General features: G+C 38.7%; 2 protein-coding genes across 2 annotated transcripts; both read right to left on the reverse strand.

Moving 5' to 3' along the window:
* Nucleotides 1–407: 407 nt before the first annotated feature.
* Nucleotides 408–20,436, reverse strand: LOC148117631 (uncharacterized). Its single transcript, XM_087902247.1, has 4 exons — nucleotides 20,301–20,436; nucleotides 3,270–3,396; nucleotides 3,014–3,074; nucleotides 408–2,257 (listed from the first exon to the last, which is right to left on the reverse strand). The coding sequence occupies exons 1-4, from the start codon at nucleotides 20,337–20,339 to the stop codon at nucleotides 535–537; spliced, it is 1,950 nt and encodes a 649-aa protein (XP_087758373.1). The 5' UTR covers nucleotides 20,340–20,436; the 3' UTR covers nucleotides 408–534.
* A 9,551-nt stretch (nucleotides 20,437–29,987) lies between these two features.
* On the reverse strand, nucleotides 29,988–45,133 carry LOC125395227 (uncharacterized). Its single transcript, XM_087902249.1, has 4 exons — nucleotides 44,974–45,133; nucleotides 32,459–32,585; nucleotides 32,203–32,263; nucleotides 29,988–31,443 (listed from the first exon to the last, which is right to left on the reverse strand). The coding sequence occupies exons 1-4, from the start codon at nucleotides 44,974–44,976 to the stop codon at nucleotides 30,579–30,581; spliced, it is 1,056 nt and encodes a 351-aa protein (XP_087758375.1). The 5' UTR covers nucleotides 44,977–45,133; the 3' UTR covers nucleotides 29,988–30,578.
* Nucleotides 45,134–72,089: the final 26,956 nt, after the last annotated feature.

Consider the following 72,089-nt stretch of genomic DNA (forward strand, 5'->3'; position numbering starts at 1 on the left):
TCTCTCCAGTCTGTGTCTTACACTGATATACATTCATAAAGATTCTCTACACTGTGTGTTCTTTTATTGCCATGAACAGTACAGTGGTTTCCAAAGGATTAACCACACTGACTACATTCATAGGGGTTCTCGCTCCTATGTGATCTTTTGTATATTTGAAGATGGCTGTGTTTTACAAAGGCCATACCAAAATGATTACAATCATAGTGTTTCTCTCTACAATGTGTTTTCTATGCAATTGAAGACGACTGCAACTTGGAACGGCCTTATCACACTGATTACATTCATGGTGTTTCTATCCAGTATCTGTTCTTCAAAGCAATTGAAGATTACTGTGCTGTGCAATAGCCTTACAACAATGATAACATTCATAGCGTTTCCTTCTCTTCAGTATGTTTTCTTTTATGCAATTTAAGACTATTTTGATAGGCAAAGGCTTTGCCACATTGGTTGCATTCATAGGGTTTCTCTCCACTATGTGTTTTTTTCAGCAATTGAAGATGACTGAGACATGCAAAAGCCTTACCACAGTGATTAAATATAGGGTTTTTCTCTAGTATGTGTTCTTTTATGATTTTGAAGACCACTGTGTTGGGCAAAGGCCTTACCACACTGACTACATTCGTAGGGTTTCTCTCCAGTATGTGTTCTTTTATGGTTTTGAAGAATACTGTGTCGGGCAAAGGCCTTACCACACTGATTACATTCATAGGGTTTCTCTCCAGTATGTGTTCTTTTATGCAGTTGAAGATAACTGCTCCGGGCAAAGGTCTTACCACATTGACTACATTCATAGGGTTTCTCTCCAGTATGTGTTCTTTTATGCAATTGAAGACTACTGTGTTCGGAAAAGGCCTTACCACACTGATTACATTCATAGGGTTTCTGTCCAGTATGTGTTCTTCTATGCCTTCGAAGACTATTGTGCAGGGAAAAGGCCTTACCACATTGATTACATTGATAGGGTTTCTCTCCAGTATGTGTTCTTTTATGATTTTGAAGATCACTGTGAAATACAAAGGCCTTACCACACTGATTACATTCATAGGGTTTCTCTCCAGTATGTGTTCTTTTATGCTGTTGAAGACTACTGTGCCAGGCAAATGCCTTACCACATTGATTACATTCATAGGGTGACTCTCCAATATGTGTTCTTTTATGCTTTTGAAGATTACTGTGCCAGGCAAATGCCTTACCACATTGATTACATTCATAGGATTTCTCTCCAGTATGTGTTCTTTTATGATTTTGAACACTACTCTGAGCTGTAAAGGCCTTACCACATTGATTACATTCATAGGGTTTTTCTCCAGTATGTGTTCTTTTATGCTTTTGAAGACTACTCTGAGCTGTAAAGGCCTTACCACATTGATTACATTCATAGGGTTTTTCTCCAGTATGTGTTTTTTTATGGTTTTGAAGAGCACTGTGAAATAAAAATACCTTACCACACTGATTACAATCATGGGGTTTCTCTCCAGTATGTAGTCTTTTATGCTTTTGAAGATTACTCTGATCTGCAAAGGCCTTTCCACACTGATTGCATTCATAGGGTTTTTCTCCAGTATGTGTTCTTTTATGCAGTTGAAGTTGACTGTACCTGGCAAAGGCCTTACCACACTGATTACATTCATAGGGTTTCTCTCCAGTATGTGTTCTTTTATGCAATTGAAGTTTACTGTGCTGGGCAAAGGCCTTACCACACTGATTACATTCATAGGGTTTTTCTCCAGTATGTGCTCTTTGATGACTTTGAAGATTACTGTGGTTTGAAAAGGCCTTACCACATTGATTACATTCATAGGGTTTCTCTCTAGTATGTGTTCTTTTACGCTTTTGAAGATTTCTTTGCTGGACAAAGGCCTTACCACATTGATTACCTTCAAAGTGTTTCTTTCCAGTATGTGTTCTTTTATGCTTTTGAAGATCACTGTTTTCAGCAAAGGCCTTACCACATTGATTACATTCATAGGGTTTCTCTCCAGAACGTATTCTTTTATGACTTTGATAAATTTCATGAAGAACAAGGTCTTTATCATCTTGACTATATTCATAGGGTTTCTTTCCAGTGTGCTTTCTTTTAAGCACTTGAATATTATTGAGATAAGCAAAGGCTTTTCCACACTGCTTACTTTTAGAGCATTTTTGTCCAATATGTGTTTTTTCATTCTGTAGAAGGTGAGTGTCATAAGACAAGGCTTTAACACAATGAGTATACACTGAAAGGTTCTTCTCACCATTGTGATTCCTTTCAATCCTGCAAGGATAATTGGCACAGTTAAAAGATTTACCACATTTAAGACACTATTGGAACTTATATCTATATGAATTAATTTTATGACTTGATCCAATTCTAAAAGGAATTAGGCATTAAGATATCATAACTCTGTTTAAAATCATGTTTGCTTTTTAATTAATGGTCAGGTTGCACCTAGAAATATGAGTATAATGATAAATTCCTTTGTTTCATGGTATACCTTTTTGCATTTACAAAAACATTTCATATTATATTATTCACTTTTTGGAAGAAAACTGAATACACTGAGAGATTTACCAAGTTTACTGCATTCATAAATTTTACTATACTGTGAATCATATATATTTGCTAAGTGAACTAGGACATTCCTAAGTATTTGCACAAACCTAGAACTCATGTGGCATTTTTGTAATGTTTATATATTAATAATGATGGTAGAAAACCATCAGTATTGCATCCTTGAATCAAATTCAACAAGTATACTCTACATGGGAACTACTGCTGGTCTTCTTTTTGTTCTTAAGGAGATGTATGTTAAATCTTTACATATCCCTTTGCTCATAAGCTTATATACACATAGAAAAGGAAGAATAATTCACAGACATGAAATTGAGGTATATGGATTTTTGAGAAATTAATAACCATCTATGCACTTAAAGCTGTGCTTATTTGCATCGCTGCTTTTATTTAAAAGTTCTAGGAAAAAGTGCAATCTCATCAGAGGCACATTGTTATCAACTTGCTCATGAAAATTACCTTGCATGTCTTCTAGAACATTGCCATAGTTCTTCAGTGTTATGGTCTTCCCAAATGTAACCTGAAATACAGGACCAGAATATATGTCATATCATTTAACAATGTTCAACATTTAGCTTATTATCTTAAGTGCACCTAAGAACTATGACTGCTTTATTCACCTCATTCATCTTTCTAAATCAAATTGCAGAACAACATCCTTAACCAAGGAAAAGTTGTTTCTATATTTTGAAACATGAAGGAAACTCATTTTTACCTATAGAAATGAGGTTCCTGTAGGTCTCCAGCATTACATCTTTATAGAGATTCTTCTGGGAAGGATTCAGCAGATCCCACTCTTCCCGGGTGAAGTTGATATACACATCATCATAGGTCACTGCCTTCTAAAATATACCACACATGTGTAAAATGGAAAGCATGACAGTCATAAAGTTGGAAATGCATACTTCTTTCAGAGTATAGACATATGATTCTGGTGTTCTTTACTCTTTTTTTTTCAAAGTTTATTAAATTATAAAAGTTTCCATTTCTGCCCCTCCTCCCAACACCCTCCCACTTCCCCCTCACTTCCCCTTCTCCTCCCTCTCCATCCCTAAGAGCAGTCAGGGTTTCCTGCCCTGTGGGAAGTTCATCCTTACTCTTATTCCATGACATAGACAGTCACTTTTGAAGGAAATTGAAAAGCAGAGTAAACACTGTCATTTCTACCCTTTATATGGGATATCCCATCAGAAGATCTATGTCTATTGACAGGAAGAGACAACAAAAAAGATCAATAGTATATAGTATGCATGAGAAAATTATATGAAGAGTCACAGACCACTAAATAAAAAGTAATATGGACACAATGGGTGTATTGTGTCTTTAACCACAACACTCAGAAAACAGAGGTGGATATATTTGTCTCTAAGTTGAATGCCAGTCAAGCCTATGCAATCAGGTCCAGGACAGGTGGAAGGACACATTAAGACACTGTCTCCATTGCAAAAATCAGTGAAACAGACAAATGGAATAGAAAAAACTAAAAGGCATTTATTGAAGTTCTTACAAATAATTTTGCATTCACTCTAGTTTTGTATTCATCTTCCAGCTATCTAAGTGCCATAATTTAAATGGTAATTCCAATAACATTTTGTTGAAAGCAACTTTGTGTATAAGACAGTTAAAATGGACAGATGAAAACACTAGAAATATAAATGTTGGTCATAAATAATCAACACAGGGCTGGAGAGAATGCAGAGTAATTCAGAGTTCTTGCTGGTCTTTAATGGAGGTGGGCACATTTTCCAGTACTTACACAGGGATCACAACTTTCCATTGTTCCTTGATCAGGAATTCTGAGATCTTTAGATCACCTTGATGACCAGGTACCCATGTAATGAATTTCCATGCAGACATATAAAAGAGTCATATTGATTTTAAAAATATCAAATCAAGCATAACAGGCCAGACGAAGTTCGTGTATTTGCAATTAACTGACTCAAAATGTTCAGGCAGTATTAATGTCATAAATACATAACTCCTGGGAATCAGAGTGAAACCCTTTTTCATATTTTAAAATTCAAGATACACATGAAGCTCAGCACAGCAGCATATACTTGACATATAAAAAAACTATATTCCAGAGCTATCACCCTATAATATAAAAATGAATAGAGTCAGAAATGATGCCCCCCCTTTACCTTCAGGAATTTGGAGTCACACAGTAAGGGTTACTTAGACAAGCAAACAAAACAATTAAAATAGCAGGTTGCCAAACTCCGTAAAAGCAACTGTTTCGGCTATATCTTATTTTTACTTACAGAATATAGGTAAGATATAGAAAATATAGATCAAGCCTATAATGATAGCAAAATCATTTCAGTATAAGTAAGAAATTGTCAAATTAATGACAAACACAAAACAGTAGATATAAATGTCAGGAAATAGTTAAGGGTATTGAGACTCACCACATACAGTGAGGAATTTCATCTAGACAGGCTTCTCCTACTAAAGATTCACAGGAAATTGAAAGAAAGTCACCAAGGAGAGAAACTTTTTCAAATACATGATGTTTCCTGGGAGGTTTTTCATTCAATAAGTACATTCTGACCCCAGTTATTATTGATTCATGGTCAACAATGGAAAAAATGCATTTAGTCATTTCAAGAATAGACATTTAATGATCCTCATCTGCAATGGTCCCTACACTGTCCAAATGTGTAATGTCCCCTCTGGCACTCAGGACAATCTGTTGACAACAATATCTTATAAAACCTGAAACACGTTATCTCTTCCTAACATCAATGGCACAAAATAACATTAACATTCCAAAAGAGAAAAATAAACACACAGTAAGGGATGATTGGACCAAGGCAAGACTGAAGCAGAGTCAGACAACCGTCAAATCCTGTAGCTCTCTGGTCAGATGTATGGGCTTCAATTTCAAATGACTTAAATGGCCCTATCTCTGCAACTTCTCATGCATTTCTCTCTTTGGTAACTTCCTCTCACTATAAGCAGCTAGGTCTCCATGGAAGTTGTGTCATAACTTACGAATCTTAACACCTGTGGGCTCAAAATGTAACCCAGTGTGTTTTGAAATAATATTTTTAAAGTGGTATATATATTTATGTTTTGGAGCATTTGTTTTAATGATGGAAAGAATATCTGTGTGAAGTTGTGATGCTTTGCCTATTTAAAATACCTAGTTGGTCTAAAAAAGAATTGAATGACCAATTGTAGGACAAGAAAGGACCGGCAGGGCTGCGAGGAAAAGAGAATAAATGGGAGGGAAAATCTGGGAGAAATAAAGTAGAGGCAGCATAAGGAGAGAACAATAGGAGCCTTTGATCCAGCTACACAGCAAGCCATGGAGTAAGAAATAAAAAGAGGAATAAAGATAAAGGCCAGAGGGAAATGTAGAGAGAACAATTAATTTAAAGACAACCTGCCTTGAAACTAGCCAAAGTCAAGTATTTATAAGAAAAAAACAAGCTTTCATGTGTGAAATTTAATTGTGAACTGGGTGGCTGCCCCAAAAGGAACAAGGGAGTAAAAGAAACAACCAACAACACCACACTCAGCTTCAATCTTCACAGCTTCATGCGGTGAACTCTCACTGTATCCTCATTGGGCTTCTGACTCTGCCAAACACAGATGCCTGAGACAATGGTAAACTGTAACCATAAACTAAAAATCCATGATCCTAAATTTTGATTCTTTCATGTTCCCAAGACCAACACATTACTGGTGATCCTGAGAAGTAGGGTTTTCTTTTTTAACTACAAAGAGCACTAACGAGCTTGGACCACAAGTGTAGAAGGTTTGGAATGAAGAAGCTTCCTGAGACTATGAATCACTTTGCTCAACCATCTTTATTTTTTTATTTTTTATTTTTTTTAGAAAGTAATTTTATTAAATTATAAAAGCTTCCATTTCCGCCCCTCCTCCCAATACCCTCCCACTCCCCCCACTCCCTCTCCTCCTCCCTCTCCATCCCTAAGAGCAGTCAGGGTCTCCTGCCCTGGGGGAAGTTCAAGCTCCTCCCCCATCCCTCCAGGTCGAGGAAGGTGCGTGTCCAGACAGACTGGATCCCCAAAATCCAGTATATGCAGACGAAACAAGTACCACTGTCATTGTCAATGGCTTTTCAAAAAGACTCCGGGCCAGCCACATTCAGAGAATCTGGCCACATTCAGAGAATCTGATTGGATCGCGTCCTCATTCAGTCCCAATCTAACTGGCCTTGGTAAACTCTCATTAGATCCGTCCCCTTGTATCAGTGGGTGATCGCATCCCTCGCAGTCCTGATTTCCTTTTTCATTTCCTTCATCCTTCTGCTCCTCATTTGGACCTTGGGGGGCTCAGTTCGGTGCTCCTATGTGGGTCTCTGTCTGTATCGCCATCCATCGTCGGATGAAGGTTCCCTCTGGTCTTGCCTTCTTTGCTCACGTTCTCTTTCCTTCTGCTTCTCGTTTGGACCTAGGGAGTTAAGTCCAGTGTTCCAATATGGGTCTCTGTCTCTATCTCCATCCATTGCCAGGTGAAGGTTCTATGGTGATAAGCAAAATATTCATCAGTATGGTTATAGGCCAAGGCCGGTTCAGGCACCTTCTCCTCTGTCCAGAGAACAATCTGGGGATCTCTCCTTGGACCTGGGATCCCATTTATAATCAAGTCTTCTGTAAACCCTAAAATGACTCCCTTAGTTGAAATATATTGTTCCCTGTTCCCATATCCATCCTTCCTCCCTCCCCTCCATCCCAGTCCACTGAGCTTTCCCCATTCCTCCCCTACTCCCTTCTCTCTAACCCTCTCCTCTTCCAACAACCCTCCCACCCACCCATGCACCCGAGGTTACCTGGGACTCTTGTCTATTTCCAAACACCAGGAGGATAGCTACATGAGTTTCATCAGGTTCACCTTCTAATTTAGCTTCTCTAGGATCACGAATAATAGGCTCAAAGACCTTCAATTATGATTAGAATCCACTTATGAGTGAATACATACCATATTCCTCTTTTTGTGTCTGGCTTACCTCACTCAGTAAAGCATTTTCTATTTCCACCCATTTGCATGCAAAATTCAAGATGTCATTGTTTTTTACCGCTGAGTAAAACTCTAATGTGTACATGTTCCACACCTTTTTTAACCATTCTTCTATTGAGGGGCACCTAGGTTGTTTCCAGGATCTGGCTATTACAAATAGTGCTGCTATGAACATAGTTGAACAATTGCTTTTGTAGTATGTTAGGGCATCTCTTGGGTATATTCAAAAGAGTGGAATTGCTGGGTCCTGAGGGAGGTTGACTCCCAGTTTCCTGAGAAACCGCCACACTGATTTCCACAGTGGCTGCACAAGTTTGCATTCCCACCAACAATGGATGAGTGTTCCCCTCATTCCACATCCTCTCCAGCATAGGCTATCATTGGTGTTTTTGAGTTTGACTATTCTGACAGGTGTAAGATGATATCTCAAAGTTGTTTTGATTTGCATTTCCCTGATCACTAAGGAGGTTGAGCATGACCTGAAGTGCCTTTTGCCCATTCGAAGTTGTTCTGTTGAGAATTCTCTGTTCAGTTCAGTACCCCATTTTTTAATTGGGTTAATTAGAGTTTTAGGGTCTAGTTTCTTGAGTTCTTTGTATATTTTGGAGATCAGACCTTTGTCTGATGAGGGGTTTGTGAAGATCTTCTCCCAGTCGGAAGGTAGCCTTTTTGTCTTACTGACAGTGTCCTTTGCTTTACAGAAGCTTCTCAGTTTCAGTAGGTCCCATTTATTCATTGTTTCTCATATTGTCTGCGCTCCTGGGGTTCTGCTTAGGAAGCGGTCTCCTGTGCCTATATCTTGTAGACTACTTCCCACTTTCTCTTCTATCAGGTTCAAAGTGGTCAGATTAATGTTGAGGTCTTTAATCCATTTGGACCTGAGTTTTGTGCATGGTGATAGATATGGATCTACTTTCATTCTTCTACAAGTTGACATCCAGTTATGCCAGCACCATTTGTTAAAGATGCTTTCCTTCTTCCATTGTATACCTTTAGCTTCCTTGTCAAATATCAGGTGTTCATACGTTTGTGGGTTAATACCCGTGTCTTAATATTCTATCTTTAATCTGTATATTTTGTTTTGATTATTATATGGTGAGGGGATTTTTTTTGATCAAGTCTATTTGGTGTTCTGTATGCTTCTTTTTTTTAAAGTAAATTTTATTAAATTATAAAAGTTTCCATTTCCGCCCCTCTTCCCAACACCCTCGCACTCCCCCCACTCCCTCTCCTCTTCCCTCTTCGTTCCTTAGGGCAGTCAGGGTTTCCTGCCCTGTGGGAAGTTCAAGTTCCTCCCCCCTCCCTCCAGGTCCAGGAAGGTGAGTATCCAAACAGACTGGATCCCCAAAATCCAGTATATGCAGAGGAAACAAGTCCCAGTATCATAGTCAATGGCTTTTCAGAAAGACTTTGGGCCAACCACATTCAGAGAATCCAGCCAAATTCCGAGAATCTGGTTAGATCACGTCCTCGTTCAGTCCCAGTCCAACTGGCCTTGGTAAACTCTCATTAGATCCGTTCCCTTGTATCAGTGGGTGATAGCATCCCTCGCAGTCCTGATTTCCTTTTTCATGTTCTTCCTCCTTCTGCTCCTCATTTCGACCTTGGGGGGCTCAGGTGGTCAGATTAATGTTGAGATCTTTAATCCATTTGGACTTGAGTTTTGTGCAGGGTGATAGATATGGATCTACTTTCATTCTTCTACAGGTTGACATCCAGTTATGCCAGTACCATTTGTTAAAGATGTTGTACTTCTTCCATTGTATACCTTTAGGTCCCTTGTTGAAAATCAGGTGTTCATAGGTTTGTGGGTTAATATCCAGGTCTTCTATTCAATTCTATAGGTCAACTTCTCTGTTCTTATGCCATTACCAAGCTGTTTCCAATACTGTTGCTCTGTAATAGAGTTTGATGTCAGGGATGGTAATGCTTCCAGAAGTTCCTTTATTCTATAAGATTGTTTTGGCTATCCTGGGTTTTTTGTTTTTCCATATAAACATGATTATTCTCCCAGTCCAAGAGCAAGGGAGGTCTTTCCATTTTCTGGTATCCTCCTCAATTCTTTTTTCAAAGACTTAAAGTTCTTGACAAATAGGTCTTTCACTTCCTTGGTTAGAGTTATCCCGAGATATTTTATGCTATTTGTGGCTAGCGTGAAAGGTGAAGTCTTTCTGATTTACCTCCCTGTTTCTTTATTCTTTGTGTATAGGAAGGCAACTGATATTTTGGAGTTGATCTTGTACCCTGCCACATTACTAAAGGTGTTTATTAGCTGTAGGAGTTCTTTGGTAGAGTTTTGGGGGTCATTTATGTACATTATCATATTATCTGCAAATAACAAGAGTTTAACTTTTTTCTTTCCAATTCAAATCCCCTTGATCTCCTTACATTGTCTTATTGCTATTGCTAGAACTTCAAGCACTATATTGAAGAGGTATGGTGAGAGTGGACAGCCTAGTCGTGTTCCTGATTTTAGTGGAATGGCTTTGAGTTTCTCTCCATTCAATTTGATGTTAGCTGTCGGCTTGCTGTAAACAGCTTTTATTATATTTAGGTATGATCCTTGTATCTCCAATCTCTCCAACACCTTTATCATAAAGGGGTGTTGAATTTTGTCAAATGTTTTTCCAGCATCTAATGAAATTATCATATGGTTTTTTTCTTTCAGTTTATTTATATGATGGACAAAATGTCCAAATACCATAATTACAGAGAAAATAGTTAAAATGTTCCTAAATTACAAACTGTTCAAGAAAAAAATGATTCTAATTTCATAGAATGACATAATGAGGAATGGAGAAAATGTAAGCAGTGTGAAATTTCTCCCACTTCCAGTTTATTGAAATTTAAGAAAATATAAAGACAACTACTTTGGATATGCCATCTTGTATAGAAAACTGTTATGTTCTGGAATAATGAGCTATTGTATAGAATAGAATGTTTCCTGGAAGTTGTTTTAAAATATCCAACATATTTATTTATTAAGCTATACAGTGTGTGTTTTAGGCTAGCTGGAGCATTCTTATGAGATGTTCACAAAGAACAAAGCAAAATTTTATTCAACTCTATTTGTAAAGGAAAACATTCAGTAATCAACATTACTTGATTAATGATTCATGAGGGAGGAACTAGCCCACTGTAGAGCTGCACTATTCCTGGTCAGGTGGTTCTGCATTATATAAGATTGTAAACAGAACTTTTAGATGTGTGTTTCTTTTCTAATGAGAGAGAGAAATGGGGGGGGGTAGTATGGGTTGTATGGGAAGATCCGAGAGGAATTGGGGATATGGAAATCATAATCAAAATATATTGTCTGAAAATATATTTTCAATTTAAAAAGAAAAAAATAAAGAAAGAAAACTGAAGAAGTCAGGAACAACAAGCCAGGAAGCAGTATTCCTCCAGGGTCTCTATTTAAGCTTCTGCACCTATATTTCTGCATTGATTTCCTGACTGACTTGGATTCATTGTGGTCTGTGTATGCCAAGTAAACCCTTTCATTCCCCAAGGACTAAGTGAATTCCATGAATCTAAAAGCATCCACTGAACTGGAAAAGAGGAAACAAAAAAGAGACAGGGGCACAGTAGGGGTTGAAATAAAGGGTGGGATTGATCATGGTACATTAAACTTATATATGAAATTGTAAGCCAGGCAGTGGTGATGCACGACTTTAATCCCAGCACTAGGGAGGCAGAGGCAGGTAGATCCCTGCTAGTCTGAGACCAGCCTAGTCTAAAGACTTAGTTTCAGGACTGGCTTCAAGGCTACAGAGAAACCCTGTCTCAAAAACCAAATAAATAAATGAATAAATTATAAAATAAGATAGGATGGATAATGTAGGAGTAACAAACCAAGACAGTCAAAAACTTGAACTTCTCAACGTGATTCTGATCAGTTAGGGGCTAGGTGGAAGAAAAGCAACTGGAACATCATATATCATCCTAACACCTGTTTGTAGTTTGATTAATTAAAACCCAGAGACAGATCTGGGGGATCAACCTGAAGACCAGAAAATCAAAGCAATCAAGTACACGCTCTTACCTTAACTCAGCCTGAAATGGCAATTTTCAAGACTGCTTCCAAGAATCATGAGAAATACACTGAGCCTGAAATCAGACTCCTCCAATCTTATAATCCTCTCTAGTGCTGGGATTAAAGGTGTGCACAACTACTGCCCAATTTCTATGGCAAACTAGTGGGGTTATGGGGACTAAAGGTGTGTGCCACCACTACATGGTCAGTATGGCTGATCCGTGCAACTGCTTTACTCTCTGTTCTTCAGGCAAGTTTTATTTATTAAAATACAGATGAACTATCAGTACATCTATTAACTAAATGATAGTTGCTTAAACTGGAAATTTTACAAAAAGCTGACAGGAAAGTAATGGAAAGGTGACAGTGGGCTGAATTTCAGAAGTTTTATTACAAAATTAAGATTCAAACAGGAGTGGGAAACTACAAATGCATGACAGTATGAATAATGACATGAGTTCTTGAAATATTTTGTATTCCTTCAAAGGAATCCATTTCAGAGCCTCTAACATTCACTCAAATAAAATCTAATTCATTTGTCACTAAGGACAGGTCTAACTACTGAAATCAGTGAACTCAATGAAAATATGGTGAAATAGAAGACAACTTGGTTTACCATGTTTCAATGGAAAGACAACATAATAGGTGCTGTGGATGAAGCTTGCCTAGTTGGTGGAGTGTTTGCCCTGTATTCACATCACCAAAGACATGTGTAGCAGATGTGGTAGTGGTGTGCACTTCTAATCCCAGCAATTCTGGAAACTTAGAAGGATCAGAAGTTCAAGGATTCACAGGAGGTCACAATTAGTCTGGGCTACCTGAGAGCCTTTCTCAAAATACTAAACTAAACAAACAATAGTAATAATATCATCACAGACAAGATGAAACAAATCTGTGATAGGCAAAAGATTGAGGAAGAGGAGCAAAAGCCCAACAATAAAGAGTACTGATTCCTTTTCTAAGGGGCCTGGAATGATTTCCAACATCCACATAGAAACCAACAACCATCTTTAAATCCATTTGCAGGGAATCACTCACTAGGTAAGAGAAATGCAAGTGGTACATAGACATACATGTAGGCACCAGGATTCCATAAATAGCTGCTGAAATATAGACATGGAAACCCCAGGATTTCTGGCTATGTTTAATCTTGTGTACACCTCATTTTTAACCCAGGGCCCCTGAATCCATGGCAAACACCAAACTGATCCCCAAAACCAAGCTGGCTAAGCAAGTCTAATGTGAAAACACAAGGCACTAGATTTTTCCCTACATGGACAACAATGTGTTCTCAGGGTCCTAGAAGAAACTACTCCAGAACTGCAACAAAATTGTATTCCCTAATTTGTAATGGTCTTGACCTTCTTGGTACATTATAGCTGTTATATAAAAGTAATAATAGCTTTACTTAAATACAGGTAATGTCTTCATGCTTTCATAGGTCTGAAAATGTATCTTGAATTAAACTAATCTGAACTCAAAAAAATGTATCTTCCAACTGAATAATAGGAAACATCCTTCCCAATGACTGTCTAGTTGTAAGCAAGAGCTACATTTCTTAGCAGATTTCATATTTGTTACAATACACAATCATTTATTTAGACATATACAAGGTAAGAAATAACTGGAAGAAAAATGATATTTTCCAGGTCATGATGTATAATCCCAGCTCTTAGGAGTTAGCAGGATTTCCCCAAGTGTCAGAATAGCTGGGGTTACAAAAATGAATTCCAGAAATGTTACTCAGAAAAATTAGCTCAAATATAGCAAATACTTTATTAAATAGAAGTTTAACAACAATGTAAATATTATTTAGCTAAAATATTTTGTTGACTTTGTGACAAAAAGTAATATATTTTCTTAAGTACAGACATGATAGCATCCATGAGAAAAGCTTTAATCTTTATTGAAAGGTAAGATACATGAACAAAAAACCTTAAAAATTAAGAAATGAAGTAATCTAAAAAGACAACTATTCTACTGTGAGAAAAGCCACAGTGAAATAAAAAACAATACAAATAATTTTCAAGCAAACACTTGATCTATTTACTGAAATCATAGTGAAGAAAGCACATTTTCCAATATTAAAGAAGTATTTCTTATTTTTGTTTTGGTTGTTATGGCATTTGCTCCCCCTCATTTAGATTTTTATTGATTCTTTTTAAAAAATGTTTATTTATTTATTATGTATACAATATTCTGTCTGTGTGTATGTCTGCAGGCCAGAAGAGGGCACCAGACCTTATTACAGATGGTTGTGAGCCACCATGTGGTTGCCCGGAATTGAATTCAGAACCTTTGGAAAAGCAGGCAATGCTCTCAACCACTGAACCATCTTTCCAGGCCCTAAACAAGTATTTCTAGGGAGGTTAGCAGCTCAGTGGTAGAAGAACTGCTAGCAGAAGCCCAACTGGGTTTCACTCCCAATGCAAAAATAACCTAGAATAATGGAAAATAAAAGATATCCCAAAATCATAGTTGTAAAAGAAAATAAAATTTTGAAAAGGGAAGTCAAGTAATAATGATGACTTAGTACTATTTTCTGTAGACGTGGGCCATGAAGGACCAAAAACAAGAAGAAATCACATAGATCTGAAGGAAAATCAAGAGCATCCTTCAACTCTGAATCTAAACCTATGCAGTATGAAAAAAGGCACAACACCGTCACATTTTACATATAGAAATCATGAGCTGGACAGTGATTGTGTGAGGATAAGAGCATCAAGACAGGGCCATCCTTGGGTGCATATGGAAGTCAAGGACACCCACCCCTCCTAAAGACTAGGGAGCAAAATAAGTAATTCTGACAAAAAATTTTTAGACCACACATGTTATTCTATTTTTTTCATAGCACAACAAGCATTGATACTTAGTGGTCATACTAAAATGATCTCAGCCAGGTGTGGCAGATCATACTATAATCCCAGGGATATGGAATCAGAGGCAGGCAAATCTGAGTTTGAAGCCAGCCTGTTCCTCTCAACAATGCCAGGCCCTTCAAGGTTACATATCACCACTATTTCAAAGAACCTAAAACAAAGGACAAGCATGCTGGTTCATGCCCTCATTACCAGCACTTGGCATTAGGGTCTGTCTGTGAGTTCAAGGCCAGGTTGGACTATATGCAATTTCCATAACGGACCTGACTACAAAGAATGTGTCAAAAAATCAAATCAAAGCCTATTTTCATTACATCAAAACATTAAAAATCTTTAAAACTTATGTCTAAGAGTCTTTAAAATATCATAGTCTTCAACTGTTACAATATTTTGTGGTATTGATAAAGGATCAAAATGATACAAAATGATTCCGCTGAGTTATAATCTGCAAATATTTATTTTATTTATCTAGTCTACCAGAACAGACTAGTTCTAGGAGGTCAGAACTTTTCAGAACATGCAGCTAGGTCATACAAATAAAAAGAAACAAATGGAAGAAAAAAATCCAATCCTGTGTAAATATATTCACCACACATATACTGAGTGTTCTTTAAAGGCTAACACTGGTTTGGAAAGTTTCTTTGTGGATGTATATGTGTGTGTTTCTGTGTAGGTATGTGTATTTGTGATGAGTATGTATATGTTTATGTGTGTCCTTATGTTTGTTTTTATTTGTGTACATGTGTGGGTATGTGTATATGCTATATGATGACGCTTGTGTGTGTTTTTCTTTGAGTAGTGTTTGTGATTTTGTGTGTGATGAATGTTTATGGGTATTTTGTATATGTGTTAGTAAATGTGCGTCTGAGAAAGAAGTGTATGTGATTTGTGTGTGTATTTGATGTGTGAATCCTGGTATATGCTATACCTCATATGTAAAGGCCAATGTACAACTTTTAAGAACTGATTCTCTCTACCATTGGAACAAATTAATTGTACATGTATGTCAGCGTGCATTGATGGGATGAATCATCTCAAGAGCTCACAAATACTTGTAGTCAAAGTATTAAAAACAATTACTGACACATCAAGTCAGTGCAAATATACTTCTATGATTGCTTTCCAAACATACAAAAGCTAACTCAGGTTTACTATAAAAATATTTTAGGTAAACTTTACAAATGGCAAGATTTTAGTATTGAAATTAAACCCAGGGGATGGAGAGATGACTCAGAGATAGGGAGCACTGTCTGCCCTTCCAGAGGACCCAGGTTCAATTCCCAGCACCCACATGACAGCTCTCAACTGTCTGTAAATCCAGTTCCCAGAAATCTGACACCTTCGCACAGACACACATACAGAAACACAAATGCACATAAAATAAGAATAAATAAATCATTTTTTAAAAAAGAAAATAAATCCAAAGAAACAGTGGCTAGAATCACCAAAATTTAGTATATTCACTGGTGTATGCATTTGTTAACATCAGTATGATACTTCTTTAGTACAAAACACTAACTAGAGGCCTTTGCCCCAGGACAAAGATACAGTTTAAAATGCATAAAAGCTATAATACAATCTATTAGCATAAGCAGGTGATGGGGAAATTCTTACATTTTAAAAAGAATACAGAATGCATATACTAATATGAGAAATTTTCACATGATACCTAGTAGAGAGGTCCTGCTTCTGTGAAACTCTCTGGAGCTACAAATTACAAATACCTACATTAAATCTTTTTCTTTTAGTATTCCATTTGCTAGGCTCTGACTGCTATCTGTTATTATTCAAAGTAATGTGGATATCATTCAGTAAGCTGTAGTAAGGTCTTCTTGCAATCCTAACAGGGAGCCATGTTTTGTTACTATTATTCCACACTTGTTGAACTTTAAAAAAAAAACAACCCATATCAATACCCCAAACATATGCATGGCACAATTGATGTCATCAAATGTCCTCAGTCTCTGCAGCACCTGTCACATCCCTCTCATTGGCTGAAACACATTTCTTACTAACCCTAAAAGAAGGAGTAAACATGGCTCTTAGATTCTGAAGCTAACATAAGAATTCAGAAAAGTACATGGCATATAACCACAGCTCTCAGAAGCTGGCAGGAAAACTACCATGAAACAGTGGCCTGCTGAGCTAGAAAACAAAATATAAACAAAAAAGTCCATTCAGGGTAGTAAGAGCAGTCCTAGGAATTTCAAGTCACAGTCCCTGAAAGACACTTATACCTTAGAATGGCATGAACTGAGCAATACTTTAAGTGCTTCACTCTGGTTCCTGTTTGAAAAATAAAATTTACAGACTTATACAGCTATAATGAAAATCAAAATGGCAGTTCCTCAGAAAATTGAGAATAGATCTACCTCAAGATGCATCTATACCATTCTTGGGCATATACACAAAGGATGCTTCATCATTTAGTTGATTTTTTTTAATTGTTGGTACTTTTAGAGGCCTACCACTAGCTTTCTAAATAAATCACATGGAGGTTTCTTCTTATCTATGAATGCTAAGTCTTAGCTTGGATTCTTTTTACATGGCTTTTGTTAACTTAAATTGTCCCATCTATCTTTTGCCTTCTGGGCTTTTATCTTTCTTTATTCTATATACCTTTATTTACTTATTAATCTGCATAGCTGGGTGACTAGACCCTGATGTCTGTCTCTCCTTGTCTTGCTCCTGGATACTTCTCTCTTTCTCTTTCTACTTATTCTTGCTGAACAACAGCCACACCTATCCCAATTTTACCTATCTATAGGCTATTCAGATTAGACTAATCAAGTACTTTCAACAAGCAAAGTCACACAGCTACACAGAGTTGAACAAATGCAAAATACAGGAATTCAAGAAAACCTGTCATACAAATATTCCACAGCATACACAAACACAACACATCTAATATTCCACAACAATTCCACATTGTGTCTAAACTAAAATGAAAGGTTTGGATTTTTCCACAAAACTACATACAACAATCCATTTATCAAGATATTTAATAATATTTAAAATATTCATTACTTTTGTATTTAGCAAGTTTAGAGAAAATACTCTATTATCTACCCTATTTTAGTAATTCAAAACTTTTTCACCTAATTTACTTTCCATCATAAGTAAGGAAAACTATAAATCTAATTGTTCAATCTTCTGCTCCATCACAGATCCCAGAAGGATGTAATATTACCTGACATCAGAGAATTCTGACTGCCTGGACAGTCACTTGAATTTCCTCGGCAACCATGGGCCATCAATCTTTAATCTACAAGCCTAGAGTATCTGATAGACTTGTCAGTGAAGCAGGAAATTTGAAGGACTGTCCCAGCTTGTACTGGCAAATTTTATCAGTTACTTTCCTCTGTGTCTTTCAGAATGTCTTTCAGACTCTCTAGTGGAGAAGGAACCTTGAAGACCATCCCACCATGTTTTGACAAATTAAAGCCTACCTGGTGTAGGAGGGTATCTTGTCTGTGTTACTTTCATTGGTTAAAGAGACTGCCTTGGCCTAGTTGATAGGGCAAACTCAGGTAGGTGGGGAAGACAGAACAGAATTCTGGGAGGAAGAAAGCAGAGTCAGAGAGAGCCACCTGCCATGAAGTTGCTAGGTAAGACATGCTGAATCTTTCCCGGTAAGCCATGAGCTCATGGTGACATACAGATTATTAGAAATGGGTTGAATCAAGATGTGAGAGTTAGCCAATAAGAGGCTAGAACTAATGGGCCAGGCAGTGATTTAATAAATACAGATTTCTGTGTGGTTTTTGTGGGTATGAGCTAGCCAGGCCAGGGATGAGCCTGCTCTCCGCTACATCACCTACCTGCTCCTCATTCTGGCACACTCATCTTTGGTGATAACAATTTTTTCCAACACACCTGCCTTTCACCTTCCCCAGGAACAGATGCCTGACATCTCTGGGATGACAGTACTTGGGATGCCTCTCCAGCCACACCTTTTGCTGAATGTGGACACCTACCTCTCCCCTTTCCCATGATGCCCTCTGCACACAGGAAGTAGACAGATTTGAGTGTACATCCCCCAAATCCCACCTGGCCAGGTCCAGAGTGCTAACTCTTGGGTCAGGGGGCAAGAATAGTTGCAAGGGCTGGGGCCTAAGCTTTCAACTTAACATTCTAGACACATTGGATATAGGGGTGACAGAAAATTGGAGTGGTAAATATGAAAAACATTTAGGTTCTCTTTGGAAAAAAGGATGTAGACTCAAATCTGGCTACTTCTTGTGGAATGCTCAGAACCACTTCCACAGAATATTTAAGTGAACTCCTAAAAGAGGAACACGTGGTCTCTTTCCCTTCCTCCCAGTAGTCGTGTTCGTGACCCCCTGGGGCCACCTGAGAGTGCAGAACTCCCATTAAACCTGGACTTATTTTTTAATTTGGCGTATTTTGATCTGAGTTGATTGGAATTTTGCATTGGCAGAGAGCTCACATTAGGAAAATATTCCTAACAACTTTGATGGTCTTTATATCTTTACTCCCCAATTTAACACATACCCTGCTTTTTTATTCTGAGCTCAACATATCTTTAAAGTAAAGAGGTTGATTTAACTCAGCAGGGTTTTTTATTATCCAATGTCTCCCCACAGTTGTTTCCCTTCCATTAGCATTAAAAAAGTAAAAGTTAATCCATTCTGTAACCTATCTTGGGGTGTCTTAATTACCCCATTCTGTTAACTGAGCATATTTTTCAGATGCCTGATGAAGTAATAATCTAATGAATCCTAAAGACACAGGTCACATTCATAAAGTAACTACTGTCACTGTGTAACTATGGTTACTTTGTAACTGTTGTTGAAGAAAAACAGACCAGGAATTATAAAACAATCCAGGCATATTAGGGCTTGGAGGCAGCAAGGAGAATGCAAATATGATGTAGTTGTCAACTCTAAAACTATTTTGAAAACTTGAGACAGACTTTATGGTCATGTACTCCAGAGACTAGGGATTTGTATTCGACCACATTAAAAATTTCTCATGTATTTTCTCGAAAGATCAATGTCTTAATGCGGAAAAGTTCTGTTAAGTAGGGCCACAACATTTTACCCAGCTCTTCTATTTTAGATGAACTACAGTAAATATAGCAATTAGGTTTAAAGATAAGGTCAGTCCCTTTCCCAGATTCCTTTTTGCTCTGGTCTGTGGACTGCAAACAATGGTCAATCAGGACACTGATAGAGCATCTACAATTGACTACCTGATTCCACATAGATAATCTCAACTACTTAAGAAATGGGAAATTTTCACCCTCAGTCCAGCCTCTCCTTTTCTGCACGGTGTGCCCTAGCATCCTAATCTCTAACAGTCCTGATTACAACACATTTATCTTTTGGGTGACTTAGAGGCTAAATTCTTCTTTCTGAGACTGAACTATTTCCAAGGCATTGGCAAATCCTTCATATCAGCAATTATATTCTTCTACGTTGCAGCTTACAAGTGCAGTGCTATCCAACAGGAGAGATGCTTGATAACGTCCGCATAGTTAAATATAAATGGAGATTGTACATAAGGTTAAATGCAAAGTGCTCAATATAGAGAAGAAACCGGAGAAATTAGGCTTCTCCAAATTTGGCATACTGAAGTTGACAAGAAAGATGTTTGTACACACAGCACCCTGCTCCCAATTTTCTAAGCTGATTAAGCCAAAAGCGCAAAGTTGTTCAGATGCCTGCCCCTCAGTCTAGGAATTCACAGGACTGCATGGGACTTCAGAAAGCAGGGAATCTGGCGGCAGGTTCCCACAAGGATCCCGGAAGAACACAACATCCTGTCTCCCGCACATCACCCTCTGCTCCTCCCAATCTGGAGACAGCATTCCCCCGCTCACCATGCTGTCGTTTCTCAGCTCGTCAAAGCTGTTCATCATCTCCGAGCAGCAGCAACTTCACTGCAACAAAGGAAACCACCGGTGCCAGGTCCTCAGCAAAATCGGCAAAATCGAGACGGAATGCGGAAGCCCGGAAGAGGCCTGCATAACTTCTGACTGGCAGGTCACCTGCAGGGTCTGATTGGCTACTGCGGCCTGAGTGACAAGAACACCTCTCACAGGGCTGAAGTGTACTTAAAGAGACAGCACAGAGGTTTCTGGTCATTCCGTCCCCCCTGAGTCAAAGATCTTTTCTTGATTGGCTGCATTCCGTCCCCCCCCCCCCCCGAGTCAAAGATCTTTTCTTCATTGGCTGAGATATGTATTTCAATAGCACTTGCCCCTGACTATAAAAGCAGACACCTACAAAATCTTGCACTCCTTAGGAACTTTCCCTTTTTCCTCCAGGACACAACGTGGCTAGCTGGCTTGTACTGTGTACTGTGCTGTGCTAGGTGGGTGCAGAGATTCCCTGTCCCACAGGGGGAAGAATGCCCACAATATGAACTGCTAAAGAGAATTTTAAAGTCACAAAAGGAGATGATTGTTCATGCTTCTTGCTGAGGTTGGATGAACTGAAGATACTTTTTACAAAGTTTTCACAGATATTTCACACAACAGAAAAAAGAAAAGCAGGAGCCAGGTCTGAAACAAGATGATAGGTCTTTCCCCCATCAAAAGGCTGGATGATGGCTCCTTTCTTTAAGAGTTTTATTACTGAAATTCGAAGCAAACTCCAGGAAAATGAATAAAAATTTAAAAGTACTGTTTATACAAATGTGAATATGTAATGGAGCTGGGAGGAATGCCTTCATGAGCACTATTGTTAGCCAGCACATCTTCCTCCATGGTCAGGTATATAAAATATACAGCTGCAGTATTCAAGATTCTCTTCATGGACAGGACAGGTAGAATGAAGCTCAACAGGTACATAAAATGTGGGCTTATTAAAATGTCTCACAAGCTGTGTTTCAAGTTGTCTAAACATAGCTACTTATAAATGACAATTGAAGAAGCCAATAGATTGATTCTCAGTCTTTTCCCAAAGATAAAGTGAAGAATCCAGTAGTTGTTCAGCTCACGAGGCCTGATGTTCAGCTGGTTTTGCTCTGAGCAGGGTGGCAAGGCAGAAGGCCACAGCTGCTTCGATGCAAGACAGAATAAAGGCAATTTAACTTGGCTTGCTGTCTGTCTCAGGGTTGGGAAACCACCATAGTCAATGGCCTGTTTTCCAATCCCTGAGCAGACACAACTATGTCAGGCAGATCATTCATATATTCATAGGATTGTTCCCTAATTGCAAATTTATCGTTCATTGGCTCACAATAACCTTCCCAGTGTTCACCCCTCACCATCTGCTCTGTATTCATTAACAGGGCATTAATTAAAATAAAACATACTGGGAAATTACAAAATCACTCCCCCTACCACAGTTGGGCCATTTTTCATACTGGTGGCACCAAGAACTGATCGCCCATGTTGTGTCCCTTGCAGTGTACACATTAAATTATTCCTCCTATTCAGATCTGAAGACAGAAGGAATGCTCCATATGCAAATTCTTTTCCTGTGACTCCATTGGATACTCAACTACATAACACAAATGCATAATTTTAAAGCTATGGGGTGGTACAGTCTTTTTATTTAAGAATTTTGAAAGTATAATATGGAGGACAGAAAGGTCATTGCCCTGGACAGCAACAGACCAAGCTCCCCAAGTCAATGTAACAGTAGTCCCAGAAAAAAACTTTCCAACAAGATGGAAATGCAGCTGTTTTAGAACTGATACTGAAAGACCCCCACCCAATTGATACCGGCCTCTTGCACAAAAAGAGGAACCAGGTGGGCCCTACTGAAGAGAATATCTGTGGTCAGCTAGCTATGTAGAAACTAGGACAACAGGAAGATAGCGGGAACAGCAAGTCACTATGACATTCTATCAAAACAACCAGAGTGCCAAACTTAGCTTTATCTAGATCTTATGGTTTTTCTGATAACCTGCAGATGGATAAACTGCCCTATTCTAAGCTTGACCCAGTCCACCATGTGAGAACCAATAAAATGCTTGTTGCTATGCAGCCTCTTATGTAACCCCTGAACCCCCTATAAATGAATGTTGTATCTCTAGCCCGGCATGCTCATTCAGCTAAGCTCTTGAGGCATCTGCAGGCGCCTGTGTACTCAATAGACTGCCTCTTGCTCTTGCATCGAGTGGACTGGTCCTTGAGCAGGCGGCTCCAAATGAGACCCCTCTGACTTTTGGGGTCTTTCAATACGGCTTTCCATTGAGAAACCATTTTACTCACTTAGGAAATTAATAAAGAAAAATCTGTTTAATGATGGCATGCATCCATCTCTGGCTAATGCTCAAAGAGGAGAGAGCTAAGATGGATTTTGAGTTCCACATATGCTATTATCCTTGAGTGTCCTTTAGGATCCGGCTCCAGGATACACCTTCAACAATTGAAATAAAAACAGACAACTTGCCATATTAGACAACTGGGTAGACAGGAGTCAAAGTTATTCTCAGAATAATTTCTTAAGTACAGGGGTGACCTGAAACAGCAGGGCATTCTTCACTGACAGGGTTCTGAGGTGAAGGTCACAGGGGATGAGAAAGACAGGACAAGTAAAATGTAAAAAGGATAAAAGGTAGGGTAAGGAGGTCTTGGTGAAGGAATGTCCTATGCTTTGTAAGCTTCTTAAGGAAAGTAGCCTCTTGCCAGGTAGTGCCTTCACATGCCTTCAATCCCAAAACTCAGGAGGCAGAGCCAAGTAATCTCTGTGACTTTGAAGCATGACTGGTCTACAGAGTGAGTTCTAGAATAGTCAGGTCAGTCTAGGATAGTCAGGTCAGTCCTATAGAGAAACTCTGTTCAAAAAACAAAGACAGAAACAAAAATAGAGAGAAGAAAAGCATCCTCTATCTTGTATACTTCCGGGGAGGGGGGAAATGGAAGGAAATGGGAGAATTATCAGAAGTCAGGAGAAACAATCACACAAATTTAAGAGGAAGCTAGTCAAACAATTCTACACAAGGGGAACACAGGGAATCTCAAGAACTTTATTAAGTGCAGAGTGGCCTTGGGGTGACAACCATAACTCAATATGGTGGGAAGATTTAGCCCCTGACCATTACCACTCTTTCAAACATAATACTGGTTTTAGAGAATGAGCTGTGTTTTATTATTAATACATTGACCCCTTAGGGGATGCTCCCAAGAATGTTCTTTCACCCTGCATGAGTTCCTAAATAAAGCCTCGATTGATCAGGTCAGTTCTCACAACAACCCTATTTTGCCATTCAAATATTTGTCACCTGATATCATATTGACCATCTGGCCAAACTATGATTTTCTCAAAAAGAAAACAGGAACTTTAAGGCACACCAGGCCACAAGGTTCTTTGTGACCCTGTAATGCCTCCTTGAGCAGCTTGTTAGAGGCCTCTTTTGATATGCAGAAGGGCCTAGTGACAGGTTTAAGTCAGTGATGGCTTCTTTGTAATAGTTTTGAGACAAATACCTGCAAAATACTGGTGAACAATGCATACCCAAGCATCCTAATCTCTACCAGTACTGATTAGCATATACTTAAATTTTTGGTGTTTTAGACACAGCTGTCCCTCAGCTAAATTCTACTTTGGGAGACTTCCCTATTTCCTAAGCATTGGTAAAGACTCTATATATCACCAATTCTGCTCTTCCACATTACAGCATAGCAGTGGAGTGTTAGCCAAAACATGAGAAGCCTTTAATAACCTCCACAAATTTAAAATTAGTGATGACCATATGTGAAGATGGAATGAAAAGTACTGAATGTCAGGAAGATACTGGAGAAACTAGGCCTCTCCAAGTTTGTCAACTTGTTTCCATAAATGTATTATCCCCACAGAAATTGACTATTAAGATGTTTGTACACACAGCTCCCTACTCCCAACTCTCCAAAAACAAATAAAGCCCACAGAACAGTTATTCAGAGGCCTGCCTGCAGGCCCACAAATTAGGAAGGACCGCATGGAACTTCACTACACAAGGAATGTCGCGGCAGGTTCCCACCCAGATCCAGGGAGAATGCACCACACTGTCTCCCACACCTCACACTCTGCTCCTCCCCATCTGAAGCCTGCATTCCCTTGCTCACCATATTGTTGTTTCCCAGCTCTCCAAAGCTCTCCGTTCTTCATCTCCTTTCTTTCTTTTTTTTTTAAATATTTTTATGGTTTATTTAACTTTATTTTATGTGCATTGGTGTGAAGGTGTCAGATCCCCTGCAACTGGATCTTCAGACAGTTGTGAGCTGCCATGTGGGTGCTGGGAATTGAACCCGGGTCCTCTGGAAGAGCAGTCAATGCTCTTAACCACTGAGCCATCTCTCCAGCCCTCCTTTCTTTCTTTTTAAATTCCTCTCTTTCATTTGTTCCTTTGGTGTGTAGGTATGAAATATTTTCAAACACAGAAAAAAAAACCTAGATGTAAATCTATAATAAATAGCTGTAATGGTTAGATTCCAGTGACTGTGACAAAGATACCCATGAGAACAACTCAAGGACAGAAAGAGATCAGAGGTTCAGAAGGTTCAGTCAAAGGTTATGCTAATACAGAAACACAACTTCACTGTGGAGGGCTATCTTTGAACTTCATAGACACTCTGTGCAGGGGTGACTTGACCTGGCACTTTTGCTGACATGCTTGGCAGGCCAAGTAAGGAGGAAGCATACTTCCTTGATCTGTAGAATACCTTGCCAATAATCAGTCCTTGAGTACACAGAAGTTCACCGTAGTTCACTCGCTATGATTAGGTTGTGTTTTGTCTCCTGATGAAGTGTTTTTATATATTATATTACAGGTAAAGTTATTCCCATAACTACAGGCTTCTTGTTTAGATCAACTAGGCACAAACTCTTGAAATAATTTCTAACAAAGTTGTTAGTTTCTGAAACTATTTCAGGTATTATGAGAACCTAGCTTGGATTGTGATTTGAGTATTATTAAAGAGCACTGACTTTGCAATATCTTGTATCTTCTACCCAGCATCCTTTGTGTTCTGATTTCTGTGGTACTACCCAGGGTCATCCATAACCGAGGTAGTTGGGGAAGGGACCCCAACTATTGGTGCCTGAAACAGGGACCCTGAAAAAATGACAGGAGTGTCAGATAATAAGAAAATTAATTACAGGGTAATGGGACAAGATAACTTTTCTGTGTTTCTGTCTATGCCTAAGCATTTGCTGGAAGCTCATGGCATCTATATCAGACTTATAGATGTGTCTTGAAACTACCAAGGAATATAATCCTTGGTTTCGCTTAGATGAGAATTAAATGGAGATGGAAAATTTTGATTGGGTTCAGATAAATGTGGAAAGGAGGCTTTGTGGTGAGATACTGACTGACCATTTATGCTATGATTTGTTCTGTATTTAAGGAAGTTCTGAAATAAACCCTCAGCTGTTTGGCTGCTTGAGCATGACTGGACACACCTCTTGATTCTATCCTGTCTTCTGTTTCTTCTAACTTTTCTTTGGCATCGAGGATCCCCTATCCAGGAACCCTAGCTGACCTTGTAGGAGCTGCTCCTACATGTTGACATCCAGCTGTGCAGCTTTCTGGGGAAGGGTGTCTTCATAGGGACACCACAAATTTTAAGGGTGCCCTAAAGTACTTTAAGGATCTCCCGCGAGTATCAGCAGTTGCACGGTGTAAATATAAAAAGAAAGGTTAGAAGGGTAGCAGGAAAAACAAGATGTAACTCGAGAATAATTGTAAAATAAGAAGTAACCTGTATATAATTTTTAAAAGGTAAATATAGGCCAGGAAAATAGCAAACAACTCTTTGTACATTACTTATAGATATTTTAAAGGTCAGGGGTTCTAACGTAGGACAACAACAATTGCTTCAGTTTTTGAAATGTATAAAAGATGTGTGCTCCTGGTTTCCTATAGAATGAAGTATAAATCTAGAGCTTTAAAAAAATGTGTGTGATTTCTTCACTGACTCCATTTCAGTTTTCAATTCTTGAACTGATTTCAATACCTGTTTGATTGCTTTTTCTTGGTTTCCCAGGGTATCATTTACGAATTTACTCATTTCTTCAAACTTTTTGTTATATTTGTCTTCCATTTCTTTACTCATTTCTTCCATCTTTTTGTTATATTTCTCTTCTATTTCCTTAAGTGAGTTATTCATACCCTGTTAAAGAGACTCTATTGCTTTCATAATGACACTGTTTTCCACTTCTTCCGGAATAGGGCGTTGAAGTCCTTCTGTCGTAAGATCGCTGGGATCTGGTGTTTTCATGTTGTTTTTCAGATTGTTGGAGGAATTCTTGCCTTGGCGCCTGCCCATCTCTTCCTTCAGATGCTCTCCAATGGCTCTTCCCTCCGCTGGGTCTTCTTCTACTGGATTACTGCCCCTTGCTATCCAGGAATCACTTTGCCTGCAGTCTTAGCTTGCTGCAGGCCGGCTATCAGAACAAAGGGACTATTTGTCACTGATAGTGAGGGGAACACTCATCCATTGTTGGTGGGAATGCAAACTTGTGCAGCCACTGTGGAAATCAGTGTGGCGGTTTCCTAGGAAACTGGGAGTCAACCTCCCTCAGGACCCAGCAATTCCACTCTTGGGAATATACCCTAGAGATTCCCTAGCATACTACAAAAGCATTTGTTCAACTATGTTCATAGCAGCACTATTTGTAATAGCCAGAACCTGGAAACAGCCTAGGCGCCCCTCAATAGAAGAATGGTTAAAAAAGGTGTGGAACATATACACATTAGAGTTTTACTCAGCGGTAAAAAATAATGGCATCTTGAATTTTGCATGCAAATGGATGGACATAGAAAACGCTTTACTGAGTGAGGTAAGCCAGACCCAAAAAGAGGAACATGGTATGTATTCACTCATAAGTGGATTCTAACCATAATTTAAAGGTCTTTGAGCCTATTATTCATGATCCTAGAGAAGCTAAATAAGAAGACGAACCTGATGAAGATTATTTAGCTATCCGCCAGGAGGTAGGAAATAGTCAAGAGTCCCAGGTAACCTTGGGTGCATGGGGGGGGGGGTGGTAGGGTTGTTGGAAGGGGAGAGGGTTAGAGAGAAGGGAGTAGGGGAAGAATGGAGAAAGCTCGGTTGACCGGGATGGGGGGAAGGGAGGAAGGATGAATATGGGATCAAGGAAGAATATGAATATATTTCAACTAAGGGAGTCATTTTAGGGTTTATAGGAAACTTGATTATATATGGGATCCCAGGTCCAAGGAGAGATCCCCAGATTGTTCTCTGGACAGAGGAGAGGGTGCCTGAACCGGCCTTGGCCCATAACCATACTGATGAATATTTTGCTTATCACCATAGATCCTTCATCTGGCGATGAATGGCGATACAGACGGAGACCCACATTGGAGCACCGGACTGAGCCCCCCAAGGTCCAAATGAGGAGCAGAAGGACGAAGAAAATGACGAAGGACTGCGAGGGATGCTATCACCCACTGATACAAGGGGTCGGATCTAATGAGAGTTTACCAAGGGCAGTTGGACTGCGACTGAACGAGCACGTGATCCAACCAGATTCTCTGAATGTGGCCAGATTCTCTGAATGTGGCTGGCCCGGAGTCTTTCTGAGAAGCCATTGACAATGACACTGGGACTAGATTCCTCTGCATATACTGGATTTTTGGGATCCAGTCTGTTTGGATGCTCACCTTCCTGGAACTGGAGGGAGGGGGGAGGAACTTGAACTTCCCACAGGGCTGGAAACCCTGACTGCCCTTAGGGACAAAGAGGGAGGAGGAGGGGGGGAGTGGGAGGGTGTTGGGAAGAGGGGCGTAAATGGAAGCTTTTATAATTTAATAAAATTACTTTAAAAAAAAGTGTGTGTGAATGAGTGCATGTGTTCTTGGTCTGTGTTTTGACTGTTATTACATTGCTGTTTTATGTGATTATGTTTCTGAAAATGTTAAGGGGTACCAGTACCTGTTTGTCTGTCATTACTATACATTTTTGTTTATTCACCTTCATTTTTATTCTGAAAGAGATGAGACAGGCAGCCTCTGCCTTTAGCCTCCTGTGAATTTTTATTGGATCAGTTTTAGATCTTTAGGTCCCAAAAGAAAAGCTTCTGTAAGGAAAGGCATGACACTGCCCACCTTCCTTTGTTGTTCTCTGGCACAGAACCTGCCAGCAGCTCCTGCAGAGGACAGGGGTTCATGTGCATGCTCACATGGGCAGAGATTCTACAGTGAGACATACTCATGCAAATGGGGCAACAGCAAAGAATTGTCTGCTTGCAGTTAAAGAGCTGCAGGGATGTGAAACAAAAAAATCTTTGATTGTGACCAGAGAAGTTAAAAGTGATCCATCACATCTGGGATGAGCTCAATTCTCATAAGGGTTTCCAAATGGAAGTAACAATTGTATATTGGCACAACTCGAGGAGCTTTTGAAGCATTCCAGTGAAAGAATGTCTTCACATAAATCTCCAATCAAGAGATTTATCTGAGAGGAAAGAAACCAAAAGCATAAATAGCATAAATACCCCTGCCAGTATGGAATGGGGCAGCTGCATACTGAATTTCTGTATGGCTCATATAGGGCTTCTTAGTACCAGAGGGCATCAAAGGAGATTTGAAGGTTGGAATTTCTTAGATTTTAATCTCCAATCCTGAACAAGATCAGAGATGGACTGCATTTTATACTGAGGGATTGCTTGCTTTTGTTATCACTTGGACGAGGATAGATTGTAGTTTTTTTTAGGGTTACTATTAAAAATACGTCTTAATATTATTTATTATTATTATTAATTATTATTAATTAAATATTAATATTTCTTCCCAGCAAATGCAAAATTCAAAATCAAGCCAAATCAAAACAAGCCAAATTAAGAATTATCCAGGTTTAATGAAAGATCTTTGCTCTTAGGTGGCCCCTTTGGGAAAACAGGAAGCCACAGAAACACAATCCCCTGGGGATGAAGAGAGGGAGACAACGTGTTCCTCTTTTGGGGATCACTTAAATACCCTGAGGCGTGGTCCTGACAAGCTGGGATTTGGAATCCAGACCAGGCCTGGGGACTGGGATATATGCAAGGGATTGGGGCCTCCATTCCAAACTTGACAGTTGTGTTTTGAGAGTGTGTCTCTTTCACTGGCACTTTTTAATGTTTGGGCTGCTTTCAGAGAGATGTTGTTTCTTTAACTAGTTTGAGATTCAGAGAAAAAGTGCTTTTTTTTTGGCTCTGCTTTCAGGTCCAAGATGTATTTCTGTGAGTATCCATTTCTCTTACCCATAAGGCTTCAAAAAAGGTTTTGTTCATTAGTTTGCTGGTTCGATCAAAATAAAAAGAGATATCATAGTTCTTGAACAGATTTTTATACTATCTATTTTTTTCTACACAATAACTGCTGTTGGTTAACTGACGGTATGTGTGTTGGCTTAAGATCTTTAATGAATTAAGTTATAATAAGCCCTCAGTTTCTTCCACAGGTCCAAATGATCAGGGTAATATGCATAAGCTTTATCAGATTGATTACACACAAAAGTCTTACTCCTGTATAAAGTACAAAACATTAAAACACTAAATTCACTTACAGAGTTTCACTATAGTATGATATTTCTCATGGTTTTGAAGAATACATACAGTGGATTCTTAGAGATTTTTGCAAGATGGTTTATTTTATGCATTTGGAGGTGATTGTGACAAAGGATTTACCACAGATTCCATTCATAGTTATTTTTTGAGTATGTGTTCTTTTATGTATTTGAAGAAGAAAAAGAGGTGAAAAGGCTTCCTTTCACTGATATACATTCATAAGGTTTCCCTCTACTGTGTGTTCTTTTATTACCTTGAAGAGAAGAGTTGTATCCAAAGGCCTAACCACACTATCTACATTCATAGGGTTTCTCTCTAGCCTCTGATCTTTTGTACCTTTGAAGATGACTGTTTTGTGCAAAGGCCTTACTGAAAATATTACAATCATAGAGTTTCTCTCTAGAATGTGTTTTTTATGCAATTGAAAAAGACTATGACTTGCAATGGCCTTATTACACTGATTACATTCATGGTGTTTCTATCCAGTATGTGTTCTTCTATGCAATTGAAGAAAACTACAATGTGCAATGGCCTTACAACACTGATTACATTCATAGGGTTTCTTTCTCACAGTATGTTTTCCTTTATGCAACTGAAGAATATTTTGCATGTGCAAAAGCCTTACCACATTCATTACATTCATAGGGTTTCTCTCAAGTATGCGTTTTCTTATGCGATTGTACATGACTGAGTCGTGCAAAGGCCTTACCACACTGATTACATTCATAGGGTTTCTCTCCGGTGTGTGTTCTTTTATGCAGTTGAAGATGAGTATGTCGGGCAAAGGCTTTACCACACTGAAAACATTCATAAGGTTTCTCTCCAGTATGTGTTCTTTTATGCTTTTGAAGAGCACTGTTGTCAGCAAAGGCCTTACCACACTGATTACAATCATGGGGTTTCTCTCCAGTATGTATTCTTTTATGCTTTTGAAGATTACTCTGATCTGCAAAGGCCTTACCACACTGATTGCATTCATAGGGTTTCTCTCCAGTATGTGTTCTTTTATGACTTTGAAGATGACTGTGCTGGGCAAAAGCCTTACCACATTGATTACATTCATAGGGTTTCTCTCCAGTATGTGTTCTTTTATGTCTTTGAAGATTACACTGAGCAGAAAAGAACTTACCACACTGATTACATTCATAGGGTTTCTCTCCAGTATGTGTTCTGCCATGGTATTTAAGAGCATTATTCTGTGCAAAGGCCTTACCACATTGATTACATTCATAGGGTTTCTCTCCAGGATGTGTTCTTCTATGACTTTGATGAGTTTCATAAAGAACAAAGTCTTTATCACCTTGACTGTATTCATAGGGTTTTCTTCCAGTGTGTTTTCTTTTAAGTACTTGAATATGATTGTGATAATCAAAGGCTTTACCACATTGCTTATTTTTAGAGCATTTTTCTCCAGTATGTGGTTTTTCATTCCTTAGAAGGTGAGTGTCATAAGACAAGGCTTTAACACAGTGAGTATACACTGAAAGTTTCTTCTCTCCATTTTGATTTCTTTCAATCCTGCAAGGATAATTGTCACATTTAAAAGGTTTACTACATTCAATACACTGTTGAACCCTGGTCTCTGAATAAAAAAAAAATTTATAATTTGTTTCAATTCTAAAAACGGAATTAGTTATTGAAGTTTTATAACTGTTTAAAATCATGTTTGCTTTTTAATTAGGAGTCAGTTTACATCTAGGAAAATAAGTATAATGATAAATTCCTTTGTTTCATGGTTTACCTTTCCACACTGACAAAAGCATTTTTATATGATATTATTCACATTTTTGAAGACAATTGATTAAACTGAGAGCTTAAAAAACTTTCCTGCATACATAAATTTTACTATACTGTGAATCATATATATTTGCTAAGTGAACTAGGGCATTCAGAAGTATTTGCACAGACCTATAAATCTTGGGGCATTTTTGTAATGTTTATATATTAATAATGATGTAGAAAACCATCAGTATTGTATACTTGAATCAAATTCAACAAGGATACCCTACATGGGAACTACTGCTTATCTTCTGTTTGTTCTTAAGGAGATGTATGTTAAATTTTTCCATATCCCTATGCTCATAAGCTTATATACACATAGGAAAAGAAGAATAATTCATATACATGACATTGAGGTATATGGATTTGTGAGAAATTAATAACCATCTATGCACTTAAAGCTGTGCTTATTTGCACTGTTGCTTTTGTTTAAAAGTTCTAGTACAAAGTACAATCTTATCAGAGGCACATTGTTATCTACTTGCACATGAATATTACCTTGCATGTCTTCTAGAAAATTGCCAATGTTCTTCAGTGTTATGGTCTTCCCAAATGTATCCTAAAATACAGGACCAGAATATATGTTATATCATTTAAAAATGTGCAACATTTAGCTTATTATCTTAAGTGCACCTAAGAACTATGACTGCTTTATTCACCTCAATCTTTTTCTAAGTCAAATTGCAGAACAACATCCTTAACCAAGGAAAAGTAGTGTCCATATTTTGAAACATGAAGGAAATTCATTTTTTACCTATGGAAGTGAGGTTCTTGTAGGTTTCCAGCATTACATCTTTATAGAGATTCTTCTGGGAAGGATTCAGCAGATCCCACTCTTCCTGGGTGAAGTTGATATACACATCATCATAGGTCACTGCCTTCTAAAATATACCACACAAGTATAAAATGAAAAGCATGACAGTGACAATGTTGGAAATGCATACTTCTTTCAGAGTATAGACATATGATTCTGGTGTTCCTTACTCTTATTCCATGACATATACAGTCACTTTAGAGGGAAACTGAAAAGCTGAGTCTACTCTGTCATTTCTGTACCCTTTGTATGGGATACCACCTCAGAAGAGCAATGTCTATAGAAAGGAAGAGACAACAAAAAAGATCAACAGTATATAGTATGCATGAGAAAACTGTATGAAGAGTAACAGACCACACACAAAAAAGCAATATGGACACACTGGGAGTATTGGTATATTGTGCCTTTAACCACAAAACTCAGAAAACAGAGGTGGGAGGTATATTTGTCTTAGACTTGAATGCCAGTCAAGTCTATGCAATCAGGTCCAGGACAGGTGGAAGTCCACATTAAGACACTGTCTCCATTGCAAAAATCATTGAAACAAACAAATGTGATAGAAAGAACTTAAAGGATGTTATTAAAGTTCTTACAAGTGATTTTGCATTTACTCCAGTTCTGTATTCATCTTCCAGACATCTGAAGTGCAATAATTTAAACTGTAATATCAACAAAATTTTGTAGAAAGCCTCTTTGTGTATAAAGCAGTTAAAATGGACAGATGAAAACACTAGAAATATAAATGTTGGTCACAAATAATCAACACAGCACTGGAGAGAATACAGAGTAATTCAGAGTTCTTGCTGGTCTTGAGTGGAGGTGAGCACATTTTCCACTATGTCCATGGGGATCACAACTTTCCATTGTTCCATGATCAGGAATTCTGAGATCTTTTGATCACTTTGAAGACCAGGAACCCATGTAATGAATATCCATGCAGATATATAAAATAGTCCTATTGATTTAAGAAAAATTAAATCAAGCATAACAAGCCAGAAGAAGTTCATGCACCTGCAATTAACTGGCTCAGAATGCTCAGGTAGTAAAAATGTCATAAATATATGACTTACGGGGAGTCAGAGTGATATCCTCTTTCAAATTTTAAAATTCAAGATATGCATGAATTTCAGCACAGCAGTATATATTTGACTTATAAAAAATCTATATACCAGGGCTATCACCCAATAACATAAAAAAGAATTATTAGAGCCAGAAGTGATGCCCCCTTTACTTTCAGAAATCTGAAGCCACACAGTAAGGGCTACTTAGACAAGCAAACAAAACAATATAGCAGGTTGCCAGATTCCTTACTAGCAACTGTTTCTTCTATATCTCATTTTTACCTATAGAATATAGGTAAGATACAGAATGTAGAGATCAAGCCTATAATGATAGCAAAAGCATTTCAGTATAAGTAGGAAATTGTCTAATTAATGACAACCACAAAACAGGAGACATAAATGTCAGGAAATTAGTTGAGGGTATTGAGACTCATCACATACAATGAGGAATTTCATCTAGACAGGCTTCTCCTACTAAAGATTCTCAGGAAATTGAAAGAAAACCACCAAGGAGAGAAACTTGTTCAAATACATGATATTCTCTGGGAGGTTGTTCATTCAGTCAAGTACATTGTGAACCCAGTCATTATAGGTTTATGGTCAAAAATGGAAAAAACACATTTAGTCATTTCAAGGATAGACATTTAATGATCCTCATCTGCAATGGTCCCTACACTGTCCAAATGTGTAATGTCTCCTCTGGCAATCAAGACAATGTGTTGACAGCAGCATCTTATAAAACCTAAAAACATGATACCTCTTTCTAACATCAGTGGCACAAAATAGCATTAACATTCCAAAAGAGAAAAATAAAGACACAGTAAGGGAAGATAGGGCCAAGGCAAGACTGAAGCAGAGCAAGACAAACGTCAAATCCTGTACCTCTTTGGTCAGATGTATGGGCTTCAGTTTCAAATGACTTAAATGGCCCTATCCTTACAACTTCTCATGCATTTCTCTCTTTGGTAACTTCCTCTCACTATAAGCAGCTAGGTCTCCATGGAAGTTGTGTCATAACTTACGAATCTTAACATCTGTGGGCTCAAAATGTAACCCAGTGTGTTGTGAAATAACATTTTTAAAGGTGTTATATTTATTTATGCTGTGGAACATTTGTTTTAATCATACAAAGAAGTGCTGCATTGGTTTAGCTCTGTCAAGTTGTGATGCTTTGCCTATTTAAAATACCTGGTTGGTCTAAAAACTATTTAAATGACCTATCGCATGACAAGAAAGGATAGGCTGGGTTGCCAGGAAAAGAGAATAAATGGGAGGTGTAGGATCCCGGGTTTTCGCCTGTTCTTTGAGGTGCAAATTGCAAAGGACTGTTTTGGCTAGCCAAATATGTTTCCTGCTAATTCCTGTGCTCACTCTGCTCCAGCCTGGGCATCTAGCTGCAGAGCTATGTATTACTTTTGGTTTGGTAATTTTCCCACCTGCCACACACCTAGTTTCCTCTCATGGCACCTAGTTTCCTCTCCACTGTCTGTCACTCTCTCCCTGCTCCCGACCCCCTGTCTGGGTAGGAAATCTCACATAGCGCCAGGCTCTTCATGCTGTCTGGCTGGGAGGGTATCCCTTTTCTGGGGCAAAGGTATATTAACTTTGCAGAAAGCTAAATAAAGTGTCATTCGGCTATTTCTTGACGAATGACCCTGGTTTCTTTGTGTGTGTGTCTTTTGTTCAATATCCAGGCCTTTGCCCCAAACTCGTGGCTGGCTCGGAAGCGCGCGAACCATGCCAGCAGGGTGGTGCAGATTCAGGTCCCACAATTGGAGGTCCCACTGGAAGACTGCGCTGGGATCTGAAGTGGCTACACCCATCTGCGGGACCCACCTGCGAGTTTTTGGGAGGGATGGATCTGAGGGGTCGCCCTCAGAAAGCTGGCCAGCAGGAAAAAAATTGGCGAGGGTGTATTGGCTAAATGGGTGCAAGTATTTCTGCTCCAGTTTTTAAAGGTCAGTTAACATGTGAACTGTTAGGTCTTTTGGAGAGACAGGGCACCAATATTAATGTTGAGACAGCACAAGAAATCGTTAAGACGGTTTTAGAGTTCAGTCCCTGGTTTCTACACGCAGGGAGTTTTAATATCACTGATTGGGAGCAGGTGAAGGCTGACCTTCAAAATGCTCTGAAAGAATGAGGGCTGGAAGTCTTCCCCCTAGCAATTTTTTCGTTAAGGCTCTCAATTAGAGATGCTCTTCTCAGTAATGATGTCATAGTAAAAGAGCAGTTAGTGTTTTTGAACAAAACCCTTGAGGAGATTTGGAAAGCAGAATCTGTGAATTCTATTAGGAGCTTTGAGGAGCAGGACATTAGGAGTGTTGGGAATATAGAAGAGGAAGAAGAAATTCTGGAAAAAGAGATTGCACTTTTAAATAAGCAGTTAGGAAAAAGAGGAAGGTGAGGATACATACAGAGATCTCCTGGTGAGACCTCCACTGCAAAAAACATTTTTTGCCACCTCTAATCCTCACACTACTGCTTCCACCCCTATATATCTAGAGGTGGAAATTTGAGAGATTCAAGACAGACTGAATAATCTAAATAGGGAGAGGCAAATTTATCCTGTTGGAGAAATTATTGATCCGCAAGAACAAAGGACCAGACAGCATAACCCTCTAGCCTTTAAGGATATTAAACAGCTAAAAGGGGCAGTCGTGGCCTATGTAGCACATGCCACTTTCACCATGGCATTACTAGAGTCCTTTGTAAAGCTCAACATTACACCCAGTGACTGGATGCAGCTTTGCAGGTCTTGTCTCTCGGGAGGAGATTATTTGTTATGGAGAGGTGATATGCAGGTATATTGCAAAAAGACCGCATGGAATAATGCCATTGCAGGTTTTCCCTAGCATAACCTTGACATGCTGACTGGTGATGGACAGTATGCTGGCTTAGCAGCACAGACTGTATATGACCCAGCGATTTATGCTCAAATAGCTGGCGTGGCCATTAAAGTTTGGAAAACTTTGCCTAACAAAGGAGTGAGTGAACAGCTTTCTAAGACACTGCAAGGACCTACAGAGCTTTATTCTGAATTTATTGACTGCCTCTTGAAGGTGGGCAGTCGTATTTTTGGAGATGTGAGCTCAGCTATGCCAGTCATAAAGCAATTAGCCTATGAAAACGCTTAACAGGTTTTGCCAAGAGGTTTTGGGCCCCCATAGAAATGGGGACTTAGATGATTTTATCTGTTTATGCAGGGATGTAGATAGCCCTCCCGTGGTTGGTCAGGTAACTGCTTCTGCCCAGAGGAATGGTCCAGGTGGAGCTAGGTCTAGAAATTGTTTTCATTGTGGCAAGCCAGGACACTTCAAAAGGGACTGCCCTGCTGCTAGGGGGGCAGTTAATCTATCCAGGAGAAACCCAGGTCTTTGCTCAAAATGCCAAAAAGGAGCGCACTGGGCCAATGATTGTCACTCTAAGACCGACAGTCTAGGAAACCCCATCCCTGTGTTGGTTAACGAGAAGAGGGGCCAGCCCCGGGCCCCCAAAACACAAGTGTATGGGGCCGTGAGCAGGCCAGCTGCTTCCATCAGCTACATCCCTCAAAGAAACGCCTCACTGTCTGTGACCTTGTTCGAGGCACCTCAGGAAGTGCAGGACTAGATCTTCATATCTCCACCCAGGCAGTATTGACCCCACAAATGGGTGTGCAGGCCTTGGAAACTGGAGTTTTTGGACATATTCCGGAGGGCTCCGTGGGGATAGTCTAGGACAGAAGTAGTTCTGTGCTTAAAGGAATAAAAATATTACCAGGAATCATAGACTGTGATTACACTGGGGAAATCAATATTATGGTTGAGACCGTTGTGGGAGTCCTTGTCATCCATCCAGGGGAGAGAATAGCTCAGCTGGTGTGTTTACCCAGCTTTCACTCTACTAATCTGTTCAGTAAACAAGAACAGGGAGACAAAAGCTCTATGGAATGCCCTGGAACATTTTGGTTCTCTAGCTTAGAGAACCACCCCATGCTTACCTTAACAATCTCTGGGGAAAAGTTCCAAGGCCTTCCGGATACAGGGGCTGACTCTTCTGAGATTGCAAAAAAGCATTGGCCCACAGCCTGGCCTATACAGTCAGCCTCCACTGCATTACAGGGGGTAGGAATGGCCACTTCTCCAGAGTACAGTATTCAATATTTAGAATGGGAGAATGAAGAGGGCCATAAGGGCATTTTTAAACCATTTGTCCTGGAACACCTTCCCCTTAATTTGTGGGGAAGAGATGTTTTGCAGGCTATGGGAGCAGTTCTGACCACCAAACCTGTGCAGTGCATGCTCTCTAACCAGGGCTTTGTCCCCAATTGGGGTCTGGTAAAAATCTTCAGGGGGATGTGCAGATTTTAGCTGACAAGAAGTTGATCCAACAATTACCTGGACAGCGTGCAGGGCTAGGAAATTTTTCTTAGAGACCATTGCAGAGCAGCCAGAATGCATTCCTATTAAATGGAAAACTGAAAGACCTGTTTGGATAGAGCAATGGCCCCCTGAGTAAGGAAAAATTACAGGCTGCTCATACTTTGGTCCAGGAACAGATGGAGGCAGGACGTATAGTCCCACCCACTTCTCCCTGGAACACTCCTATTTTCGTTGTTAAGAAAAAGTCTGGTAAAGGGAGGTTGCTGCAAGATCTTAGAGCAGTGAATGATTGCATGGATATTATGGGGACTACTCAACCAGGATTGCCACAACTTGTGGGTATCCCTGCAGGATACCCTCTTTTAGTTATTGACCTGAAGGACTGTTTTTTCACCATTCCCTTTCATCCAAAAGACTCTGATTAGTTTGCTTTCAGTGTACCATCTACAAATTTCATAGAACCATACAAGCGTTTCCAGTGGGTAACTTTGCCCCAGGGTATGGCTTGCAGTCCTATCATTTGTCAGGTGTTTGTGGCATGGGTTATTGTCCCTATAAGGCATAAATATCCTCAACTGTATTTAATACACTATATGAACGACATCCTATTAGCAGGACAGGACCCAGAAATAGTTCTTGAGGCTTTTGCTGACTTGCAAGAATGCCTAGCATGTGCTGGGTTGGTGATTGCTTCTGATAAGGTACAACAGCAGTTTCCATACCAATATTTAGGACATCAGTTATTGCAGACAGGAGCAAAACCTCAGATAGTTACTCTTCGCTTAGATAAATTACGAACTTTAAATGACTTTCAAAAATTGCTTGGAGACCTCAATTGGGTCTGGTCTAGTCTGGGAATTCCTACTGGAGCCCTAAAGCTGCTTTTTGACATTTTGCAGGGGAAGATTCAGAGATTGAACATTACTTGAAAACAGTATATATGCTGTCTGAGAAATAAACTCGGAGCTGTTTGGTAGTGGACTTCAGTCCTCCTGGTCTAACCTATGTTTCTGTCTTCATTTCTCTTAATCTAAATTTTCCTCAGTCTCTGTGTCCCTACCCAGGGAACCCAACTGAATTCTGTTGGACAGATCATATTGTGTATCCTACCAAGCTCGAACAAAATTGACTAGAGGTTCTGTTTGATATTGCCCTAAGATAAGGAATTTTGTTGCATATGCACTCCACAAATTAAGAGAATAGCTGGATTCAGTCTTACACTGTAGGGTACATTGCTTGCAGTGCAAGGGTCTTCCCTGTAATGGTGCAAAACCCTTGAAAATCCCTCTTTTCCCCCACTGGATTGCCATCTGAAATTACCTAGAGCTTTTCTTTCTTTTCATTCCTTTCTTTGTGTTTCTTTTTCACTGTAGACCTAAAGCAGACAGCAGTAATAACTATCCAACAGAAATGATATTTTTTCTAAGATATCATTCTATTAATTTTTAATTCTGCCTTAATAACCTTCTTGGCACATGGAAATATTAAGAAGGATTTGGGGCAAAAAAAATCACAAAAATAATCTTCAGGAACATTTTTGTAAAGTCTTCTAAGCACCTGTACTTACTTACCAGATAAATATCACCTAATAGAGCCACAAGGAATGAGGCCAGGCTTGGGCTGGAGGGACCAGAGTTAGATGAGGCTATGAAAGCTTATTAAGAGCAACCAGAATTTTTATATATTTATCAGGAACAGAAGTTAATGGCAGTTCCTGTGCTCAATACAGTTCTATTCACTGGATGCCATGAAGATTGTAAGCTATTCAGGGAACACAAGTTCACTGTCTCAGAGCATTTGTCCTTTAAAGCTTCTGAGCTTCCTTGACTACTAAGGGATTAAAAAAAGAAACACAAATTAGCCTGAATGCCTCTGCCTAAGTGAGTTCAATCTGTCAGGAACTGGAAGTCTGAATGTGCCCCAGTAGCCATTGACTTAACCTGAAATCCTGGAGACACAGATCTCTCAGGACTGATAGGCCAGATCAACTCCTTGTTTCCCTGTAGGGCATTTTGCCCACTAAAATCCTATGACCTTGACCTCCAGTGCCTGCCAGCACTGTCAACATTCCAGGCTTTCAGGTCCTACAAGAACAGTCAGTTATGCTCTGTGTAGAGCTTTCCATGACTTTTGCCATCTAAAGTCTCAATATCTTCAAAATTCTTCCAAAGTCCATATTTCCAAGTTCATTGCAGCAACAAAATCACTTTTGAGGTACCATTCTCTATTCCTACTTTCATCTCTGTTACTGTGATTAAATTATCTAAGCAAAAAGAACTCTGGAAATGAACAGGTTTATTTGGTTGTTATGCCTAAGTCAGAGTCCACCACTGTGGGAGCTTAGGATTGAAACTCAAGTTAATCACTGAAGGCAAAACTTGCAGAACCATTGTTACCTAATTTTCTCTTTTGCCTGGTCACTGTTTTATGCTCAGCTAACTCTCTTAATCATCCCAGGCCCACTTGCTTAGAGACATTGCCAACTCAGTGGAAGATCTTCCAACATCAATTGTCAATCAACACAATGTCTTTCAGATGGAGATCAGACATTCTGGTCTAAGCACATGCTTAGTTGATGTTCCCTCAGATGAACCTTTGCTCTATCATGTCGAGAGCTGAGTCTAATCAGCACAGACTCAATAATATATGAGGTTTTAGAGAACCAAAGACAATGTATTAATCTTGTCAATGACCTTAGCAGTAAAGACTCAAACATGAAGATAGCAACAACTAGAAAGCACAGATATGCCAAGAAATTGAAAGGGGCAAGTATCTAAGATCTTTAAGAGAAAACTAAAACTATTCATCCTACAAATTATTATAAATGAACAATTAAGGATCAAATAGCATAAGCAATATTCTGAATACAAATTGGTGAAGGTCTATAATTTTCAAGAAAATGAATGATGTAATAAGATTAGGGTTCAAAAAGTCAAAAATATAGATGACACCATTACAGCACAAGACACAAACACAGATCTACAAATATGTATTGTGGCCCGTTAAACAAGAACTACAAGATACTCATCAAAATCAAACTCCAAGAAATCACTGGCATCCTATACACTCCATTTCTCTCCTTTCCCAATGATAGAAAAAGGGTTGGGTGTGAAGGGCTGTTTTAAAAAATTCAGAAGCTTCACTTGAAGTCTTCTGATATTTTTACTTTGTAGAAAATATTTTTTCATTACTATAACATCTCATTCTCCTATGATAAAAAAGTAATGTGTCTTAGGATCACTTAGATAACATTTTGTTACCTACCAGTGGTGACTGAATCTAAGTCTGCATCACAGTGAATAAATGAAAATTTTTAAAAGAAATTTCAAAAGAATGGATTTTTGTAGAGTCAGGGTACATGTAAAGCAACTTGCTTTGATCCAACTTTATAAGTCTCAGGCACCTTTGAAAACAAGGTTACTGCTATTTCTTCTGTATGTTTGCATATGAGAGAGAATGTCTTGCATATGTATACAGGTGACATACAGAAAAGGAGGTTGTCAGATCTGCTGGATTGGGAATAGTAGAAATTTATTAACCTCCCAACTTGAGTGTAACTATCTGAATTCAGGTCACCCACAAAAAGAATATTTGTTGAGCCACCTGCCAACATACATAAAACCTTCTATCCAATAAGTCAAGTCTATCTAAGATGAATAAAAACAAGAAAAACAAATCATAAATAAATAAAAAAGTAAAGAAATGATCCTTAGGAACATGATGCTTCAAAATTAAGATTTTAGTAGCAAAGATTCAAATATGAAGATAGCAACAACTGGAATACACAGATATGCCAATAAATAAACAGAGGCAGGCATCTAAGATTAAAAGAAATGAGTCTCTCCACAGAAACTGCACCAAAAACAAAACTTAATAAACTGATCACACAAAAAAAGACATTCACCAGGAGGAAAAGGAACCCAAAAAAAAATAAAAGAAAAAGAAACTGATCACATAAGAGACATTCTGAATAGAAGGTCTACCATTTTAAAGAAAAATGAAAAATATAGTTAAATTGCAGTCATACATTACAGAAAAAACAAATTGATATGACTTCTTACTTTCCACAAATGCACATCAATCAAGAATGTGTACAAAATTTGTGAAAGAATAAAGGGGTTGGAAAGAAATAAAGATCAAATGCGGTGAAATATTGTCAATTTAAATTAAAAGGCCAAAGAAAACTTATTTAAGGAAAACTGTGAACTTGGTCAATGCTACCCAAATAAGTGAACAGAAATTAAATAATCACAAACTTCACATCTTTCACAATGTTTTTCAACATGATCCTTAAACTGATATTTCTGACTCCCCAACTTACTGATGTCTTCCAAAAAAAAGAAGCCTCATGATACAGATGCTGTCCTTCAAATGGAGGAGATTTCTTTCAATGGCTCTCCTGCCCACCATGCTTTCTTCTGGTTTCTGGGAAATGCAGGCCCACTGGTGAGCAATCCCAAAACAAGCATAAAGTTATTTAAAATTTGCTTCCTGCTACATGGAATATGGCTGGAGATGTGGATTGTGCCCTATCTACCTGTCTAACACAATGCACATCTGAGAAGTCTCTGCACATCAGAAACTCCTTCTGTCTTCTGGAACTAAGCTTCACTGTATGACATCATTGTGGCTAGCAGCAACAGCACATTAAAAGCCTTCTAAACATGTATTGCTGTAAGAAATTTGATATCATCATCTTCCTACCAGTTACCAAACTATTTAAAACCGTTATAACACAAACCTGAAATTAAAATTAGATATTCAAAACTGGAATCTAGACATTCAGTTTTCTAATCTCCCTTACGACTGAACAACAAGATCAGTGCCCATGTGGATACTCTGGAGAGTGATTCAACCAGCATCATATTTTTCCTTTCAAGGGCTCTAGAATCTCCCTTTATCCTGTAAATCTCTACAAAAGGAGGCTCAGAGAAGAAGGACCCCTGCCAACATGAACCAAATGGACCAACAGGACTACAGTCTGTCTCATGGTCCATCCAAGTCACAGCAGAAATGACAGTTCAACAGGCCTTCTCTGAACACCTTCCATTCAACATGGTATACCATTTTGTCTTCCTACAACAGAGGCAGAAGAGAAACATGGAAAGAACCGACTAACCTGCCACAAGTACTCCTGATTGCAAACCCTGCCCAGAATCCCTAATTGGCTAGGGTCACCTAGCTGGGCCTCAGAATATTAGCAGCTCCCCTACAAGATGATTATAGATTAAAAGACTCAGACAGCACAGGCTTTTCAGTTCTGCCCTCCCAGACTAGCAGCCAGTTACCTAGTTCACTTTGTAATTAGTACACATATTTCCACTCTCCTAGAGAACATCCTGTTCCTCATCCAAAGCACAGGGTTCTTTGTGTGCACATTCCATTATACACTCACTTACCAGTGCAGCCAACCCATTGGCTCAGAGATGGGAAATCCTAAAGACACAGGTCACATTCATAAAGTAACTACTGTTACTGTGTAACTATGGTTACTTTGTAACTATTGTTAAAGAAAGACAGACCAGGAATTATAAAACAATCCAGACACATTAGGGCTTGGAGGAAGCAAGGAGAATGCAAATATGATGTAGTTCTCATCTCTAAAACTATTTTGTAAGTTTGAGACAGACTTTATGGTCATGTACTCCAGAGACTAGGGATTTGTATTCGACCACATTAAAAATTTCTCATGTATTTTCTCGAAAGATCAATGTCTTAATGCAGAAAAGTTCTGTTAAGTATGGGGCACAACATTTTACCCAGATCTTCTATTTTAGATGAACTACTGTAAATATAGCAATTAGGTTTAAAGATAAGGTCAGACCCTTTCCCAGATTCCTTTTTGTGCTGGTCTGTGGATTGCAAACAATGGTCAATCAGGACACTGATAGAGCATCTCCAACTGACTACCTGATTCCACATAGCTAATCTCAACTACTTATGAAGGGGGAAAGTTTTCACCCTCAGTCCAGCCTCTCCTTTTATGCACGGTGTCTCCACCAGCTTCAATAAACTCTTCCCCCTATTGTATTCTGAAGACAGAAGAAATGCTCCATATGCAAATCTTTTCCCTGCAACTGTATTGCATAGTCAACCGCATGACTCAAATGCATAATTTTAAAACTGTGAGGTGGTACAATCATTTTTAAAGGAATTTTGAAAGACTAATGTACAGGACAGCAAGGTCATTGCCCTGAACAGCAGCAGACCAAGGCCACCTGAGTCAACATAAGAGAACTTGTCTCAAAAACAATTTTTCTAACAGGAAGGAAATGCACCTGTTCAAAAATAATATGACTTTCCATTGAGAAATCACTTCACACACGTAGGGTGCCAACCTGTAATGCCTCCTTGAAAGGCTTGATAGAGGCTGTTTTTTGATATGGTGATGTGCCTGGTATCTGGTTTTAAATAAGTGGTGGCTTCTTTTTAAAGGTTTGAAGCCAAGTATCTGGACAATCCAGTTGAACAATGTGTACCCTAGCATCCTAATCTCTAACAGCCCTGATTAAAACACATTTATCTTTTGGGTGACTTAGAGGCAGTCCTCCCTCAGCTAAATTCCACTTTGAGAGACTGAACTATTTCCAAGGCATTGGCAAATCCTTCATATCAGCAATTTTACTTGCAGCTTAGACGTGCAGTGCTACCCAACAGGTGAGATGCCTTGATAACCGCCACATAGTTAAATATAAATGGAGATTGTACATAAGGTTAAATGCAAAGTGCTCAATATCGAGAAGATACTGGAAAAACTAGGCTTCTCCGACTTTGGCATACTGAAGTTGACAAGAAAGATGTTTGTACACACAAAACCCTGCTCTCAATTCTCTAAGCTGATTAAGCCCAAAGTGCAAAGTTGTTCAGAGACCTGCCCCTTGGTCTAGGAATTTACAGGATTGCATGGGACTTCACAATGCAGTGAATCTGGCGGCAGGTTCCCACACGGATCCCGGAAGAACACAACATCCTGTCTGCTGCACCTCACCCTCTGCTCCTCCCCATCTGGAGACAGCATTCCCCTGCTCACCATGCTGTCGTTCTCCAGGTCGCCAAAGCTCTCAGTTCATCGTCTCCCAGCAGCAGCAACTTCACCTTAACACAGGAAACCACCGGTGACAGGTTCTCGGCAAAATCGGCAATATCGAGACGGAATGCGGAAGCCCGGAAGAGGCCTGCTTGACTTCTGACTGGCAGGTCACCTGGACGGCCTGATTGGCTAGTGCGGCCTGAGTGACAAGAACACCTCCCATAGGGCTGAAGTGTACTTAAAGAGACAGCACAGAGGTTTCTGGTTATTCTGTCGCCCTGAGTCAAAGATCTTTTCTTGATTGGCTGAGATATGCATTTCAATAGCACTTGCCCCTGGCTATAAAAGCAGATGCCTTCAAAATCTTGAACTCCTTAGGAACTTTCCCTTTTTCCTCCAGAACACAATGTGGCTAGCTGGCTTGTATTGTGCACTGTGCTATGCTAGGTGGGTGCAGGGATTCCCTGTCCCACAGGGGGAAGAATGCCCAGAATATTAACAGCTAAAGAGAGTTTTAAGGTCACAAAAGGAGATGATTGTTCATGCTTCTTGCTGAGGTCAGATGAAATGAAGAAACTTTTTACAAGGTTTTCATAGATATTTCACACAACAGAAAAAACAAAAGCAGGAGCCAGATCTGAAAAAGGATGGATGATGGCTCCTTTGCTTTATTGAGTTTTATTACTGAAATTCGAAGCAAACTCCAGGAAAATGAATAATAATAAAAAGAATACTGTTCATGGAAATGTGAATATGTAGAGAATAATGGAGCTGGAAGGAATGTCTTCATGAGCACTGTTGTTAGCCAGCACATCTTACTCCATGGTCAGGCGAATAAAATATACAACTGCGGTATTCAAGATTCTCTACTTGAACAGGACAAGTAGACTGAAGCTCAACAGGTACATAAAATGTGGGCTTATTAAAATGTCTCACAAGCTGTGTTTCAGGTTGTCTAAAAACATCTACTTATAAATGACAATTGAAGAAGCCAGTAGATTGCTTCTCAGCCTTTTCCCAAAGATCAAGTGAAGAATCCAGTAGTTGTTCAGCCCATGAGGCTTCATGTCTCAGCTGGTTTTAAGTATTCACCAAAATTTCAAAGAAGTAGTCTCTAGAAGTAGTAAAGGAATGAGATTGGTAGCCAGAGCAAGATTACAAAAAAGAGACTTTTCTACTTCAATATACTCTGTATGTAATTGCTGCTACCAGAAGGTAAGAAAATTAAAGTTAGATCATAGTCTTGTTTGATTCAGATTTTCTTGTTTTGGTGATTTCAAGACAGGATTTTTCTGCATAGTTGTGGAACTAATTCTGTAGGCCAGACTGGTCTCAAACTCAGAAAATTCCAGTGCCTCTTGTTGTGCCCAGATTATGACCCCCAGAGAGAGACCCCCAGAGAGGCACAGACTGTAATAAGCAAGGTTTAATCAGCCTAATACAGACATGTTTGGAACTCATCTCCATCTCCCTTACAGCAAGGTAGAGAGGAGTTGTATATCCTCTGTGGGGTAAGCTTTTAAAGACATAACTACAAAGAGAATCTTTGAAGCTGCTTGGCATGGGTACAAGGACTTTTGCTCTCTCCCATTCTGTTAAGTCAGCTTTCTCCTTGTTCTTAGGGCAAAATCACTGTTCTTGAATTAGGCAATCTTTATCAGCCAGTACCAGGTGACTGACTGTGCTGAGCTAAGTGACCTTGCACTAAAAATCTCACAGGTGGGAGAGGGAAAGGCCACTTTCGTCCTGGGAAAACATTCTGCTAGGAAATTTCTTCTTATCCCTTTGAGAATAAGGGGTGAGGGTTCCACGTTCCCCACTTCTCTTGGTCCTAATATCAATCATAAGCTGGCTTTGCTACCTTTGGCCAAATTGTCTTTTACAATAACAGAGTCATTTTTTTAAGTTTTTTTGACTTAGCATTTTAACCAGGAATTATTGGATGATGTATTCCTTTAACTGCTGCTAGCTGACTTTAGGGTGTCATGATCAAGGGTTAACAAAGGTGAAATGCCAGTCAAAAACAGAAAATTTTAGGAACATTTGGTTTTGGACTTTATTGAAGAGCCAGGGAGCATTTACATCGACTAGACTGGTCCACATCAGTTTTTAATAAGTCCACGGTCCACCGTCATTTTGAGCAGGTTGTAGTCAGCAATTGATGCTTCTTTGTGTCTGCCAGCCAAAGCAAAACCTGTTGAGACAAATTTGAACTAGGCACAGGAGTTAATACATTTGAAACTTTTAGTCCTATAATAAAATTCATATTATAAAAATAACAAATAACAGATATCTATAAAATAGTAAAAATAGACTTATACCTTTGAGTCCCAGCAAAAACACAGAAAATCCTGAGCTTGTAATGTGGAGATTTGGAGACTGTGTTATAAAATGCATGGATCCTGCCACCCGTGCCAGGGCAGGTGTTGAGTACTGCCTTAGGATCTAAGAGAAGTTACATGGAATGTTATGGGACATTTCAGAGTGACAAGTCCTCTGGCCTTTACTTCTAAGTGCAAGTGCCACATACCCTGTGGTTTGGGGAAGTGGCTGCCCTGAGGCTGCAGTCTCAGCTTGAAGCAGCTGTTCTGCTCACTGAGGGAAGTCTTAGAATAGATTGGGGCTGTGAGATAATGATTCTGGATACTCCTGTTTAAAATAGGCTAGGATGTCTTGCAAGCCCCCAGACCACTCTTGCTACGTTAAGCTGCTTTGTGTGCGTAATCTAAATAAGTTCTTGGTTGACATGATCTATAGTTCCTCTTTTAGATAAAACTTTTGACTGAAGCAATTGTTTCCAAAGCATATAAAAGGATCACTTAATAAACACACAGCATTCAGTTGCAAATGCTGTTTTCAGTCCTGCATTCCCTGTGTCCTGGTTTGTTCGACGCCCTTACCCAGGGACCCCCAAAGCACTAGACATCGACATTGTAACCCAAATAGTATATAGTCATTGTTTTATTGTTTATGAACTTTTATATCCTCAGATCTTTATATATAATGAGCTGAAAAGCTGGCTATAGCTTTGTGTAAAGATCTGGATATCGTTTTTGCTCTTAAATTGATATGATAGCTAGTCTTCTTGGTTTCATGGTGTCCATGGAGAATTTGGATGTTATTCTGATAGGTCTGCCTTTTTATTGTCCTTGACCATTATCCATTGCAGCTCTCAATATTCTTTCTTCATTCTTTATGTTTTGCATTTTGACCATTATATGTTGAGGGTACTTTTTCTTGGTCTGGTTTATTTGGTGTTCTCTAAGCTTCTTGTACCTTCATAGATATAGTCTTCTTTGGGTTGGGAAAGGTTGTTTCTATGATTTTTTTTTGTTGAGTATAATTTCTGTGCCTTTGAGTTGGTGCTGTTCTCTTTCTTCTATCCCTACTACTCTTAGCTTTTAATTTTTTTCATGATGTCCCAGACTTCCAGGATGTTTTGGGTAAGTTATTTGTTGGATTTACTGTTTTCTTTGACCAATGATTTGATTTTCTCTATAGTATCTTCAGCACCTGTGATCCTCTCTTCTATCTCTTGTATTCTGTTGGTTACACTTCCTGCTGTAGTTCCCATTTGTTTACCCAGATTTTCCATATACAGAATTCCCTTCATTGGTTTCCTTTTTTGCCTATATTTCAGTAAAGTCTTGAGCTGTTTGTTTCATCTGTTTGATTGTTTTTCTTGTTTTCTTTGAGAGATTTATTGATGTCTTCCAAATTTTTGTTTGTCTTTTCTTGATTTCTTTAAGGGAATTTTTATTTCCTTCATCGTCCTCCTATACTTACATTGGGAACCCCATCATCCTCACAAAGTTACATTGAAAATCATTTTTATTTTGGTTCTCCTGGGTTAGTATGATTACATCTTCCTGTAGTATGACCACTGGGTTCTGGTGTTACCATGTTGCTTTCTATGTTGTTGGATGAATTCTTGCATTGGCACCTACCCATCTCATCCTTCAGTTGGTACCAGCACTGTCTTTGCCTCTTGGTCCAATCCTTGAAGTGGTTGTTTTTGTCTTTGAAACCTGTTCTTGGCCAACTCTGTGTTTCAGAGAGCCATGCCACTGAGGTCTGTCTTTGCATTCTCTCTTGGCCTGCTCTTTTGGTCTGCATTTCTGGGTCACTCTCTTGGTCCAGTCTGTGCAGACACAGCTTGTGCTTCAGGGTCCCTGTCTTGGTCCACCCTGTGAAGTTGCATCTTGTGTTTTAATGTTCCTCTGAAGTTCCAAGTGGCTGGGAGGTAGGATGGGGGTTTTGGAGTTGGAGTGAGACTTTGTAGTTTTCAAGGTCTGATGGATGGTGTGGGGGTGTTTGAGCAGCACACCTGGAGGAAACTTGCCTGTTGGCTGTCACATGAATTGAAGCAGGTATTGATTGGCCCCAGAGTTTTGCCCCAGTATGCAATGCCTAGAGAGGTTGTCCTGCTGGGCAGGTCATCACACACCTCTTGGTCTTTTCTGTGTAATAGCAGGCTGTGCTTCAGAGTTCCACTTAGGTTGGGGGTACATGGATAGGAGGGCTTGTGGCAGAGTGGGTCTTGTAGATTTCAAGGTTCAATGGATAGGATGGAGGTGTTGGAGCAGCCTACTTTCAGGAAACTCACATGCTAGCTGTCTAGGGAAGCTGAGGCCACTGGGGGGTGTCCTGGGGTTTTGCTCTGGTATGGAGGGCCTAGAGAGTAGGGTGTCCTGCTGCATGATCCACTCTGTGAAGTTTCAGGCAGTGTTTCAGAGTTCCATTGAGGTTGTGACAGGGGTTTGTAGGGGTGTAATTTGGGGCAGAGTGGGAGTTGTAGACTTCAGGGTCCAATGGATCATGAGTATATTTCTTAAACTTCAGTTTTTAAGTTTTTTCACTTGTTGCTTGTTTGTTTGCTTTTCATTTTCTCAAGACAGGATTTTTCTGTATCTTTGAAGTCTTTTTGTTTTTTGTTTTTGTTGTTGTTGTTGGTTTTTTTTTTGGTTTTTCAAGACAGGGTTTCTGGTAGTTTTAGAACCTGGCCTGGAACTAGCTCTTGTAGACCAGGTTGGCCTCAAACTCACAGAGATCCACCTGTCTCTGCTTCCCAAGTGCTGGGATGAAAATTGTACATCATCCTTCTCTGGCCATCAAGGCTTTAGTGGGTTTTTCAAGAGAAGGTTTCTCTGTGTATGTCAGGCTCTGCTGGGACTCAAACAAGACAGCAGGTTGTTCTCAAACTCACAGAGATCTGCTTGTTTCTTCTGCCTACGTACAGGAGTTTAAAGTATGCACCACCACTTCCTGGCCAAACATGCATTTCTTTATATCCTTTTTTTTTGTGTGTGAAAATATGGTAATATTTATTGTTTGATTCCATACAATAGAAACTATCTTTACACTTGCATAACTACACAGGAGAAATGGGGCCAGTGTTGTACTAGATATTCTAAGAAATTCATTCTGAATTAAAGGAGGATTGTTTTAACTGACTGAGTTTTCAGATGTAATTTTGCATGAATTAGAATCATTCATGCAAACTTAATGAGTGAAACTTATTAAACTTCTGTGTGAAACACAAAGTCTACGGAGAGTTGATGCATTGGTACTAGATTTGAAGAAAGTTTACAAACTTCCCATTCATTTCATGTCTTTGCTGTCACTGTCCCCTTCTATCACCATGGTGAACTCCTCTCAGCTTCCATATCATTTCCAAAGGAAATTTCAGGTAAAACTTTGTGTCTTCTATGGAAAAGGACATATGGACATTCCCAACTGCCCTGAATGTGTTTCCCTTTTTTGGCATAATAGATAAAAATATTAGGAAGAGTTTAAAAACCCAAATTCTGATCTCTTTGAATCAAGAACTGTGATCAATTTACCTGGTCCCTTCAGGGACTATTATTTATACTTCCCTTGCTACTTTTTCTCCTAGACTGAAATCAGGTACAAATATTTGATCATGTAATTTGGGTCCTTTTTAACTGTTCCTTACCTATTCCTTTTGATTGTAAAACAGAGGAAGTTTGCTGTGGGACAGGGGTCATTGACTTTTTAAAGATTTGTCAATTGTATTGTTTTAACAAAATGCTCATTGGCCAGTGGCCATGCGGGAAGTATATGCTGGATGACTAAGCAGGAAGTATAGGCAGGGCTGACCAGAGCAGTGGAATTCTGGGAAGAGGAAAAGTTCAGCTTGCAGTTATCACCCAGAGGCAGAGAACATAAATGAGGTTGCCTTGCTGATAAAAAGGCACCAAGTCTTGTGACTGACACAGACAAGAATTATGGGTGATTGTAGGATGTAAGGGTTAATAGGAAGCATGACCTAATAGACACACCAGTTTATAATCAAGGTAGACATGTTTGTTTTCTTGGGGACTGAATGTCTATAAGACCAGGTGAAACAGAAACCTCTGTTATCAAATGTTGTCAACATGGATAACTAAATCCAATTTAAACCTGAGAGAGCTTGGAAATTAATTAGAGACACAAAAGAACAGAGTTAAACATGGTTTCATGGTATCAGCATTTTCTTAGCTGGGCTCTGATAGAGGCAAGCGTTGCTCATTTAAGAGAAGCTTCCTGAGTAAGTTTTAGCTGTAAAACCTTGCAGCTCTTTTAAGAAGCACCACACCAAACACTTAAATGGTATTTATGTACAGTTACCATCATGCTTCTTGGTGGTGTTAAGGACCTTGAAACTCCATAGAATTGTGGCAATAAACATGGCTCCTGCCAGTACCTCTACCCTGAGGCTAGACTCTCAGAAAGCTAAGGAATCAGGTGGATCCAACTGTCAAAGTCAAGTCTTTATCTATAGCCATATTGCTTAGCAAATTATAGGGGTAAAGAGAAGATTCAATAATCTACACTTTTATTCTATCGTTTCATTGGGTGCCTTTTTTAGGTTGATCTTTCTGCCCCACCAAAAACTCTCAAATGCACAGCAGCCACCTCATAAACAATTGACGCAGAAGCTTAATACAATTTATGAATGCTTGCGCCGTGGCTTAGGCTTATTACTAATTTAATCTTAGACTGAATATTGACATTCATCAAAGCCATCATGCTACCCTTTCAAGCTTATTTTATTCTTTTTTTATTCTCATTCAATGATATGTTTTTTAAAATACATATTTCACCTGGAATTAGAAGTTTACGGCTGTAATCACTGTACACAGGAGTGTGTGTGGGGCCAATCTCGGTGAGTTTGAGGGTTTGAGGCCAGCTTGTTCCCCATAATAGATTCCTGGCATCCATGTTTATGTAGACATATCCTGTCTAAAACAAGTCGCAGAAGAAAGCCTGCTTCAAATTATGGAACTTTTCCTAATAAAATTTGTCTGGACTTAAACTGAATTCAACCATCCTTTTTATCTTTACATAGAGAGAGCTGTCTTAACAATGAAAATAAGAAGGAATATACAAATTCCATTCACATTCTGTCCATTGGATCTTTTGACAACCATCCAGACGTGACTTTATCTTTCACGTGATAAGAGACAGAAGGAAGAGTGGGTCCCCTTCACCTTCAGCATTGTAATGACACCTGTGGGACCCAGAGAGTTGTCTCACATGTACTGCTCCTCTTGGGTACCCCAGTTTGATTTCTAGAACACACACCAGATGGGGTCAGTCCTCCCTGTAATTGTAGATTCTTTAGATCTGGTGAATTCTTCTGGTCTTAGGGTACCAGATTGGCAAATGTTGAAGAATAAGGTATGTATTGGTAAGGACTGACCTGGTCAATTAATTCTTTCATTTAGGATCTCAGGCTGGGAGAAAGAAAATTCTTGGGAGCATTCCCTAAGGGTACAATGTATTGATAATAAAACACAACTCCTTCTCTAATACAAGGAATATGTTTGGAAGAGATGGTAATGGTCTGGGGTTATGCCCTTTTTTGGAGAAGTTGCTCAGGTCCTGAGAAATCAATTCTTCCCAGCATATGGAGCTATGATTTTCAGGCCCAAAGCCAACTGTGCACGTAGGAAAGTTCTTGAGATACCCTGTGTTCCCTTGTGTAGACTTGTTTGACTGGCCTCCTCCTAAATTTTTCCCATTGTGTAATAGTTTCTGCTGGCTTCATAAAATTCTTCCATTTCTTTCCATTTACTCCCTGGAAGTGTACAAGAAACAGGATGCTTTTTGTCTCCTCTCTTTTTTTTATTTTGTTTTTGTTTTGAGGGACAGAGTTTCTCTGTATGACTGATCTGACCATCCTAGACTGTCCTGACTATTCTAGAACTCACTCTGTAGACCAGGCTTGCTTTAAAGTCACAGAGATTACTTGCTTCTGCCTACTGAGTCTTGGGATTAAAGGCCTGTGCCACCATTGCCTGGCAAGATGCTACTTTTCTTAAGAAGCTTACAAAGCATAGAACATACCTTCTCCAAGACCCCCATAACATAGTTTCTATCCTTTTTACATTTTACTTGTCCTGTCTTTCTCATTCCCTGTGATCTTCACCTCAGAACCCTCAGGTCACCCTTGTACTTAAGAAATCATTCTGAGAATAACTTTGCCATGTAACTCTCCTGTTTGCCTTAATGTCTAGTCTGGCAAGTTATCTGTTTTTATTTCAATTCTTCAAAGTGTAACTTGGAGCCTGAACCTAAAGGACACTCAAGGATAATAGCATATGTGGAACTCCAAATCTATCTTAGTTTGCTCCTCTTTGAGCATTAGCCAGAGATGGATGCATGCCATCATTAAATAGATTTTTCTTTATTAATTTCCTAAGTGAGTGAAGTAGTTTCTCAATGGAAAGGTATATCAGTTCTAGAACAGCTGTGTTTCCATCTTGTTAGAAAAATTGTTTCTGGGACAAGTTCTGTTATATTGACTTTGAAGACCTTGGTCTGTTCTGTTCTTGTCCCTGGCAATGACCTTGCTGTCCTCCATATTACACTTTCAAAATTCTTAAATCAAAAGAGTGTACCATCTCATAGCTTTAAAATTATGCATTTGAGCCATGTAGTTTAGTATCCAAAGGAGTCACAGGGAAAAGATTTGCATATGGAGCATTCCTTCTGTCTTCAGACCACAATAGGAGGAATAGATTATTGTGTACACTGCAGGAGACACAGTATAGGCAATCAGGTGTTGGTGCCACCATTATGAAGAAGGGCCCGACTGTGGTAGGGGGAGTGATTTTGTAATTTCCCATTATGTTTTATTTTAATTAGTGATCTGTTAATGAATACGGAGCAAACAGTGAGTGGTGAACACTTTGCGAAGGTTATCGTGAGCCAATGAACATTGAATTTGCCATTAGGAAACAATACTATGAAGATATGAATGATCTTGCTTGGCACAATTATGTCAGTTCAGACGTTTGGGAAACAGGCCACTGATTATAACTCTACTTGTCACGTTGTCCATCTTAGAAGCCAACATATGCCTATGGGAAACATCACTCTATCGCCTATTAATGATGTTCTGTCTCTTCGTGAAGGGCCTACTCTTTTTCAAAGTCAATATAGCAAAGTTTTATTTAATCTTAAAAGTGTAATATTTTTATCACTTTAGAAATCACTTATTTGAATCATTTGCAAATATTTAATTTAAGGGTATTGCTGCTCTTACCTCTATTTGTTTCTGTTCTCCAATGTTTCTAAGTCATTAATAGTTTCATTTCATTTCTCTCATGATGTTGACTGTAGATTGCTGTGTAGAGAAATGTCTCCTAGAGTTTAGCTTTGCCTCATGCTACGTAACTGAGAATCATTTGAACACCTAATTCTTTCACTGCTGCCCAGTGCTGGGAAAACAAACCTGCAACTTTTTCCATGTGATCCTTTGGCCCCAAATATTTCTTAATATTTCCATGTGCCAAGAAGGTTGTTAAGGCAGAATTGAAGAGTAATAGACTGATATCTGAAAAAATATTATTTCTGTAGGATAGTTATTACTGCTGACTTCTTTAGGTCTACAGTGAAAAAAAAAACACATAGAAAGGAATGAAAGAAAAGAAAAGTATTAGCTAATTTCAGATGGCAGTCCAGTGGTAGAAAAGAGGGATTTTCAAGGATATTTCACCATTAAATAGAAGACCCTTGCTCTGCATTGAAAGCCAATCAATGTGCCTTACAGTGTAGAATGTATCCAGCTAATCTCTTAATTTCTGGAAGGCATATGCAAGAAAATTCCTTATCTCAGGGCAACATCATACAGAACCTGTAGTCAATTTTGTTTAAGCTTGGTAGAATACCCCGTATGGTCTGTCCAGCAGAATTCAGTTGGGGTCCCCTAGGAAGGGACACTGAGACTGAAGAAAATTTAGATCAAGAGAAATGAAGACAGAAACACAGGTTAGACCAGGAAGACTGAAGGCCACTACCAAACAGCTCCGAGTTTATTTCTCAGACAGCATATATACTGTTTTCAAGTAAAGTTCAGTCTCTGAATCTCTTAAATCTCAGTTGTCATCAACTGAGAAACAAAATCTTGAAACAATTCATTAGGTTTTGGTTTTATCTTAGACAATTTTTTTGCTTTCTTTCCATTGCAAGGTAATTTATACCAGCACTCCTTTTGCTGCAATATGAAGTTGAGCATATACAGCCATATCAAATTTCAACTGAATCTAAATTTTTATAATCACCTTCTCCTGCTAGCATGTCAAACTTAATAGGCATTTTTGAAATTTTTTATGGTTTATTTAACTTTATTTTATGTGCATTGGTGTGAAGGTGTCAGATCCCCTGCAACTGGATCTTCAGACAGTTGTGAGCTGCCATTTTGGGGCTGGGAATTGAATCTGGGTCCTCTGGAAGAGAAGTCAGTGCTCCCAACTACTGAGCCATCTTTCCAGCCCCAGACAGGTATATTTTTAGCTTTGTTAATATTAGCTATACTTTCACATACTCATGGAATTATGATTCCACAATACATAATCTGCTCCAGACAAACAAGCCCTAGCCAATTTTTTCCAATCCACAGGAGGCAAAGCTTTAACTGCTATCGTCTACAAAATTGATTGAATAAATAGAGTTTTTGGCCCAATTTGAGAACCAGTATTTTTTAATTCTTTAAGTTGTGTAAAAGGTGAAGGCATGTGAACTTTCAGAACATTTCGTTGAGCATCTTGATGTTCTATAACTGAAAATAAATTAGATCCTTGAATGACTTTTTCTTGGCTCTTCTCTTAATGCTTCCGTATAATGGGCTAATAGTCAAAGTCTGTTAAGAATTTACAGGCTTCTGGACTATAGAGATTATAGGAAATTTTCTTTCTTTAATAGTATAATCCTCAGGAGAATCTAAATCTGACTCCTCTCTGGGGGAGGCGAGGGAGTGCTCCTTCTTGAACTTCTCCATGAACTCCTTTGTGAGATCCTTCATGAGTTTTTATTTCACCAGGAAGAAATTTAGACTGCTTCCAGTTTTTTATTTAAAGAGTCCATCAGGTTCCTCAGCCCCTTAGTCTCTGACTGTTTTTCAGCTGTCTTAGATCATTTACATGACTATTCTCCAACATTCATAGATAATGTGGGAAATCTGAATCAGGACACTTAGAAGTCCCTATATTTGATTTCACCTCTTTATCAGGAACATCTCTTTTAAATGTTACCTCTTCATCATTGTCTGATGTGACATCGTCAGACGACTTTACAGAAGTATTTGCATTTAATTTCTTCACTGAAAAATAAACTTAGTTTTACTTTTAGTTCAGTTTGGGTACAATTTCTGTCTTTCAGGACAAAGATCTAAGCTGTCATGAATAAGTAATATACAAATAGCTGTTTGCTATTTTCTTGGCCTGTATTTAACTTTTTGAAAATTATATACAAATTACTTCTTATTTTACTATTACTTATTTTACAATTTTTCTCGAGTTACTTATTACTTGTTTTTCATGCTGTACAGCAAACCTCTTTTTTATATTTCCACCGTGCAATTTCTGATACTCCCGGGAGATCCTTAATGCACCTCAGAGCACCCTTGGAATTTACGGTGTCCCAATGAAGACACCCCTCTCCAGAAAGCTGCACAGTGTGATGTCACATGAAGGAGCAGCTCCTACAAGGTCAGCTAGGGTTCCTGGATAGGGTATCCCTGAGGCCAAAGAAAAGTCAGAAGAAACAGAAGACAGGATAGAATTGGGAAGTGTGTCCAGTCATGCTGAAGCAGCCAAATAATCCATGGTTTCTTTCATAACTTCCTTAAATACAAAAGCAGAACAAAGCACAGCACAGATGTTCAGTCAGTATCTGACCACGAGGTCATTCCTGTCCTTGAGTGAGTAGCCTCCTTTCCACATTTATCTGAACCCAATTCCAATTTACCATATCCATTTAATTCTCATCTGAGGGAAACCAAGGATTATATAACTTGATAGTTTCAAGATACATCTCTAAGTCTGATATAGATACATGGGTGCCATGAGCTTTCAGCAAATGCTTAGGCATAGACAGAAACACAGAAAAGTTATCTTGTCCCATTACCCTGTAATTAATTTTCTTATTATCTGACACTCCTGTCATTTTTTTCAGGGTCCCTGTTTTCAGGCACCAATAGTTGGGGTCTCTTCCCCAGCTACCTTCGTTATGGATGACCCTGGGTAGTACCACAGAAATCAGGACACAAGGGATGCAGGGTAGAAGATACAAGATATTGCAAAGTCAGTGCTCTCTAATAATACTCAAATCACAATCCAAGGTAGGTTCTCATAATACTTGAAATAGTTTCAGAAACTAACAACTTTGTTACAAATTATTTCAAGAGTTTAGTGCCCTAGTTAATCTAAACAAGAAGCCTGTTGTTATGGAAATAACTATCGCTGTAATATAATATATAAAAACACTTCATCAGGAGACAAACCACAACCTAATCATAGCGAGTGAACTATAGTGCACTTCTGTATACTCAAGGACTGACTATTGGCAAGGTATTCTACTGATCAAGGCGGTATGCTTCCTCCTTACTTGGCCTGCCAAGCATGTCAGCAGGAGTGCCACCTCAAGTCACCCCTGCACAGAGTTTCTATGAAGTTCAAAGATAGCTCTCCACAGTGGAGTTGTGTTTCTGCATTAGCATAATCTTTGACTGGACCTACTGAACCTGATTTCTTTCTGTCCTTGAGTTGATCTCATGGGTGTTTTTGTCACAGTCACTGGAATCTAACCATTACAGCTATTTATTGTAGATTTACCTCAAGTTTGTCTTTTTTCCTGTATTTTAACATTTTTATACCTACACACCAAAGGAACAAATGAAAGAGAGGAATTTAGAAAGAAAGAAAGAAAGAGAGTTGGCAAAACTGAAAGAAGACTAGGTAACTGGAAGAGTGGATAGGTAAGGAGAACCTTCAAATGTTGCCCAATATTGCAGCAATTAATAACATGATCAGTGAAGTGGCAGCTTGATTCAAATGAGATACTTAGAGTCCTATATACTTTCTCTACTCCAAAATTTAGTAATCAAAGTTAATACACTTAGTAAACAATGTATGACTGTATGTACACATTGAATTTACTCATATTTCTTCTTTCTGCATTTCTGTTATGACTACCAAATTGCTTGAAACATGACTTTGATTGCATTTTTACTTGTGCCAGTTTGTTTTCTATTGTGTTATAGATCACAATGTCCTTAGAAACATGAGGAGGAAAGGATTTATTTGACTTACATTTCCCAATTGCAACCTGTCAATGAGGAAGTCACTGTAGGAGCTAAAGAAGAGGAATGTTGACTAGTGCTTTGCTCCTCATTTCTTGCTTAGCCTGCCCAGGGGTATCATAATGCATAGCGGTCAGGTTGATCCCACTTAAATCATTAATCAGAAAACATTCCTTATAGGTCAGATCTGATAGAGACATTTCTCTTTTGAGATTCACTATTTCCAGATGTCAAAAAGTTATACCACAGTGGGGAAAAACTAAATGACACATTATTGAGCAGAACAACTTCTCAGTTTTCGTTCTTCAAGCTGCGTTTTGATTTGGAGCAATCTGAGATGAGTCCAACATTGTCAGTGAAGTCAGAAAGCTGAAAATTCAGGACCAAGACGAGGTGGACAACAGAAGTCCAGGTGATTTCTGCTGTTGTGAATCACAGTGGCTGCCTTGCTGAAGATATGGTTTGATGCCTTTATATCAGGCATAGACACTTTCCTGGACAACATATTGAAATGTCAGTACTTTTGAACATGTTAGTATACTAGGGTACACAGTGTTCAAGGATCACAGCTAGAAAGAATCACAGATAGCTTTGTATCCTATAAAGGTGCAACTGTGCAGAAGAAGGTAGACTAGTCCTCTCCTAAGTAACACTGGTTGAGATTCAGGTAAATGAAAGCTAACACCCTCACTAGTGCCTACTACTCATGGATGCTGAATCCTGTTCTACAACCTATACTGAGCTACAAGCTTTTATTTATTTTTGGTAAGGTCAGGAAATTCCCTGGAATTCAAATCATATGAGGCTTCCTATTCCTATGAGAAACACTGGTGACTGTTAGGGAGCTTGCTTCTTAGCAGGATATCTGTATGATTATGAAGATCACCAAAAGTAATGTTTAATTACCACAGTTTAATTGAGCTTCTTGAAAGTGGTCCCTGGAAATCAACATAAATTGCCATAACAGTAGCAATCATCAAATGTCAGCACCCAGGGAATATAGCATGGCCTTCTAGTTGACTCTTTGGGGATGGAGCTCTGGGAACTGAGGGTTATGAGATGGTCATCCTAAAAATTTTAGTTTATCTGCTTGGATGCCCTAAATCTCATCAGACCATGGACATCTTGTATAAAGCACAGGTAAGCATGTGAGCAATGAGAGGTACAGGAGGAATCAAAGAGTGCAAAAAACACATGAAGAAGGACCTAGTAACTCACATCATGGCAATGACAGGAAAGAGAATTGGATTGGGGGCAGGGGTGATCTAAAAATCTAGTGACATGGAGCTCATGAGGTATTTTGAATTTCTTCATGTGGAAAAGTATGGAGGTACTAAGTATAATACCTCTGCTTCTGGCTTAACCTGCCATCGACGGTTTTACAACAACAAGGAAAAGGGTTGGCACAGAAACTAATGATATATCACAGAAAATGAATGAGAAATGCAATAAAGTGCTAATATGATTCTTTAGAAAGTGGTAATGAAATTCTAAACTTTTAAAAAATATTTATTTATTTATTCTGTATACAATATTCTATCTGTGTGTATACCTGCAGGCCAGACTGTATTACAGATGGTTGTGAGCCACTATGTGGTTGCTGGGAATCAAACTCAGGACCTTTGGAAGAGCAGACAGTGCTCTTAACTGCTGAGCCATCTCTCCAGCCCCCTCAAATTCTAAACTTTTTGAAGATATGATGCATGTTCTTAGAATCAGAAAAGGAATGGGAGAAAATACTCTAAATTTGCAGAATAACAACCATAAAGTAATACTGAAACATGTAAAAGATGAAAACCTAAACATTTTAATAATGTTTCTAAGCCTGAAGGATACGATGAAGTGAAATATGACAGGCATGAAGAGTCAAATCTTCCATGAGTTCACTTGTATGTTCTCTTTAAAATTTCCCTTAGAAGTTGGAGGTATACTTATGGTTATCAGAAGATTGTGAGTGGTCATCAAGAAGGAGGATAGAAGGTGGTTACAAGGAATTTTTTTTAAAGATTTATTTATTATGTATACAGCGTTCTGTCTGTCTGTATGCTTGCTGGCCAGAAGAGGGCACCGGATCTCATTACAGATGGCTGTGAGCCACCATGTCGTTGCTGGGAATTGAACTCAGGATCTCTGGAAGAACAGTCAGTGCTCTTAACCTCTGAGCCATCTCTCCAGCCCAAAAATTATTTTTTGTAATAGAAAGATGGCTACAATTAATATATCATGGAAACATCAGCCTTAACAATAACCACAAATAAAATAAAATAGTGTGGACTAACTCTCAAGAAGTGGAAACACTGTATGACAAGAACTTTACACTTTGGAAGAAAGAAATTGAAGGAGAGACCAGAGAATGGGAAGATCTCTCATGCCCTTGGGTAAGTAAAAATTAATATAGTAAAAATGATAATCTTTCCAAAAGCAATCACCTGGTTCAATACCATTCCCATGTAAATCTCAGTAAAATTTTTCACAGACCTTGAAAGAAAAATACTCAACTTCATATATAAAAGCAAAAAACCTACAGCATAAACCAACCACAGTGAATCACAAAAAAAGAGAATGTGTGAAGTATATTTGAGCTCATTCACACAGGAGAACATTTTCTAAATATAACCCGAGCAGCACAGACACTGAGAGTAATAATTAATAAATGGGAACTCCTGATACTGAGAAATTTCTGTGAACCAAATGACATGATCAAGAATACAAAAAAGGTAGCCTATAGTATGGGAAAAGATCTTCAACTACCCCTCACTGGACAGAGGACTGATCTACAAAACATACAAAGAACTAAAAAAAAAAAATTGGTCATCAAAAGAACAAATAATCCAATAAAAATGGGGTACAGATCTAAACAGAGAACTCTCAACACACGAATCTAAATTGCCTGAGAGACACTTAGGGAAATTTCCAACATCCTTAGCCATGAGAGAGATGAAAATCAAAACAACTCTGGGATTCCATTTTACATCTATAACAGTGGCCAAGATCAAAATCGATGATGACAGCATAAACTGGAGAGGATGTGGGATTAAGGGAACGCTCCTCCATTGCTGATGGGAGTACAAGCTTGTACAGCCACTTTGGATGTCAATATGGTGATTTCTCATAAAATTAGGAAGCAAATCACCTGGTGACAGTGCATGTCTTTAATCCCTGCACTTGGGAGGCAGAGACAGGCAGATCTCTGTGATTTTGAGGCCAGCCTGGTTTACAAGAGCTAATTCCAGGACATGCTCCAAAGCTACAGAAAAACTGTGTCTTAAAAAAACAAAAAATAAATAAAAAATTAAAAAAAGAAAGGAGGAAAATTAGATAACAACCTATTCATTTTACCCGGATTCATTTTACCCAGACTAGGACTTCTGTCCTAGAAGGCCTGCTTGACTTTCCACAGCTGTTTCTTCCCCCTCTCACCTCTGCCAGGACACTTAGATCCCATCATTCCCTCATGAACCTCCTTGCCAGCATTCATCAGGGATGTCTAGAGTGAAAGAGAGTTTTGAATTTGCACAAGCAACAATTAACAGAGTCCTAAAGCTTCTAGCTTCCCTTCTCTGAGAATTGAATTTTCTTGTGTTTCTGATATGTGAGTCCAGATTTCAATGTTGAGAAGATTTTTGGTGCTACATAGATTTCTTAAATTCATAGTTATTACTTCTATCCACTCCCACTATGTGTGTTTATGTTGTATGTGAGTCTATACATCTGGATTTGTGGGCATAAGAGTAGAACAGCACATGTGTGGTGGACAAAACACAGCCTTATGGAGCTCTCCTGCCAACTGCATGGATATGGGAAATAGAACTGAGATCATCCTTTTGGCAGCGAGTGATTTTATCCTCTCAGCGATCTCCCCAGCTCAAGACTGAGGGCTATAAAACATATCAGAGCTTGACAAATGAGACAAATTTCTGCTGGGTACGTTGTTTCCCACCTATAATCCCAACACATTGAGTCTGGACACAGGAGGATGTTGCCTTTCAGGTCAGGCTAGTCTACATAGCAAGAACCTGTCTCAAAAGAAAGCATTAAACAAACATCATGCATGCCCATTTTGGTGGTTCATACCTTAAATCTCAGTACATAGCAAGCTGATGCAGGAGTATCACCAATAGTTTCAAACCAGGCTAATGTATCCTGTGAGACCCTGTGTCAAATGATTTCCCTTTTCCAAAAGATTCAGACTGGTGTTCCTTTTACTATTTATTAAATCTAACAATGGTTCACCCATTTATTTAGAAATGCTGAAACAAATACATAAAATAAAAATAACGGGCTGGTTAACATTTACTGCAGGTTCTATCTCCAGAATTCTCAAGGGGAAAATTTATCTGAGCACTTTTTACTCCTTTAAATAAGCCAGCCTGTTAAAAATATTATTAAATTCTTTTTATTAAATACATAATTATTTACTATTTAGAGAAATTATATGAATAAAATTCATCTCAGAAATAATTTCAGATTGTAAATTCATCACATCCAATACAAAAAGTCAGTGATTTTTACTTTGTTGTGATTTTGGAATAATTTAAATTATTCCAAAAATATGAAATTTCATATTTTCCACAATAACATAAATAAAAATAGGAATGAAATAAATCAAACAGTAGGAACTATAATATTTTGGTAAAAATATTTTCATTTGTGTACTTCATAATATTTTTCTAACTGATGTAAATTGCACAAGTATTACAAAACAATTGGGCAGTAGAGTATGAACTCCTTTTTAATTAAATGCATATTTACCCTCAAAACTAATCCTTGACATATAAGTTTTCATTCATGAATGCTTACCTTTTATTGAAAGACACAATATAAGTTATCCTCCCAAATACTGCACTTAGTAGCAAAAGCATATTGAATACTCTACCTTTTTCTAATCAAGTAACTACAGAGACAAGCCCAAATTCCTCACAGTTTGAATTTTCCACACACACTCTGGAAGCCAGCACCATCTCATCTACTGATCCTGGGTACTCAATACATCATTTCTGCAGTACATACTGTCCTTGTCACAAGCTATTAAATTTCCACTTACAAGATATCAATCGTTTGCAGTACACATTCATCTTCACAGAAAAGAATAGAATGCCATTGCAATTATTTTTTAATTTCTATTATTGTTTATCAATCATAGCATTCATTTATAGTCAGCTCTTTCTGAGACTCTGATTTACAACTCACTGTATAAAATATGTATCTTAACATTGTCAGAGTTCAGTCACTCTAAATTTCCCAGAAATCACAGATATTACTTATACTACATTATGGATTAATTTATGTTATGAAATATGATTTTGAGATGTGTTACATGCATTTATGATGTGGAATATTTGTTTAATGATGAGGACATGTGTTCTTTTCCTTCATATGTTTAAGTCTATAGTGCTGTGTTAATTTGCCTGCCTGAAACACCTGATTAATCTAATATAGAGCTTATCAGTCAATAGCTATGCAAGAGAGAAATATGTGGGGATGGTGGGCAGAAAGAATAAAGAGGAAGAGATATCTAAAAGTTCAGAATAGAGAGAAATGAAGAAGACTCCACAGGACAGCACCCTAACCATCCAGTCAGCTGCAGATTCAGAAGGAAAGAGAGATATATAGAACAAGGAATAGTAAAACTCCCAGAGAAAAAAGGAGTTAAAGAGAAATGAGATAATTTAAGTTAGAAAATCTGCCTAGTAACAAGCAAAGCCAAGACTGGGAATTCATAATTAAATGTGTCTCTATGTATTTGTTGGGGAGCTGGGTGGTGGGTCCCCAAAGAGTAAATAGAAGGCAACTACAACTTTATGCACACACAAAAAATCCTGGGAACAGCAAATATTTCAAACATTAAACAAAAGCAAATGTCAGTGACTATCCATTAAATAACAAGCTTTGTGTATGAGAGATATCACAGTACAGATTGTGTGTTGAAGATGTCTATGTTACTCTATATTTTCAAAGTGAAAATACATGACATGAGATTTTCTTTGTGATCTAAGAAATACAGCTTGCCTGAAGATCAGAATGTGGAAAAAAATAACTATAGAGTCCAGGTATGGGACGAAAGTAAAACAAAAATTTAGGGACTATTTTATTGTGACTGACTTCCTAATCTTCATCTTATTTTGATTCCTAAACGTGGTTCTTAAGGTTTGAATATTATCTCAAAATTGTTGCGATTAGTATATACATGTATATATTTTAAATTTTTAATCATGCTATTAATAGTCATTTTGAGTGCTAACTAGCTTTAGAAAAAGGCTTCATTTACCTCCCTGTACATGATTTTGAATTTGAGTCTCTATCTTTTTTCTCTAGTGAACCATGTCTATGTCTAATAGCAAACCTTGAAGTCTTCAAAAGAATGATGACTCCCCACAAGGAAAGTTCCACAAGGACTATGATAACAGCACAAAGCTGGAAAACACCACTGAAAGATCTTATTTGGAATACAAACTTCTCAGGAAGACTTTGAGGTACCTAGCTGAGATGACCCAGCCTCATGGACTACTTTAGCCAGGGCTTGAAACAAGCCCTGCACTGTCCCATTACACAGAGACTGAACATAAAGTGATATAGCTACCTCTCCCAAAATGAGAAGATTAACCCACATTTTTCTTTTAAGAATCCCATGAAAATGCAGTCACCCCCAGGCAGCATGAAATGAATTTATGAACAAAACAATCACATCCCTAAGTTGATGAGTGATGTGGAATTTCCTTTTGTATATGTGTTGCTTTAATTAGTTGATGAATAATGCTCTTTTGGCCAGTGGTTTTACAGAGTAAAACCAGGCAGGGAATCTGAACAGAAATATATAAAGAGAGAGTATATGGAGTCAAGCAGACACCAGTCAGGTGCCAAGGAAAGAAGACATGTAGAAAATGAGGTAATGCCATGATCAGGTGACAATACATAGACGAATAGAAATGGGTTAATTTATGATGTGAGAGTTAACAAAAATCTGCCTGAGTTATTGACCAAACTGTGTTAAAATTAATATAGTCAGTGTGATTATTCAGTTGTAGGTGGCCTGAAATTGAAAGTGCAGTGCTGTTCACAGTGGGGCAGGTGGTTTTTGGTTTCCAATGGATTATGGATTATTGAAGTGAGAGGGAAATGGAACCGAAAGAACTCAGTCTGAGGATTCATGGAGACAGAATCTTTTCCGTTTTCGTCTAAGAATTCTATAGAGGTAAAAGAGCTTTATAGTGATTGCCTCTTTTACTTCTCTGAAGTTTCTCAATATCTATGGCTTTTTATTATTGAGAACAATTGAAATTTGTGCTACAGTGATATGTAAAATAAATTTCATTAATTCATTAACTTCCAAAAAGCCAATTAAACTTTCTTGTTCATATTGTTTTTTAGAGTCTAACATAATTATTAATGCATCCTTTAAAAGCTTTTTATTTTAACCTGCCAAGATAGCTTTCTTTCTTAAAGGGGAAATCGAGACAACTGTTCTTGCTGAATTATTTGGATATCTGATTTAAACACACCCTAAAATCTGATTGGAAGATCTTTGGTAACTCCTATGGTCGATTCTGGATCTAATTTTATATCTTCAGCTTTAGCAACTAAAGCCTACATATATACCTCTAAAAATCACTTTAGTTGAGATGATACTAGAATAAGATACATCCATTTAGCAAGTGATGTTGAATTTCATTTAGTATATTTATTCAGTTAAGTTGATTTATTCTGATTTTATGTGCATTCGTGTTACATGGGCATGTATGTCTGTGTGATGGTGTCATGTTCCCTAGAACTGGAGCTAAACACAGTTGTGAAGTTCCTTGTGGGTGCTGGCAATTGAACTTGGGTCCTCTAGAAGAACAGTCAGTATTCTTACCCACAGTGTCATCTCTCCAGCCACATCAATCAACTACAATTCTAAATGTGGCTTTAGAATTGGAGAAAGAAGTTACTTTCTCATTTCTTGGTGGTTGGAGCTTTAATGGTGGTATTTCCCTTTTAAGCATCAGCTTGCTTAATTTTAAATTTTAATAGATGTGACCAAATGACTGCAAGATTAAATTAATAGGTAAATATCTTTCCACAAACAAGTACCAGTTACCTTGATCAAAACAATTAACCAAATCTTGTCATGGATCTAATAGTTCTTACTGTTTAATAAATTTTTCGTCAGAAATAACACTCAACACTATGCTTCACGGTTTCCTGTTCTTTAACTTATTGCAATACAAAAGGTTATTCTCTGTAAATATAGATAATTTGGTATTATTTGCTGAAAGAGTTCAGATGTGCAGTTAGAGTATAAATTGAAAAACTAGGAACTAGCTGTATAGAAGGTTAACTGACTGAAAATCACAGTGTATTCGTCAGGGTTCTCTAGAGTCACAGAAATTATGGACTAAATCTTTCTCTCTCTCTCTCTCTCTCTCTCTCTCTCTCTCTCTGTCTCTCTCTCTCAGTCTCTCTCTGTCTCTCTCTCTGTCTCTCTCTATGTCTCTTTATCTCTCTGCCTCTCTCTCTCCCCCAATCTCTCAGCTATGTATGTGTGTATATATGGGGATTAATTTGAATAACTTACAGATTTCAGTTCTACAATGGCTGGCACTAAATGGTAAGTCTAAGAATCTAGTAGTTACTCAGTCTCACAAGACTGGGTTTCCCAGCTGTTTTGTGTATATGCTGAAATCTCAAAGAAGTGGACTTCAATGTCAATGAAGAACTACATATGTTGACAAAGTGAGGGAAAGCAGAGAGAGAAATGACAGCCCACCTTTATTTTCCCATCGCCTAACAGCAGAAGTTATGAGCCAGATTAAAGTGTGTCTTCCGGACTCAAGGTCTAGTTTAAAGATAAGTGTAATCCATGCTCATTATTTGGATCAAAGTCATGGTGTCTTCTTGCCTTGTGGTTCAGATGACAACTCTGCCCTCTATTTCTGAATTATACTTCATTCCAGATGTAGTAAAGTTGACAACCAAGAATAACTATCACAATGCATCCCTTGTCAACATGTCATATAATTATATCAACTTATTAATTTCCAAATGGAAAGCAATAACCAGTTTGTAATTATGTCTAAACATAATGTAAGTATACCAAATAAAATTCCAAATGGATTATATGGTTAAAATAGTGACAATGTCCCTTGGAGGACATCTTTCTAGTGTTTCAAAGTTACTCCTGATAACCACTGACATTCTCTTAATTGATGGTGCAGCATGTGATAAGAAATTGAAATAATATAGAAATAACAGTACAAATGCATTATCAACAAAATAAAATGAAAGCAGTCATGTCAGTTAAAGTTCTCATTTCTGCAATGTTCACATGGCCTTGGATGGTATTTAGAACAGTCATTTTCTACTACACATTCTGCATGTCTTTCACCCTCTGCAAGCACATCACATGGTTTTGGGTCTTTTCCGAGAGAAGTGACTCATACCTTCATTTCTAATAGGTATGTGACTTTGTCACCCTTCCTGAATAAGACTTTTGTGGTTTCTCATTAACTTTGATCTCAGGCACTGTACCACAAAGAGTAGTCCTACAGGATCTCCTGCACTCCAGACATAATCCTTCTTTTTCCATTGTGCAGAGATAACCTAATTTCCCCATGGTAATTTGGATATATCACCCTGCTTATGTTGTTATTCCCTTCTTTGTCTGTGGACATAAGAGCATTCAAAGCACTTATTACCAGAGGGAAGTCTGCTTTTAAAGTTTAATAGAATATTTGCAGAGTCTCTTGACAGGAGTCCTTCCCCTTTGGTACCACAACCACCAGGCCATCAGTTAATGGTGGCAGAAATAGGAACACAAACTTTCCTAGATGGACACTAGTCATAATATTGAGTAGAAATATTCCCCTTTCAGGCCAATGGATCCTGGCTACAGGAGACACCATATCATATATTGTGTGCTGATTCAGAGCACATAGGACTTTCTGGAGAAAACTGTCACAGCTCTAAATACGCCGAAACTTAATTGGTTCTGTAATTGTTTATTCAAATGAACAAAGTCCATTTCTATCAGTCCACCTTCTTCAGAATGCTGGAGAACATGGTAATAGCAGAGGATTCCATGATGTGGGCCCACTCTCAGGCTTCTCTGGCTGGGAAGTGAGTTCCGTAATCAGAAGCAATACTGTGTGGAACACAATGTTCATGAATAAGACATTCTGTAAACACATTGATCAGGGTTTTATAGAGGTATTACATGTCAGAAAGGTAAATCCATAACCTGAATAAGTGTCCACTCCACTAAGGACAAATACTTGTTGCTGAGGGGCAATTGTCTTCTACCCTGTAAAGTTTTGTTGCTTGTATTTCTTTAATAGAATGCTTACTGGCCAGTAACCAGGCAGGAAGTATAGGTGGGGCAACCAGAACAGGAGAGTTCTGGGAAGAGGAAAGGCTCAAACTGCGGTCTCACCCAGACTATGAAAAAGCAAGATGAGAAAGTATCACTGATGAAAGGTACCAAGCCATGTGGTTAACACAGCAATATTTGTTAGTTAATGTGTGATGTAAGAGTTAATAAGAAGACTGAGTTAACCCCTGCCTTTCTCACTGTGAACACTATATTGTCCCAAATTCCTAGTGATTTGTTTCTTGTATGTTGTTCAGTTTCTCTCTCTCTCTCTCTCTCTCTCTCTCTCTGTGTGTATGTGTGTGTATGTTTATGTGTGTGTGTTTATGTGTAGACTGTGTAGTACAGGGTTTAAAACCCACAGTGATCTTCCTATCTTTCTTGTGTTGCATGAAAGCAGCCATGTTGTCTCTAAACAGTTGATCATCAGCAATGTTGTTCTGAGGTTAAGAGAGATCATCATAACTCTTCACCTATGAGCACAGTATACAGTGCTGTTAGGTGACTTTATCTTGAAGTGTTCTGGTTTTATGGTCTCCATCTTTTGTGTCTGTGAGAATTATTGTGTTGGTACAGTTACCTTTTAGATCAAACATCAAGGTTGACAATTGACTTTTCACATTGTCATTTACTGAATTTTGAACTAAGACCTTTTTGTAAAATATGAACATGCCAGGGGCATTTATCTCCATCATTTTTATAATTTATATATGTTCTAGCATGACTGAGGTAAGAATGTTCCTAAATGTCCCTGCTTTTACATTGTGATCATGTTCAGAACTGGATTTGTTAACTGAGCATGCTTAAGAAGAGGGAGGATATTACATGAGTATGTTCAGACTCCCTACGTAAAATCTCCATGCTTCCTTTGTTAGGAAAATGACTGCTTTGGAAAAAAACTCCCATGGTTGCTATGCCTTCTGCAGGGACAAAAATTTCTTAATTTCTCTGTCTTGGCTCTTGAGATGACTATTCTTGGTAGTCAAACTGACTAATTCTGGAATTATTGACTATACAAAGAATTGGTTATATCTGAGAGAGATTTTGCTTCATTAAAGGTTTTGAAAACAGAAACCCTTCTATCATGACGATCATCTGAGGTGATAAGCTCCACATTTGCTTTTTTTGTTTTCTTTTTTTTGGAGACAGGGTTTCACTGTAGATTTGGAGCCTGTTTTGGAACTAGCTCTTGTAGAGTTGGTTGGCTTTTAATCAAAGAGATCTGCCTGCCTCTTTACCCTACTGCTGGGATTAAAGGCATGCACCATCACCTCCCAGCAAGCTCCACTTTTAGCTGCTTGGTGGCTGTGCACACCTTCAACACTATCACACAGGAGACAGAGGCAGTGAGATTTTCTGAGCTTGAGACCAGTCTGGCCTACAGAATGAGTTTAAGGGCTACACAGACAAATTTGTCTCAAAAAGATCAAGGAAAACAAAACAAAACAAAACAAAAACAAAAACAAAAGCAAACAAACAGAACAAAAAAACAAAGACTATGATCCACTTTTAACCTAGATTTCACCTTCTGGTAGCAGCTGACATATAGAAAGGATATTAAAAATAGAAGCTTTCTTTTTGCTCTGGTATCCAGCTTTGGCGATCAAGTTCATTCCAATACTAGCATTAGAGCCGACTTCTTTGGAATTTTGGTGTGTGCTGTAAACCAGTTGAGACATTGAGCCTCATACTAAACAACTACTTTGTTCTCCACCTGATCTTAGACCAAAGGTTGTGAAGCAATCTACTGGATTCTTCCAATTTCCATTGCATACAACTATTTTTAAGACTACCTGGACCACAGCTTGTGAGACTTTCCAGTAAGCCCACTTTCTACTAAAATGGTGAGATTCATTCTACCAGCCCTGTTAATGTAGAGAATCTCGAATAATGCAGCTGCATGTTTTTTATGCAACAGTCCATGGAGGAAGATGTGTTGGCTAACAGCAGTGCACATAAAGACATTTTTCCTGACTCCATTATTCTCTACATATTCAATTTTCCACGAACACTACTCTCTTTATTATTTTTCATTTGTCTAGAACTTGCTCTGAATTTCAGGAATAAAACTCAAACAGCCCTGGAGCTATCACCCAGCCTTCTAGTGGGGGAAAGATCTTTTTTGAGATCTGATTCTTGCTGTTTTCTCACGGTTGTCTGAAATCCTTGTGACAACCTGGTAAAATGTCCCTTCAGTTCATCTGATCTCAGCATGAAATCACACAACAAACATTTCCTTTTGTGATCTTAAAACTCTTTTAGTTGTTAATATTCTGGGCTACCTTCTACATGTAGAACTGGAAATCACTGTACCCACCTAGCATAGTGTACTGTACAAGCTAGCTAGTCACGCTGTGTCCTGGAGGAAAAATGCAAAATTCCTAAGGAGTACAAGATTGTGACAGTGTCTGCTACTGGAGACAGGTGCAAGTGATATTGAAATGCTTATCTTGGCAGATCTAGAAAAGGCCTTTGATGGGGAGCAGAAAATAATGGCCAGAAACCCTTGTGCTGTGTCTTTAAGCACACTATAGCCCTTTGGAAGCTGTTCTTGTCACTCAGGCCTCGGTAACCAATCAGGCCTTCCAGGTGACCTGCCAGTCAGAAGTAGTGCTGGGCTTTTCCGGTGACCCACCTCCATGTCAGGCTTTCCAGAGCAGCTGGCGCCAGTGGTTTCCTGTGCTGTGGTGCATTTGCTGCTACACGAAGATGAGGAACTGAAAGCTTTGGCAAGCTGGGAAACAACATTATGGTGAGCGAGGGAATGCAGGCTCCAGATGGGGAGGAGCAGAGGGTGAGGTGTGGGAGACAGTGTGGTGCATTCTCCCTGAATCTGGGTGGGAACCTGCCATGACATTCCCTGTGTTGTGAAGTCCCATGTGGTCCTTGCTAATTTGTGGGCCTGTGGGCAGGCTTCTGAATAACTTAGCTCTGTGGGTTTTATTTGTTTATAGAGATTTGGGAGCAAGGAACTGTGTGTACAAACATCTTAATAGTCAATTTCTGCAGGGTTGATACATTCATAGAAACAAGTTGACAAACTTGGAGAGGCCTAGTTTCTCCAGTATCTTCCTGACACTCAGTAGTATTCATTTAACCTTCACATATAGTCATCATTAATTTTAAATTTGTGGAGGTTATCAAAGGATTCTCATGTTTTTGGTAGCACTCCACTGCTATGCT

Source organism: Myodes glareolus, chromosome 27 (assembly GCF_982192425.1).
Source record: "Myodes glareolus chromosome 27, mMyoGla1.1, whole genome shotgun sequence".
Taxonomy (NCBI): domain Eukaryota; kingdom Metazoa; phylum Chordata; class Mammalia; order Rodentia; family Cricetidae; genus Myodes; species Myodes glareolus.

Excerpts from the sequence above, each read along its gene's own strand:
- LOC148117631 (XM_087902247.1), bottom strand. The coding sequence starts at position 20,339 with ATGATGAACAGCTTTGACGAGCTGAGAAACGACAGCATG. Across the intron at positions 3,397-20,300 it reads AGCTGAGAAACGACAGCATG|AAGGCAGTGACCTATGATGA; the intron begins GTGAGCGGGGGA and ends GGTATATTTTAG. Across the intron at positions 2,258-3,013 it reads TGTTCTAGAAGACATGCAAG|GATTGAAAGGAATCACAATG; the intron begins GTAATTTTCATG and ends TTATCCTTGCAG.
- LOC125395227 (XM_087902249.1), bottom strand. Across the intron at positions 32,264-32,458 it reads CAAGAACCTCACTTCCATAG|GATACATTTGGGAAGACCAT; the intron begins GTAAAAAATGAA and ends CCTGTATTTTAG. Across the intron at positions 31,444-32,202 it reads TTTTCTAGAAGACATGCAAG|GATTGAAAGAAATCAAAATG; the intron begins GTAATATTCATG and ends TTATCCTTGCAG.